The following is a 72089-nucleotide window of genomic DNA, read 5'->3' on the forward strand; positions in this document are numbered from 1 at the left end:
TGTAAATCTGCCTGCACTTTTGAATTCATTACTTCATGACGTTGCACGAAGCTTAAAAAAGGAAAATCATGTAGAGTCAATTGTCAGTCACCATGGGTTAATTTGATTAATTGTTAGTCATAGCCTCACCCAGCAGTAAAGCAGCTGGGAAGAGCTAATTGCAATAATTGAGGGAAGGGTGGCAGCACCATCCCCAAAACATAAGAATACTACCAGCACACCAGAATGTCTGGAAAGACGCAGAGAATTAGTAAAACAAAAACATGTCACTAGTACATCTGAATGTCCAGAAACACACCAGGAATCGGCAAAGCATAAGCATGCCACCGATACACCCGAACAACCAGAGAAACACAGAAAATCGGTTTGGTTAGCTCGGATACGAGGAAGGTTGGAAAAGCTCCAGGAAAGCACCAGCCAACCAGTAGAAATTGAGGACGAGAAATCCTCACGGCCAGAAGTAGAAGTAGAGCAAGCTGAAGGAGAAGAGAGAGAAGAGGCCGAGCAATCTGAAGAGGAGGCCGAGCAATTGGAAGAGGAGTCCGAGCAATCCGAAGAAGAAAATGAGGAAGAAGCTGAGCATTCTGAAATAGAAGCTGAGCATTCTGAGGCAGAAGCTGAACCAATCCAAACAAGAGGGGAAAATGGGACAGCAGGAAGGTAGCCCACCATAGGACCCAGTGGGAGAAGATGAATTGGTTGTAGTTTTGGCCAATATGAGTGAGTATGGCCAACCTTCCAGTCCATTAGACCTCCACGGCAAACCCCAAGAGGAAAATGCATCTGAAAAACCACATGCAAAAGAGGAAGAAGAAGAAAATCTGCCTGTTCATGATGAAGAAGAGATAAGAGATACTGAACAGGAACAATCAGTTCCTAAAGCACCAGAGGAAATTCCGGAGGAAGTAGGGGTAGAAGAAGAAGTTGCCCAGGAAGTGACATAACCAGCTAAGGTTCCTACCACAGAACAACCAGAGCAGAACAATGAAGAAACACCCCAGGAGGAAGATCCAGGGACTAGTCACGGCCCAGACCGTAGCAGATAACCTGTTGTTCCTTCTAATGAAACGTTGGAAATTAAAGAATTGAGAAAGGAACAGCAGAGATTATTGAGCATAATAGCCCAGCTCCACCAGTAGATCAGAATCCTGAAAGCAAGGCAGATGGTAAGAAAGACCACACGGAAGAAAAAGGTGACCACTCCAGTAAAACTCCACAAGGCAAAAAGGTGGAGGACCAAAAATCGCCCTGCTGTTCAAAACCCTGCTGAAAATCCAGCTACTGTTCCAAATGATGTTGAAGAACAGACTACTGTTCCATTTGAAAAGGAACAACAACAAACTAATATTCATGTTAAAATAGAAATGGATGATGACTAGTGTCAAGGAAATTCAGACGGAGGCACCACCCTCAGGGGTGATAAGGGTTCTGAACTCAAAACAACGCAATAAGAAAGTTCAGGTAAAACTCCCGGCCTCCACTACTGCATGGAGAAGAGATCCAAAGACAGTAACCTTGCGCAAGGGGTTGAAACAGGCTCAACAAGAAGCAGAAAAGCTTAGAGAGCAAACGGTCCCTCGCGAGAAGTATGAAGAACTACAACAGCAACTTAGGAACATCAATCAATCTGAAAGCCAAGCCTTTGAAGGTTGGCGAAAGGAACAAGAAAAAGTTGCAAAGGTAACTCGTAGGCTAGATACTGTTATCAAGCAGATGGATACCTTGTGTTCTTTATACAATGATGTTTTAGCCTGTAGGGCCCCTGCCAAAAATTATGCTCTATTTTTACGGGAATGGTATTTACAATTAAAAATAAAAGTTGTTAAAGCAGGTGCCCCCATACAAATTAACACTGTCAATGACTTTATAGACTGTTGTAAACACTACGGGGTGAAGGTCCAGAGATTGTTGTGCGAATTCTATTTGCATAACCTTGTGCTACATCAGGAAACTGAGCTGAACCCTGGCCCTTTTGTTGGAGACATCCAATTGCAAGCATTCATCTCATTCGGGGTTAATCAGATTAAATGTCTCAAAGCCTATAATGCTTTCTAGAGGCAGGAAAATGGCCTAGATTTGTGGGTAAGGGCTGAGCCTAGGAACCCAGTACAGTTATGGAAAGCACATAGAAACCTCATGAGGACTCCGGGTGTAATTGAAACATTAGGACCCATGCATGAGGCACTCATTCGATAAGGTTTAGAATATTTTCTTGCTATCAAAGACCTTGCCATTGATGCAGCCAAATTTTGGTACCAAATCTCTAATCCGAATATCCAGCTGAAGGAACCGTTTAAGTATGAGAATTTTGAATTAGTTGCCAACCATTTGAACCTCTATGGCGAAATCATTTTGAGAGCAGGGCCATCCTAGTTAGGATATAGATTCCGCAGTCCAATTATTTGGCACCCTGCACCTGGATATCAAGCCCTGTATGAGATGCCTGAGGGTCAAACAAGCCAGTTCTTTGACTACCTACTTACTCATCATGGTTGTAGGCCTCCGCATGAGATTCCTTCTCCAGCCTATTCTCTCACTACCTTGCATGTCAACTACAACGTTTTCATGAGGGCATGAAACAGGGTAAGCAGGGGGGTGTGTGGAGTACTAAAAAGGTATGTTTTTGATGATCATTTCAGTGGCTTTTCAGTAGAACTTGTAAACCTTTTTGCATCATGAACTTGGAAAACAATAAAGAATTATAACAAAACATGTGAGATTAATATGCAAGACTTAAATCGCTAATAATTGTCATTCTCCCGTGCAGGAAAGGGTGAAAACGAGGAGTTGTTGTTCCAAAGAGAAAGAAAAGGACAAGGTAACTACTGTCCCTTTGATGGGAGACCGAGTGCAAACAAGGCTAAGCAGATCAAAGCAAATCAGCGCTGAAAAGGAGGAGAAGACACCAGCTCGGCGCAGGAGAAAAGAGATGATTAAGAATTAACGGTTTGGCGAATCCCTCAGGATCCTTGATCCTGAGGGATCGCTGCTTTATCTATATTGTTACTTAGACATCTCCGCCGTCACCTTTATATAAAGGGACAACACTGTTAGCTTTAGGGGATTATGCTTTTATGTAATTTTTGTTAAAGATCAAAACTTTGATCATCGAGTCTCGATTAGAACTGGTTCATTGTACTTTTGTTTCATGCATTAATACAAACTTGGTGATTATCTTATCTCTGCATCTGGATTAACCTAAAGCAGTGTACCCTTGGAGGCTAAGGGCCTGGCCCCGGAGGACACTTGCTTTTGTATTACTACGATTTGATTTCTGCATAATTTGTTTATCGTCGTTATTTGGTAATCTGATATGCTTATAAGTTTACATCACATGCTCTGTTAAGATTAATTCTTTAAGGTTTTTACAGACAGAACTGTTGTATTGACTCTGCATTATATTAGTGATCCTTTCAGAGTTGATTGAATATTATTAGTCTTGACCGAATATTGTTACTGTTTTGTTACAGAGCTTTTGTGTTGTACATTCATGTTATAGAATTCATCTGAAAGTTGTGTTCTTTACGATTGTTGGATTCAGAAGTAATGATGTTCTATTTTGAAACACAGTCGTATTCCTGTTAACTAAGATTGATGCTAGATCAGATTACTATTCAAGCGTGTTGTGTGCGTATATGATTTACAAGCGCTGTTCCATAACTTATCAGTAGTTAGTGCTGTTCTATTAGTGTGTTCTGCTTGATTTTCCTTAAGAGTGAAAGATTGTTGTTTGATTACGATGCGTGAATTTGAGTTAGTAGATTAAGTTTGATTACTGCTCGCGAGACTCAGTTGTTTAGTTGCTGTTCCATTTCAGAATTGCTGTTCCATTTTAGAATTGTTGTTCCATTCCAGATTTGTTGTTCGATTTCTTATTTGCTTTTCCATTTTTCTATCTGCCGTTCCACTTACCAGAATTTGTTGTTTTGGTGTGAGAGATGATCTAAGGCTGCAGTGAGCCTCGATATTTACTGTCTAGCTCCCAGACCCGTGGTCCATGCTCTAATTTCCTTTCCATCAGTTTCCAAAGGGATGGGTTATCGCTGCCGAACCCTTGACGTATAAGTTGCCTAGTTTTTGAGTGTGTGATTTGTTCTTTTGAAGTAACTTAGTTATAGACAAGCATCCATTTACTCTTGTATTTTTGAACGCTGTACTACTAGTATTACTCTGACAAATGTTAGTCTCAGACTGAGACACTCTTTGAAATAACAAAACGCTCCCAGATTGACATATTAATGTGAGGTAATTAGAGGTGGAAGAGACCCTTTTTATAGCTCTACACATGCTATGCCTTGCCTTGGATACACTACACTTACTCCAAAATTTGGTTCCATTCGACTCTGGTACTTTGCAAATAATGCATAAGCATTGGCTAGCAGGATGCCCTAATCTTCAAATACATCCTCTAGACATTTAGGTATCCAATTGCTTTGTATATATAGATACACCTAAGTCTTGAAGCATAATGTTGGGCATGACCCAACTTGGTCTAGTTTTGGTCAAAGACTTTGCATTTGGAGGAGCGGAGTATGTAGAGTTTGCGAAGTTCTATTCATTGCACAATGTCTAGGTGTTTTGGGGTGGGTCAAAGCCCCTCATTTTGTAACAGGTATCAGGGTTTTAGCTCATTGTTTTATCAAACCCATAGTATGTGGACCATGGCTTTGTAGCAATGAAGTATATATAAGCAGATGTAATTCTTTCTTGAAAGAGAGAGTCATAGATAGATTGATGATACCTTCTATCTGTAGTCTATATTTTGGGCCTTGAAGGGAAGGCTCCACAACTGAGTGCGCGAAGGCCTTGGAAGAGTCTACAACTGAGTGTGCAAACCACCTGCAGTTGGGTGCACAGGTCAAAGAAGTTGTATGTACTGAAAGATCCATCTTAATAAAAAAAATAAGTTTTGGTGAAGCCTTGTGTATCTGTATTCTTAATTTGTGTTCCTATGTACTAATACACATTTACTTATTTATGCGAAAGAATAAATGTTAAATTGTTCTCTGATATGTTTATGTAATAAGTGAAAATCTATGAAGTAAAACATCTGCACGAAGTCTTTTATGTTTGTGAAGTTGTAGAATAGTATAAAATATAATAAAACACATGGGTGCTACATCACAATATCCCTCTGGCTTCAAAAACATGGTTCTGCAACCTCCCATAACCGCTTCGAGTGAGACTGCGATATGTTGCTAGGTTTTTTCCAAAAGGACCAGTGGTTGAGGGTTTTGTTTGTACACAATACTTTGAACCTAGGTCCAAGCCCCTTAAGCCAACACATAAAATCACATCTACCCTTGAATACAAAATATACGAATAACTCATCCAACTCTAGATACAAGTTCTACCTTCTATAACACTTAGACTTATGAATCCTTAAGAACTTCAAGGGACTTTTCCAAGGTTATCCTTGAAGTAGGGAATTATTTAGGACACCCATTCTATAAGAAGGAAACCCTCATGCAAACACTAAACATTACAATTATTATGCATAACCATAATATAATCAAATGACCTATCAAAATGCCTACTACCAGACACTGAAACAAGATAAGCTATACCTAACACTACTCAACAATTTCAATTACAAAAACATCATATTAAACTAAAACATGTATCCCAGACAACACTATCAGATTCACTAATACATCTTACTTTGCATCATTCTCAAAACTTGCTAGGAAATACAATTAAAAGTATCAAACAAATAGGAATCCATGTTGTTCACAACTTATTAGACAATGGAAGTCACAATCCATAATAGTTTAGTTAGGCACATCCAACAGTCACCATATTGATAGCTCATCACCTCATGAAATATCAACAAACACAAGGCTCTGTAGGTCCCCCATAGCCACGAGAACATATATCTAAAACATATCATTGTAGACAATAGGAATAACACATTCCTCTAGTAACAATGTTGATATACATGTCATAACACATAACAACATCATTCATAATTCATAGGGAAACATATAAACAAGTGAATACACTTATTTCATTAACTTGAATGACTGGAAACTGAGGGAGGGACTTAAAATCTCTATCCAACCCTAATCTAGCTACACTACAATATTTCTTGCAATTGACCACCCCCAAGTTGGAATCAGAGTCTGAGGAGTTAAGTGCTCAAGGGAAATTCACACCAGTAGAAGTCATCCATATCATACAAAGATCCATAACACACAATATCTCCACCTGTTAAGCATTATAGGAATCCAGAGTGCACAATGTCTCCACCTGCTTCTTTCTTGTCTTTACTTCATGTCATTCTCTTTTGTGTGCTCCCATATTCCTTGTGCCTTTCGTTCTCTTCTGCAAGATCTTTCATGTTTTCCAATCTAGATATCTGAGCATACCCTCTACTTGTCTCCTTTTTCTCCTCGTCAATATATTTTTTCCATCGGATCAATTGCTTTCCTCTTGCATGCTCACCACACCAACACACCCTATGAGGATGGACACGGTATGCGCTCATATTTCACCCAAGCATCCCATACACAACTTCAATGCTTGCACTAATAGGGCCATAAATTCGTCAGGGAGATAGGTGATAAAAAAATGAAGTGGTTTGCATTTACACTTAACACAATAAACTCCTCTTCAGTCTCTAAATCCATGTCCACTCCTCCATCGAATCATTATCTACATTTCCACAATTTAGTTACATGAGTTATAATTCATAATGGCATTTACAGAAGGGGTAACAAAATTGGTTGTCACGTGATTCTAGAATGGTTTGAATGCCTCTTTAGGGATTGTAAGCTACATATTGTAATTCATTTGACCATTCTTTTAATGTGCATTTGTATATTGTAATCCACTCACTATATTCAATTCACATTGTTGAGAATGTTGATATTTGTATTGTAATGCTTTTATCTTTTTATATTTTACAACACCTTGAATGTTTATATTATGTTTGATTTTACAATAATTTGAATGCTTATATTCCATTTTATTTTATAATGATTTGCATGCTTATATTATATTTTATTTTACAATAACTTGAATGCTTATATTGTATTTTATTTTACAATGATTTGAATTCCCAAATGGGTATTGTAATGAACTTAGCATATACACTTTAGAATACCCTTTTGGTACCATTATCACATTCAATGCCAACTAAACCAAGAAAAAGACAAATTTCCCTTTCTCAAGGTCGTTGAATTAGATTGTTTTTTGTTCCTTCACATAATGAGATCTCATAACTATATTATTTATTGTATAAATGGTTTATATAAAATTCAAAAGTGTTAACTCCCCCTGCACCCCCTGCCAAGAAATTAACTTCCTCTTTTCTGGAAGTTTCTTCTCAAAACATGCGACAATGTTATTGCTACATTGCATGACACAAAAGTCTCTCAGATATGGTGCTAGGTTTGAGTGCTACCTATCTAACCAGTTTATTTTAGGTGTTGGACCCAACCTTTGCTTTTTTCCATTGGGAATTCCATATAGGTGGAGTAGATAAGACTACACTTTCTAAGTTCTTAGGTGGATGGATCCAACATTATATCTTTAATATGGACCTATAGAGTATATAAAGTTCCATGATGCAAAATTGTAAGGTAATGCTTTATTAACAAATGGAATAATGTTACTTAAAAGAACCTATCCTTTCATTCATGACCAAAGTAGTCTAGACTCTTATAGGTACTAGGATAAAAGACTAAATAAGGGTTTAAGTGACTAACAAATGAATGATAAGTGTAATGAGTATGAACATTGGTGGATTCTTCCTATTTTTTTATCCTTAATAGTGAAGCAACATTTCTTCCGGTATATTTTCAAAATTGAATATATATATATATATATATATATATATATATATATATATATATATATATATATATATATATATATAATTCAATTTGGTGTTTTCTCCTAGAATCTTCCCCATCCTTGCCATTCATGAATTCTTCATCCATTATGTTTTTTTAATTGCTCATTTATACCTATCCAAGATAAATATATTCCCACCCTTTTCCATTAGTAGTGGCAATCGTATCGTGATGTAGACATGGGGTGATTTCTATGTATACTATTAAATTTAGTGTATTCTCCTTTAAAAAAGGCTTCCTTCTCCTTGCAATTCATGAAAGCTTCATTGGAAATTTTTGTTTAATTGATTGTTTATACTTTTCCCAATTATAATAGATTGGAACTCTTTATCTTAGTTGTTAATCCTTTGGGCTTGAGCATGCACAAAGGCGCATTGAGTTGGCTTCGTGCATGACATGGTTAAGCACACATAGGCACCCAGCTAAACTGGAACAAAGTATAGTGATGTGTAGCAATGGTGAGATTGGTGTATGAATGTGTATGACCGAAAGGAGGGAGCCTAGCCAAGATGAGCACCTGCATGATTGAGGACATGGGCACCCGCATGATGTACGAGATGGGGGCATGGATGCCTACATGACGTGTCATGGCATTGACCAACAAAGTAGAATGATCGAGCTAACGAATGCTATCGGTGTGCCATGTGATGGAAGAGAGGTTGGTTGAGTGAAGCGAGGAGGTGAGCTGCATGATGGTGGCTTAGCTCGAGATGACCGAAGGGACACAATATTCCAACTAAAGGGCATGGGAATGTATATATTAGATGGGCCAGTGGAGGATTGAGGCATCGAATGGATCATTCGACCACCCAAGCATCCAAACAAAGGGACAAACGAACAAGGAAGAACATAACAACAAGAAAATAAATAGAGGAGGATGAATTTGTGTTTGCTTTAAGTTGAACTGTGGAATGAACGAGCGAGTCTGTCATGCAGGCTTTTTGGGTAGAGTTTTGTCGTAGGTCATTGCATCAAGTGGAGAATTCATGCATGCTCAAAGAGACAAAATTTCAATTGGCTTCTCATTTTGGCCTATGGTTGAGAGTTGTGAGTGGAAGGGATGCACTAAGTTGTTTGTATTTTCTGCAATAGGTTATGGCAACAAACTGCTTAGGGGTTTGGCCCAACTTAAACTATTGTAGGACATTTATAAAAAAAAGTTTGTATAATTGAATTAAAGTTTTATTTAAGTTGTGTGGAGTATTATTTGGGAGTTCCCCTTCCCATATCATTGTGTATATTGTTGTGCACTATTATTGGTTTACATTGTGAAGTTAAAACCAATTTTTTTATATTGATAAAGTTAAACTGTTGAAGTAGACTGTGAATTGGAAAATAATTTAAGTGTTAAATTTTTGAAGGGCTATTGTACTGAGTTAAATTTTTGAAGGGATATTGTAGATAAGCTTCTAGATTACCATGTGAAAAGATAGAAGGGAGAGAGCAGGGCAAGAAGAAGAAGAATGGTAGAGGGAAAGAGAAGTTTTCAAAGTAATATGGAACAAATCTAGGTGGAACTTTGAAGGGAGAGAAACAACTTATATGTTGGTTGTGTGGTGGAGAACACATGGCAAAGCATTCTCCATTGAGGAAAAAGGCCACAACATTGATGGAAGCCAAGAAGGATGGGAGAGAACAAGGTTTTCACACATCGGTTGGAGTCATGCAGGTTTTGGGAGCTGCTACTATGAAGGAGGCTACCCCAAAACATGATTTGGAAAGGAGGAAGATGAATCTCATGAAGATGGATGTTGTTGGGAGCTTTTGATGGCTACGTTGGGTAGTGGATCATCTCACAACTTCATGAACGAATATGTGGATAGAAGGTTGAGGTTGAAGTATGTCCCTATCCATGCATCTTTCAAAGTAGTGAATTTAGAAGGAAGCATAGTCCTTGGGACCACGATCATCAGGATGGATGATTATGAGGTTGTACTCAGCATAGAGTTTATGGTTGATCAGGAGGTTGTTCCATTAACACACTTGGGGAAATTCTTCATTCATGCAGTAGTGGAGGAGCATGTGATTGTTCCTACCATGAGATCCATGGAAGATGATTGTACGATGACAACCATTCGTGGGGAGGTAGGACAACGACACGATGAGGTTCATGGGAGGTTGGATCATGTGGAGTACATGCTCATAGAACACTCGAAGTTGATAAAAGAATTAGAAGATGGTGTTCTAAGTTTTTCAAGCAGACTAGAGATGATGGATGCAAAAAATTGCACAAGAGAGTGCGAGGTCATTGAGGATGAGAAGATTGATGCACGATATTCTATCGATCAACAGTGTAGAGGAGATGTGGATAAACATGAGGAGTATATTAGGAGACTAGAAGAGGAGGATGCTTATATATGGATTCAGATGTTGGAGTAGGATGAGGATGTTTACGGAGGAATATATGTGGACTAGGGCGAGACCATGGAGATAGGTATACCAAGACATGATGATATGAGTTTGATGGAGTTGATAGAGGAAAGTGAGGTTAGGTGTTCTTATCCACCCTTGATGAAGTATATTGTAGAGAAGTAAGGATGGTTCATACCAAGCATGGGTGGATTCTTTTAGATGATGAGAAGAGATGGAATTGTGATGTGAAAAGGGAAGCCATTTGACTTCCACACTGCACCATCTTTCTCACCACATGGAGGAGATGGGCTCACTGTCAGCTACTTAGGATGGTGAGACCTTTTGGAGTGTGAAGTGCCATTGAAGGGTGCTTCATGATGACGAGAAATGGAGGAGAGATAGTATGATAGGATGGTCTGATGATTGTTTCATATTTTGCAATGCATGCATTCTTGTGGAGTTAATTCTATGATTAGATTAACTACCTAGTTAGTCAATTACATGGGGGGATGTAACACATGCCATTCTTGCAAGTTGAGATTCATGCGATTACATGAGATATATTAAAGGAGAGATTCTTCCTATTGATGAAGAAGGCAATGATACAAATTCCATTTCATGATATGTTAGGGTCCCACCCTAACCCCCTTATTTATGTCATGGGATCACGTCATAGTCAAGAGTCAATAAAGCCCATATTAATAATTGTAAGTGGTTAACCCGCAATTAATGATGGGGCCACAGTTAGTTGCAAATGGGCCGTAGTATTAGATAGATGGTATTAATAAACCCATGGTATTGGCCCATGGTATTGCATGTATGAGTCATATATAAAGGATAGAGACTCCCTGTGAGGAGCATCGTGTCTTATTTTGTAATCGAGCTCTGCTCTATTGGAGGTTGCCCCCTCGAAGAGGCATGTGAACATTGCTCTTTGAATAATAAAATCATTGCTATTCTGTGTTATGGGTATCTTTTCTTCGCATATTCTGTGTTCTGGGCATCTTTTCTTCGCATATTCTGTATCTGGGTATTATTTTGCAGGTTAAGAGCCTAACAAGTGGTATCAGAGCACTTTCCAGGGCTCGGTGGGATCTCCAATTTTTAGCAAAATTTTTTTGGCTAGAGACGTGTTCTGGCGTCTTTAAACCACGGGATCTGTTGTTAAGCACATAAACCTGCGGATTTGGGGAGCCATGCACGCAGGAAATACAAGAGGTGGTCACGTCTGTTGGACTCCCTTGTAACCCCTGTGGGTACCCCTTCGAGTAGTAGCGTATTAGACAGAACTGCGCACAGACTGTCTTCCATGTACCCTCTGGGTATATAGGAAGCCCCCTAGGCTCCCTTGAAACCTCGCCATAGATAAACCTTCAGCCGTCTTGTGGCTACAGTACACCGAGAACAGCACTCGGAGAGGTTACTCGCCCGTACGATAGGGTAGTCGAGTAGTACGGCTAAGGGTACGGTCGATCCTCATTAGTTAGAGCCCTGAAACATTGGGTCGAGTACTACTGTCAGACCCTTATGTATATTGCGATCTGTAGCACCTGACACTCCTCTAGACCATAGTTCCCTTTCCTATCGGGGGATCACACATCATCTATTTCAGATCTGCGTGTGCAAAGACGCGCGCAGCAGCAGACATCAGATCCGCAGCTCCATCAGATCCGCAACAACAGTTGTTCCACCATTCAGATCTCTCTGATCCACCAGATCGGAGTTGTTGTGAAAGGTTCCTATACCGGGGTCTACTTTTCGCAGGACTTTTGGCAGCATTGACATTTTGAGGATTTGGCGACTGCAGTATTGATAAAGAAGGAGTAAAACTCCGTTAGGAGTTTTCCAAAAAAAAAAAAAAAGCCTGAGATCTTCCGGGGTGCTTATTGGTGATCTAGCCCATCAGAATCAGGACGGCGAGTTGAGCAAGGTGGTACCATTCAATTTATTAGAAAAAAAAATTTAGGCGGTCCCAATTTTTCATCCGGTTGGTGTATGGTAGAAACTAGAGCTCAAGCAATGGCCAATGAAAGGATGGACAAACTTGAAGTCATTGTGAACACCATCCACACTGCAATGAACTCCCTCCAGCATGAGATTAGCGGACTAAGTCTCCAGGTACAGGAAGCACTCTCGAAGGGCAAGGAACCAGCCCACAAGGAGGCGTATAAGGGCCATGAATACCATGAGGGTGAGTTGAGCCACTCTCCTCACGTCTGGCACACCCATCCACCAACCAGTCAGCGACCTCCCAAGTTGGATATGCATAAATTTAACGGTTCTCACACGTCAACATGGCTAGCACAAATGGAGCAGTATTTCAAATTGAATCATATCCTAGATGATTGGACTAAGCTTATGGTGGGGACCATGTACTTGGACAATGAACGATGGCAATGGGGGGAATGGCATCAACGTTGCAATGGAACTTTTCAGAATTGGGACCAATTTACCAAAGCTCTTCGAAATCGCTTTGAACAGGAAGACTCTTTTTTGGGGCGTCTCACTAAGCTCCGACAGACGGGTACAGTGGATGAATATATTACCGCTTTTGAAGCCTTATCCTTCCGCACTAAGGGTCTCACAGATGAGTTCTACACGGAATGTTTTATCAGCGGTCTTAAAGAGGCCATCAAAGCTCAAGTTCTACTCCACCACCCTCCCACGTGGATAGAGGATTTCCAGGTAGCTCGTAAGCTGGAACGTGCATTAGCAGCCCAATACAGCCGCCCCAATTTCCCCACTAAAGGTCGTCCCCCACAGGCTCCCAAAACGACTCAGACACTTAAGATTCAAAAGGTGTCACCTGCGGAAATGGCCGAAAGAAGGAAGCAAGGACTATGTTACTACTATGATGAAAAATATTCCCCGGGTCATAAATGCAAGGAGCCCAAGTATTTTCAAATAGATGCCACTGACTACAACTCCATCGAGGAAGATCCATCGCTTGAGGAACCGGAGGCGATCGAAGAAGACAACCAAAAGGAGATTATATCTTACAAACCAGTTATTTTCCTAAATGCGTTGGCAGGAATTTATTCCCCTCAAACTCTCAAAATCAGGGGTTTTCTTAAACATCGCCCAGTAGTAGTCTTGATTGATAGTGGAAGTACCCATAATTTCATTCATCAAAAAATCGCAGAAGCAGTGCATTGTTTTGTACGGGCAGTCTCTAACTTCCAAGTCCAAATTGCAGATGGGGGCACAATGAAATGTGAAGGCCGCTGTGAAAATGCCAAACTTCAAATGGGGGATTATCAGTTGAAAACCCACATGTTTGCCATACACATGGGGGGTTGCGACATTGTCCTAGGCGCTGAATGGCTCCGCACTCTTGGGCCAATCACAATGGATTTCCAGGAGTTATATATGAGTTTTAAGCAGAACAACTCCACACATACTCTCCGTGGCCTCCAGGCGAGAGCCCCCTCAATCATCAGCCTGCATAGGATGGAAAAAATGTTAAAAAAGGGCCATCATGGAGTGGTCGCTCAATTTAATGCCATCCAGGTAGTCGAAACCCTGTCTCAGCCAATTCATCCTGAGATGCAACAGATTTTAAATAACCATAGGACGGTCTTTGACAAGCCTCATGAGCTTCCACCCTCACGAGGGGAACATGATCATAGCATCACCTTGGTTCCAGGGGCCCAACCCCCAAATGTGCAGCCATACAGATATCTGTTCACCCAAAAGAATGAAATAGAAAAAATCATCAAGGAATTGTTGGAAGCAGGTGTCATTCGTCCCAGGATTAGTCCTTATTCATCCCCAGTGGTCATGGTCCTCAAGAAATATGGGGAGTGGCAGATGTGTCCCGACTTCAGAGCCCTCAATAAGTTGACAGTCAAAGATAAATTTCCCATCCCGGTGGTTGACGATTTGCTGGACGAACTCAATGGGGCTCAATTCTTCACTAAGTTGGATCTTCGCTCAGGCTACCACCAAATTCGCATGAAGGAAGTCGACATTCCCAAGACGGCTTTCAGAACTCATGAAGGCCATTATGAGTTCCTGGTCATGCCATTTGGTCTCTGTAATGCCCCCTCTACTTTTCAGAGCCTTATGAATCACATTCTCAAACCATATCTCAGAAAATTTGTCCTTGTCTTCTTCGATGACATCCTCATCTATAGCGGCACTTGGGCGGCACATCTTCAGCATGTAGATCTACTCTTGCAACTGCTCCGCAAGCATAAATTATTTGTCAAGATGTCTAAGTGTTCGTTTGGCATGGAAACAGTTGAGTATTTGGGCCACATTATGGGGCGTGAAGGTGTCAAGGTGGACCCCAAAAAGATCCAGGCAATGCAAGAATGGCCTCAACCTAAGACCTTGAAGAGATTGAGAGGATTTTTGGGTCTCACAGGCTATTATCGTAAATTTGTCTGCAACTATGGCCGCATAGCGAAGCCCCTCACTCAACTCCTCAAGAAAACTTCCTTCTTCTGGAACGAGGAAGCACAACAGGCATTTACTGCTCTCAAAAATGCCATGTGTTCCACTCTAGTCTTAGCACTACCTGACTTCACCAAATCCTTTGTCATCGAATGTGATGCTTCGGGTACAGGTATTGGGGCGGTCTTAATGCAGGAAGGGCAACCATTGGCCTTCACAAGCCAACAACTCAGTGGGAGGAATCTGGGCCAATCTACCTACGAGAAGGAAATGATGGCCATCTTACATGTAGTCGAGACCTGGCAACCTTACTTATTGGGGCGACGTTTCCAAATCTGCACAGATCATCACAGTCTTAAATATTTTTTGGAGCAACGCCTCTCCTCCCCACAACAAAATAAATGGTTAGCCAAAATGCTGGGATATGATTATGAGATCATTTACAAGAAAGGGAAAGAAAACAGTGTAGTAGATGCATTATCTCACCAATTTGAGGAGGAAAGTACTATGCTCGCAATTTCCCTCCCCATTCCAGATTGGATTGACGAGGCTTGCAGGGAATGGTTTTCACACCCTGGGCTCTCCCAACTCATTTCTCAATTGCAGGCCGATCCTAATTCCAGCAAGGGCTACTCGTGGCAGAATGATATTCTTCGCTACAAGGACAGAGTTGTAATATCACCAACATCCACCCTCAAAAGTCGCATTTTGGCATAATTGCACTCATCTCCCATTGCAGGACATTCAGGCTTTCAGAAGACGTATGCTCGCACCAGAAGATCATTTTTTTGGACAAGCATGAAACAGGACGTCCTTACTTTCATAGCAGAATGTGATGTCTGTCAACACCACATAGGGGAAACCGTCAACACACCAGGCTCATTACAACCATTGCCCTTTCCCGCATCAATTTGGACGGAGGTTTCTATGGATTTCATTACAGGTCTTCCAAAGTCAGGAAACAAGTCAGTCATCATGGTGGTTGTGTACCGACTGTCGAAGTATGCTCATTTCTGCACCCTACCCCACCTGTTTACACCAACTTTGGTTGCTCAAACTTTCATGGATCAGATCTTCAAATTGCATGGCATGCCCACTTCTATTGTGTCCGACCGCGACCCAATATTCACCAGTAATGTTTGGCAGGAACTCTTCAGAATACAAGGCACTCAACTCAAACTCAGTACTTCATATCATCCACAAACAAATGGTCAAACCGAAGCCGTCAACAAATGTCTAGAAACCTACCTTAGGTGTTTCACTTCAGAAAAGCAACGCCTTTGGGTACAGTGGTTACCTCTGGCTGAATGGTGGTATAACACCAACTATCATTCCACCACCAAAATGACTCCCTATGAAGTAGTCTATGGTCAACTTCCACCTTCCCCTAGTTCTTATCTCAAGGGGTGCTCCAAAGTACAAGCAGTGGATGAAATCCTACAACACCGTGCAACCATGCTCGCCCATCTTAGAGAGAATCTTCATCAAGCTCAGAACCTTATGAAGCAACAGGCCGACCAACATCGCTTAGAGCGCCAATTTCAAGAAGGGGATCAGGTCTTTTTGAGGCTACAAGCATATAAGCAAACATCACTCAAAGACAAGGGTTGTCAAAAGCTATCTCCAAAATTCTACGGACCATTCCAAGTACTTCAGCGCATTGGAGAAGTGGCTTACAAGTTGGCTTTGCCACCTATGGCAAAAATCCATCCATTTTTCCATGTATCGTGCCTCAAGAAAGTGATTGGGAACAATTGCCGAGTCCAAACCAGTCTACCTGAATTGGACGAAGAAGGGTCAATCTGGCTTCAACCCGAGCAGGTTCTAGATACAAGAGACAAGCACCTGCGCGACCGCATGATTAAGGAAGTCCTCGTCAAATGGAAAGACACCTCTCCGAAAGATGCAACTTGGGAACCAGCCACTATTCTTCAGCAGTTTCCGCAGCTTCAGCCTTGAGGACAAGGCTAGTATTAAGGGGGAGGGCATGTTAGGGTCCCACCCTAACCCCCTTATTTATGTCATGGGATCACATCATAGTCAAGAGTCAATAAAGCCCATATTAATAATTGTAAGTGGTTAACCCGCAATTAATGACGGGACCACAGTTAGTTGCAAATGGGCCGTAGTATTAGATAGATGGTATTAATAAAACCCATGGTATTGGCCCGTGGTATTGCATGTATAAGTCATATATAAAGGATAGAGACTCCCTGCAAGGAGCATTGTGTCTTATTTTGTAATCGAGCTCTGCTCTATTGTAGGTTGCCCCCTCGAAGAGGCATGTGAACATTGCTCTTTGAATAATAAAATCATTGCTATTTTGTGTTCTGGGTATCTTTTCTTCGCATATTCTGTGTTCTGGGTATCTTTTCTTCGCATATTCTGTATCTGGGTATTATTTTGCAGGTTAAGAGCATAACATGATAGTCGGTACAAAGGCCTTGGTAAAGAAATTTTCTAAGGGACATTGTTGTCGAAGATGGTAACCATTTCAGAGCGGGGGGGGATTTCAAGTCATTAGGCTTGAGAGCACATGAAGGTGTGCTCGAGTTAGCTTGGTACATGACATGGTCAAGCGCATGAAGGAACCCATTTAAAGTGGAATGGAGTATAATAATGTGGAATGATGGTGAGGTCAGCACATAAAGGCCCGCAACTGAAATGAGAGCACCCACCCAAGACAAGCACACACACAACTGAGAACATGGATTCCCGCAAGATGGATAAAATGGGTGCATGGGCACTTGTACAATGTGTGATGGCACCCACCTACATGGTAAAAAGATCGAGTTGATGAACATGATGGGTGTGCCATGTGATGGAAGAGAGGTTGACTCGAGATGACAGAAGGGACACGATAGTCTAATTGAAGGGTGTGGGCATGTATATATTAGATGAATGAGTGGAGGATTAAGTCATCAAATGGATCATTTAACCAACCAAGTATCCAAGTGAAGGGACAATTGAATCGGAAGAATAGAATTGCAAGACAACAAATAGAGGAGGAAGAATTCATGTGATGATGTCTCTGAGTTGTGGAATGAACGAGGGAGACATATTTCCATTAAGAGAAAGAGAGCAGAACAACCTTACCTTCCAATTTGGTTTTTCTCCTGAAAGGGTTTCCTGGGTCATATATCATGTCAAATGTGTGTGAGATTTTATTCGTCGTTCTATATTTTCTACATAATATTAATTTGCATGCATACACTATCAATAGTAATATATAGATCTATAATTCTAAAGATATATAAAACTCTAATATTGTAGATCTTGGATTTTTTAAGTACCCTTTTATTAGACTTGTTGTCATGAAATTTCTAGTGGAATATTGATGAAAGTATAATAATCATATTCGTATCAGAGAAGATTTGTTTGGGTGTATTATGGATATTTGTAGGAGATATAGATAAGTTAGGCCAAAAGTCATAAAACCCTAATCATGGTCGACGAATCTATGAATAACCCTCATGATCCTAGAGAGGAGAGTCTTTTGCAGCTCAAACAACAAGTCGCTAATATATATCGTAATGTAAATATCCTTATGGAATCTGTAAGAAATAAGCTTCAGATATTTGGAGAAGATGGGGGCTCTAATGTAGAGGAAAAATCAGAAGGGGGATCAAGATATATGGAATAAAACATGAACTAACCAAAGAAAGATCCCACAAAATATCAACCCCATTCTAGTGCAACAAATCAATCACAGTCCATGTTAAAAATGGAAGTGAAGGTATATATCAATTTTTACAACAACAAGATCAATGCTTTGAAGCTAAATCACTAGTTGCAACAAATAGAAGTGTATTTCATTGTCCATCACATTGTTGAAGAACATAATATTTCATTTGCGCGACTGAAATTGGAGGGCCATGCTCTGACTTGGTGGGAAAGCCACATTTATACCCTAAGGTTGAATGGAAAGCCTCTAGTTAAAAAGTGGAAGGAATTCAAAACCACCATTAAGTCACAGTTTTACCCTATTGGGTATGTAGAGGACCAATGGATCTCGTGGCACTACTTCAGGAAAAAGTTGGGGAAAAGTATACAGGATTACATCAAAGAGTTCAGAATGATGGTCATAATGTTGGGTATCTCCCCAAAAACCTATACGTAGTCTTGAAATATTTGGGGGGTCTACACTACCATATGTGGGAGAAAGTGATGTTTTTCAAGCCTAAATCGATGGATTATGCTTGTGTATAGGCACAATACCTAGAGAAAAAAGGTATAAAGAAATCGTAATCAAGAAAATTGAAATTGAAGGAGTAGTATGATGGTTCTAAGCATGGGAACAAGAAGTAAAAAGAGGGAAGATAAACATAAGGTAGCCAAAACACACCAGTGCAAAGATCCCAACAACCACTACAACATTGTTGGCCATATAGAGGAGAAGTGTTGGAAGTCGCATCCATAGTTTAACTCGAAGAATAAAAATAAATAAAATCATAAGAAGAATCTCATGGCCACTACTTCGAGAAACCAAGTTGAAATCAATTCGAACATGGATTAGAATATCACCTGTACATCAATACAAAAGGAGGTGAATCTGAGTAGCCTTTAGTAACAGGAAGAGAAAGAAATGATTAACCTTTTCCATTTAAAGATACAGGTCAAGAAGACCAAGATTGATGCTATGTTTGAATCAGGATCAAAGGTGAATCTCAATGCAACAAATATGGCCAAGAAGGTGGGGTTGGAAGTTCATGACCATATAAGCCCATATCCATTGGGGAGGTAAATAAAGGTGTAGAGTTGAAGGTAACAAAATAGTCCAAAATTTGATTTCCTATCGTTGTTGATTTTATTTATGAAGTAGAACTAGATGTGCCTCCCCTTGATGTACGTGGATTCATGTTTTCGAGTCCCTACATGTACATGCGAGATGCAATATTCATTCGGAGAGCCAACTAATATCTTATCATCAAGGATGGAAAATCGTTCACCATCAACACACATAAAGGAAAGTCCAAAATTTCGTTAGCGGGTGCTGACCAAGCCAAGAAATTGATCATTTCCAACAAAAAGTACGTTTTGTTGTTTTTAAGATAAAAATATTCTATAAAAGAGTTAGTAAGAGGGAAGGCATCCCTGGAGGGGTGTACTAAGAAATAGAAACAACAACTAGAAGAGTTGCTACAGACATATAGGGATGTGTTCCATGATCTGAATGTGTTACCACCTAAGAGGGAAGTGGAACACAAGATCCAACTATTGTTGGACTCCCCATTGCCAAACATTGGGTTGTACATATAGCCTGTTAGGAAATCAAGGGAGGTTAAGACACAATTGTAGCATCTACTCGAACACGGTGTCATTCAACCAAGTACATCACCATGTGGGATCACTTATCATCATCGTACCAAATAAGGATGGGACTTGGTGGATGTGTATTAATTATAGGGCATTGAACAAAATCACGCTCAAAAATAGGTACCCCCTAACCAGGATAAATGATTTTCTAGATTAATTGCAGTAGGCGAAATACCTCACCAAGTTAGACTTGAAGTCTGGATATCACCATGTTTGAGTCAAATAAAAAGATACCTTGATGACTACCTTCAAAACCAGGCAAGGTTTGTATGAGTGGTTATTCATGCCATTTGTCCTATGTAATTCACCAGCTTCATTTATGAGATTGATGAATCAGATGTATTGTGCCCTTTTATAGATTCATTTGTTATTGTCTATTTGGATGATATATCTATATACAATACTACTTGGGAGGAGCACATATCACATTTGATGTAGGCATTGGTGATCCAAGTGGATATTGGTGGCCACCCACTTGTTCCACTTGGACCCCCCGCACTATTTTCTATTAGTTTCCTATTTCGTAAATTTTCTATTTTTGGGAATTTTCGAGTCCTAAACTTTCGAAGCTGTTTTGAGGCCCTAAATAGTGTTTTTTGGTGAAACATACAAACATATATCAAATAATAATGTTTGCAGCTGAAAGTTTTCCTCAAATATACTTTTATAGCAGCGTATCATGCACATTAAATGGGGATTGTATGCCAAAGTTACGACCCCAAGAATTTGATGTTCCAACTAACCCCATCGGGGTCCATACCTTTTGACGCTTCATCTCCTAGGTTTAGGTTTTGTATATTTAGGGTTTCTCATTGTTTCTTCATGATAAAAAGGCCTTTGAGCCTCACTTTAACATAGTTCGAAAGACATGTAGCCATCACATATCTTCTCAAAGATAAGCTAACATCACCCAAGCTAGTTTTCTTTCATTATGCATGTAAACAATTTTGAACATTTTCTATTTATTAATTGAAATTTAGTTTCATTGTATCTCTATATTTTTATTTTAAATATATATTTCATTTCATTCCTTCATAAATCTGGATTAGTCATATCAAAGACATTTTCTCTTTCTCTTTTTTTCTATGCATGTCCCGAACGAGGTCGGGGTATAAGGAGTTTGGACTCAAAGTACTCGAACACTTGAGAGACCTTCCTCGCTGACCTCAACGACCTACCATGACGGAAGAAATGAAAAATGAGAGCAGGAGATCCTATGAAATTTTTGCTTGAAGAAACCCTCGAGCAATAGAGGAACAAGATGATGTATAATTTTTCCTTAGTCCTTCGACAAATACCAATGGGAAAATCATCTTGATATAACAGTCACTTTGGAGGTGCCACCCCCTTTAAGGTACAAGTAAATTTTTACATTCCCATTTTTGAAGATTAGATAGACGTTGATTTTATAGATAAATGGTTAAATTTGTTGGAAGGATATTTTCTAGTCCATAATTTTTTTGATAAAGAAAATATTACATTTACACTCCTTAAGGTCACCCCCCATGTCAAGGAATGATGGGAAACTTACTATGAGTAATGGGACGAGGATGAATCCTCACTATTTTTAGCAGCATCTTCTTAGGAGTCTTTCCGAGATGATGTTAAGGAATAGTATTACCTTTTTGGGAGCTATGAAGATAAGTACTACATAAAATGGACCACACTATTATAGGAAATGGACCAAGAAGTGCCAGAGTTCACGAATATCTTTCATACCAATCATGAAGCTAGGTATCAAGGAATTTGAGCAACATCTAGTGTTTAAGTTCTGTGGATGTTTGCACAAATACATCCAAGAAGAAATGGAGTTCCTAGACATCTCCTTGCTTGGTGAAGCATGTCTATATGCTATCAAGATCAAGCAAAAATTTAAATAGAAGAAGCAGGACTTTGGATTTTCAAATCTAAAGCAGGGCAACGGCTTTCCCAAAATATAGAACAAAGGACAAAGCCAAGGTGGATGTTAGTTTGAAGTATTTTTGCAAGTGATAAAAAATCCCTTCACTTAAGTTATAGGTGAATTATAACCCTAACAACAAAATACGGTTGTATCTATGCTTCAGATATCCAAAAAAATGTTGGAAAACCCCTTCAACAAAAGATAGTATGCAAATAGAAACATATAACAATAGAAATAAAAGTTTAGCAACCCAATGGATAATATGGATAATCAACTTTATTAATCAAAACGATACACTTGGTGAGGAGAAATTACAGAAATGGGCATGTAGATCCCCTCCATGGGATGGGTCCTTCTTGACCTTATGCCTTAGAAACATGCTTCTCTCTCTGAATATGTGATATGCTATGGGTAGAAAATAAAACAGAAGAAGCCTGAAGTCAAGTGGGAGCTCAAATTCTATGAGACAATAATGGGGACAATGAAAATGGTCATGATGAAGAAAGGAGAGAAAACCTCTATTTATAACAAAATATTGGAATAGATTTAGAATTAGAAAATAATAAAATATTATTGACTAAATCAAAATTTAGCTGTTGTGGATATTTTATTATATTTTTTGAGAGGGAAAAAATATTCAAGATGGTCAAATATATTTATTTAGAAAGTGGTTGAAGTAATTAACAAATAAAAATGATTTATTAATCATTCTGCGAGAATTAAGAAAAATATGAATTTGAAATAATTATTAAATAATGATTTAATAATTATCTCAAAAAGAAAATAGGGAATAAATAAGAAATAGTAAATAAATATGATTTATTTAATTATTCCAAAGTGATTAAGTCAAAAGTGATAAGAAATAATTATAAATTAATCATTTAAAAATATTTCTAGAGAATATTAAATAAATAATGATTTATTTAATTATTCTCATGGGGTTTTTTAGATTTTAATGACAAATAATTTAGAAAAAAGGTTATGAAATTATTTTCTATGGTGAAAGTGGGTTTTATCATCGTAAAATTAATCCTACGTGGTATATTTTGATTTGTACACTAATAACAATGATGGAATACATTAGTATTATAGGGACCTAACACGATCCACCTAGTAATAAATGGTTAGGTGATAGTTTTTGGGTGATAACAGGTTGACCCCAATGTAAGAGTGTTAGGAGAAAATTGTATGACCAAAATATGTTGTAAGTTGCACTTTTAGAAGACACCCAGAGAGAGAGAGAGAGAGAGAGAGAGAGAGAGAGAGAGAGAGAGAGATATTTGAAGCAAGGAAAACAAGGACCAAGAATGGAGGGGGAGAGACCTACTTGTTTGGTAGAAGTGACCTTTTATTGGTAAGTACATAATCTCAAATGAGGCAAGGAAGGCACACCCATAACTACCAAGATAACTGAGTACAAATAATAATGGTGTACCCAACAATGTGGGTCTGAGAAACAAGGTACATGATACATGATATGATGGCATTAACGAGCTAGAAAGATATACAACGATACAACGAGTCCCATATACCTAATGTCCCTAAAAAATAAAGGTCTGGACTGGGTACAATAACATTTGTTGATCTGAGTACATGAGACATAATTCCCCCTCAAAGATGGCATGGTCAGTGGAGATCACAACCAAAGAGGCCCTACTGAACAAGAAAGGGCTCTAAAGATCTGAATGGATCATCTGAAGGAGATGGCGATGTTTGAGTGTTGTGATCGACAAAGACCAAACTAGTCAAATCTATGAAATTGCATTTAAGGCTGGATCATGAGTTGCTGACATTCAGGCATGTGGGGGGGCTAGTTGAAGGGCCACCCCCTCATGAGGTTGGAACATGTCACACACACCCGGGAAAGGTAAGTACAATTTGTTTGATTAGTAAACCATCAAGTGTATGATTCTCGATCGTGTAATAATGAGGTGGAGTTGAGCACACAAGAAACAACCAATTCAAAGGGAAAATAGGATTCCCTTTTCTTGATTCGAGGAACCGAACAATGATGAATCCTAGAAGCAAGTTACACTGCCCTCTAGAACACTCGCCTAGAAAAGATGTGTAAACTTTACAAAAGAGGGCCCACCTATTAGGAATACTGAGAGGGGGGTGAATCAGTATTCCTTAGAAATTAGCACTTTTAACTCTTTTCAGAGCATTAGTTAATATTCAATTATTATTAATTTTTATCTAGTAACAACAATAAATGATAAAACAGAATAGCCACAAGAATTTTAGGTGGAAATCACCCTCCGAGTCAAAAACCACCAAACTCTTTTCTAATAAATTCTTTTAATCTTCAACCACAACTGAAATAAAAGTTACAACTTCCTATAATTCTAGAAAAGCATTCTTCTCCAGCTCCCACTGGAAGGATGCCCCAACATCCTAAACCAACCTACCACCTTGAAGTGCTAATAGGCTCCAACCTATAGGCGACTTCAAGCACCTACCCTAGAACCTCCCTGCCACCCTATAATGATTAAAAGTGAGACAAGAGTGTGGACTCCCATACCAGGGACAATGATCCATGATACAATATGATTTATACTAATTTTCTTGTACTTGACCTAACACCTAATCACACTATGACCTGCAACCCAACCATGACATCATCCAAATAGTGGCTCCTATACCTCCCAACAATGCCTCTTTGACTCTAGGTAGATTGACTCTTTTACAATAATGACTCTTTCAATGATGACACTTGCAAATCTACAATCATGCCTCTTTTACAAATTTAAAATGATGACTCTTTTACAACACTTGATTTTTTACAAGACCTAACACTTGACTCGACATTGCTTCTTGGATCATTTTCAGCTACTGAGGTACTATTCTTCTTTCTTCAAGTAATGTTTCTTTGGCATTGCATGTCCTTCTCGTAAGTGTCTGAGTTGTTCTAAAGTGTCATCCTGCATGCACATGTGTTGGGATGGGGTCTCTAGGGGTATAATTGAATCAAACTTAGTCATTTCTGTAAAGAATTTTGTAAAATATGTAAAGTCTCTGCAAAACGTGGATGTGAAGCATGCAAATAGATATAGCCAAAGGGGCCTTGGTCCCTTATTTTTGTTCAGATTTGAAGAATCACCCATGAGTCAGGGGCCATGGTATTATATTAGGAAAACTATAAATAGTTGAGTCATAGAAAAAAGTTTGAAAAGAGAATTGGGTACATTAAAGAGTTTTGTCTTGGGAAAGATCTTAGTTATGCCAACCAAAAAAACCCTACAGTGTTGGCCCTTTTGGCAGCAACTCGCATAGCACAGGCTGTAGTCTCACCCGAAGTAGTATTAGGGGATGCAAGAACCAAGTTTCTATATCCAGAGAATAGTGTGATCTCTTTTAGCGCCTTGGATCTGCCTTCACGCAGATCGCTACACTTCAAGGGCTTGTTACTGTAACTAAGTTAAAGCTACCTTATGACCTTTGTGAAGGTCCACGATCAGTATTTGCGGACCTTAAATAGCTGATTTACCCAATTTCGTGCACCAAAACTTAATCCTAGATTGGAGTTCACATAGATATACTTAATTTGTTAGAAAACATGAGAGAAATAGCCTGTAATTTTGCGGAAGTTGCTCAACATTCAGTTCATACATTATTAAGATAGATTCAAGGAATTTGCATAGCATTCAATCATTATTTCATAAAACACATCATTAATCGACAACATATAACATAACAGATCTAATGAAAATACACAATAATTCCTCAGAAAGTGGTCTTTATTGATCTTCAATTCACTGATTACAGACTCTTCTTACCCTGCGCACACATCTACAGGGGTTTGCGCACTACTGCAGACACTACACAGGCCTCCTACGCACTCAGTTGCAGGAGCCTTCCCTTCTCTATCTAAGTGTAGGAAGCAGGGCCTTCTTTCCTTAGCTCTTGCCCAAAACACAAAACTCTTTAATGTACCCAATTCTCTTTTTAAACTTTTTTCTAAGATTTGCTAAGACTCAACTATTTATAACTTTCCTAATACAATACCATGGCCCCTGGCTCATGGGTGAGTCTTCAAAATCGACAAAAAATAAGGGGCTAAGGCCCCTTTGACTCTAACTATCTGCACGCTCCGCATCCACATTTTGTGAAGACTTTACATATTTTACAAAATTCATTACAAAAATGACTAAGTTTGATTCAATTCTACCCCTAGGGACGCCATCCCAAGAGGCCCCCAACACAAAGATCATGACTCATTGTTGACAAGGTTAATCCTCTTTGCAGATAGAGATGATCCCTCTAGCCCAATGAGTGGGTCTAGAAACTAAAGTGACAATCAAATAGACATCTTCATAGGTTATAATTGAAAATTAGAACGAAAGAGATGACCTACATCGTTCCGATGTTATTCCGATTCCCTTTGTTGAGAGCCTCGAACTTCTTGTGTCTCAGACTTGTTCCTTCTTTGCTCAACACTTATGCACATGCACAAGTGATCAAGAGACAACAACAAATTCGAAAACCAATATAAAATCCAATAATAACCTACTTAACGGATCAAGGAATGTCAAGCTAATACATACATGAACATATATATTTTGGGAAGATGAAACAACAGTTGTATATTATTTAAGGAATAAAGAGAAGCTTACAACCATAACCTTGATGTTGAAAGGCTCTCCTTGAGTGGTAATCCAAGTCCAAGCCAAGAACCTCTCCAAGCACTCCTTCTCCAAGTCTAATGAATAGCCTCTAGCCACAAGATCAACATAGGGGTGCAAATGGACATAGACCAACCATTTGGGAATGGGAGAGGAGAAATTTATGGGCTAAGAGAGGGAGTTAGGAATTCTCCAAAGATAGGATTAGGCCCACATCTCCAAGAGGTAGCTCATAGGGATAAGACAAAGAGGTCAAATTGGGACAATTCAACCTCATTTATGTGAAACCACCTCTAGCTCACCAGTCTGGAAGCTTCTATATCACAAAGCTTCTCATCTACTTTGGGAAAATTACATTTTTGGGATCATCGCTGGTATACTAGGGAACAAATCGATGCCATCATGGGTCAAACACAGTCTATTAGGAAACCATCATTATTTTAAGCCTCATAAGGGAGATGACTCTCATTTTAGGGTTTTAAGAGCTATTTCTTCAGGGAAAGCTCAAGACATTTTCCAAATGAAGTCTTAGGAGGGATCTGGACTATATACATGGATGAGTATATTGTATAATGGTCATGTTTCAGGCACTTTAGGGTATGTCACAGGGAAGTGCAGGAGGTGTGACAAAATATTGTGTAATAGATGCCCTCTAAAGCATGAAGGAAAAACGAGGAGTGATTCATGAGATGATTTATGAGCTCTTATAAGGACTAGGACATGCACTATCAGTAGACCTGGAAATCAAGGACGAATATATATATACATATCTGAGATCAAGACATGAATCCATGACATGGACGCAACCATCCAGATGATGAAGAATATATGAAAAGATCCATGGTATGGGCACATCCATCCAGATAACGAGGATCATCATAAATATAAAGTCTTGCAGTATGGTCACAACCATCCGTATAGTGGAAACATGTGTAAAATCATGAATGACATATAAATCCATGCAGCCTTAGTCATAATAGACAAGACTCAGGGTCTTGCGCTCCATCTCGACCCGATCAATGTACGAATCCTAACATGCGAATAAATGTGTCAAAGTCGAACATGCTAGAAACCCACTTGATTACTGGCCAATGATGTGGACCATTAACAAGTACGAGAGAAATCACCAATAATGAGAATATCTCTCAAGGCATAGTAGTACAATCCATGAATGTGATAATGAAGCTAAAGTCTAACACTCATGGAATCACCCGATTAAAATCTAATAATGAAGACATGTCGTCGGATGCGAAGAACTAGCCATTAGGGCATGCCAGCTCTAAGGTACTGAAAGGGAGTTTCTAGGTCATCTTCTTGGATAATTAGATGAAGTCGATAGGAAGTGACCCATCGAAGGAGGGAAATGATGAATCCCCCATCATTGACACAAAACAAGGAATAAAGTGGAATGATATTCAGGACCATAACAATGAATCAAACAATGTATATATAAATAATTTCATATTGGACTTCTCTTAACATTAACGACATGACTCTGGAGTGTTGTAGCATCTGACTCCACATAGGACTAAAGGTCATGATGACAGAATGGAATAGTCAAATGAGAGGCAAAGTGGATCACCCAAACCTGGGAGGAAAAGTGGCTGAGTGAGGATATCCCAAACCAGACACAAGAGCAAAAGAGTTTCATGTTTGAGAGCGACATGCTTCCTATACAAAGGTTGTCTCATATTCATTTTTCCCCACTATTGCTACCGAGTACCCCAAATATTTTTATAGCAAGCTTGAAGGGGATAGCATATTCTTTTCATATAAGTTCATTCTTCGAATGAACCAATCCTAGTAAGTTTTATGAGCCCTAGGAAGCAGAAGCTCAGTCTCATCATGGTGACGAGTCTTTCCTCGTAGAGTTTTCACAAGTTCAATGTAAGAATAACTCGGTATCTTTTTCATATTTAGAGAGTTCAAAAAAGAAATGGAAAATAAAACTCCATCATGTCCCTTTTCATAGTTTGTCCCTCAAATCCAAAAAGGTAGAAAAAAATATCCAAGGGAACCTCTTGACCAGGTCGATCAAGGTGTACCTTTTTCATAAATAGTCAATCTCAACCCGAAAAAGGGGTAAACATATATTGAGGTGATGTCAATTCATTTACTTTAACGAGTTCAAAACAACAAGTACTGGACAATCTTTTTAGCTTTCGAGAGTAAAAAAAAGAGCTCAAAGATGACTCCAAGGGGGCTCCTTTTTTATTTATTTAATGAGTCTGAAAAATAGATAAAATAAAACTCACAAGAATCAATCAACAATGATCATTGTTCACTTTGAAGGTACCTGTAACTGCACAAGAAACACACCCATCATTGATATCGAGAGAAAATATTAAAATATTACAAAAATATTGAAAATAATGACTTGAAAAACTTATAAATAGCCAAAAGTAATTTTACTTTTTACCATTTTACCATAGTAAGCTCTAAAAGTGCATTTTCTGCCCTAATTATCTTGATTTTCTGGTGGTTTTTGCGGGAGATCCAGGGTACCATTTCACGAATCGTCTGTGACAAGTAAGAGGCTCATCCATGATCTTGAAATATATCACTTTTTTATTCATTTTAAACAGTGATTTTTATGCTATAAGGGAGGATTTTGAAATTTTATGGTGCTAGTGACCATTGCAGGCATGGTCATCCGACCGGCGATGATCACACTCGAGCTCAAAGGCTCGCTTGATGCCATCACACTATTTGTAAAAATAGGTGCAATGGCACCAAGACAGATTTTTTAGGAAGAAAATCCTCTTTTAAAGTAAAAATTGATGATTTTAATCTATGATAAAAGCATTAATTGATGTTTAAATGATGTTCTACAGGAGAAAATGGTCTTGGAATGGAAAGAAAGAGGCCATGAGGCTGAAGACTTCCAAGCAGCTTATGATCCTGAATGCATAAATGGTTTGAGTAATTACAGGATGCTAAAATTCTTCAGGACTACAGGGCTAAGGGCTCAAATGGAATTGCTGCCCTATCTGATAAGTCTTTGGGACATAGATTGAGAGATCTTCATCATAAAAGGCCGGGAAATAGAACTTGAGGAGATGGATATCTACTTCATCAGAGGATTGTTCCGACGAGGGGAAGACGTCCAAATCTTTGGATCTCACCAAGGAGGTGAAAGTACAAAGCCTCTAGTCCAGAGGCATTGTCCCGGTGCCAAAATGACCAATGGAGGTGTTGTTGGGAAAAGTATCCAATACGGAATGACCCTATCCCACTCTAAGGGTGATAGTTCCTTAGCAACAATCAAAGCAAAGCTATCTGAGATTACTTCTTTATGAGATGTAAGAGAGGGGAGAAAGAGATCCACTAACTGATGTCTTTCGCTAATGATTGATCCGATCTTCTCTCCTTGCTGCTTGCTCCCAGCTCCTTGCTCTTTCACTGGCCCAGCTACACCAAGATCCTGCAAAATGGCAAGAGAGGGAAACTACAAGAAGCATACATTCATAATTGATTCAAGGATTAGAATAAATCAAATACACAAATATAACAACACATCATTGAGACACATGCATATAGAAGAACCTCAAATGCTTTATTAATGGAAGAAGTAAGGTTCAGGAAGTGATACAACCATAAGAGGCCCAATCCAGCATCACCTTCCCAGTAGAAAGAAATCTCCTCTTCACCTCCTTCAAAGCAAATCACCCAATAGTTCTAAACTCAAACCAACAACAATTATTTACATTCACAAGATTCCAGCCTCCTTAGACCTCATGAGAGAGATCTATATATAGGAGTTTTGGAGAAAGGATGAGTCAGCTTGAGGCTGGCATGAAGCTGACTAGTGTCCTTTCCCACTTCAGTTCTTCTTCAGTTCTTGAGTCCACTTGGAGGTTCTTGCTTCCACTTGGAGATCTAGAACCTCTTACTCATCACCAGTCAAATTCCCTGATCCAAGTGTCATTTTGGAAGCTTCCTGGGCATTGACACCTTGAGGAATGACTGTGCCACATGTCCAAACTCGCCCAGCGCAGGTAGCCTTCTTTGCAGTTGACATTCAATGCAGGTAGACAGTGGAGCAGTTGACATTCAGCGCAGATGCTCAGTGGAGCAGTTGACATGATCCAAAATTGCCTTGTTTTTGAGTGTTTTCAGGTGGAGAACTTTTATTGAGTGCTGTGGTTTGCTGACCTTGTTACTCTAGGGGTAGGAACAAAATGTTTAGGGACTTTGGATCCCTTAGATTATGGAAATTTCATGCTTCATGCTGTAAGGCACAAAAATGTCTATAACAGTTGCCCCCTAAAGTATGAGGTCGTTTATCGGGTGAAATGCTTTATCAGGAGGATCCGAAGTTCATTCAATCGCTGAGAGGTGACCTGTAATAAGATACAATACAATACATTATTTTTAATACTGTTTTCATGATCTAGCTGAGGCGGGCATTCCCATGCTCAGCTTTATAAATTCATTTTGGTACATAGAACAAACGATCGTCTGATGGTAGACTGATAATTTTGGTGAAAATTATCATCCTTTGAGTAGGATGATCATCTGCTGCAATGATGTACATGTCAAATGTCTTTATATTTCCTGAATATATATCGCAGCCCGGATGGATGAAACTAGATCCGGGGTCTTCAAACTCGTTCAATCTTCACTCTAAGTACAAGTCGATCCATGTGAGAATTGCGTTGAAGTCGAACATGGAAAGACATCGCTTGATTACCGGTCAATGATGTAAACCGTTAACAAGCGCGAGAGGAATCACCGATAATGATAATGACCCTCAAGGTACTGCAGTACAATTCACGTGGTGTGAATAAAGGACTTGGCGTCGAACACCACGCAAAATCTTCTGGTCGAAGGTCATTGATGTATACCTGTCGCCGGAAGTGAGAAACTTGCCATTGAGGCATGCAAGCTTCAAAGTACTGAGGGGGTTGTTCCTAGATCAACTTCTTGGATAATGAGCTGAAGTCGACAAGAGGCGATCCGTCAAAGGAGGGCCTTAATGAATCCCACATCAGTGACACGGAACGGAGTTAATGATTTTAATGGAGGTGAAAACAATCTATGAAATATGATTCAGGGTGGCAGTCATGAAAGGATGAAAGATGATGTATGGTAGTGGATGGGACACGGTTGACTCTTTCTGAACAACATCTCTTGAACATATAACGACACTGATGCGATGGATCGGTAGCATTACCCCAAATGTGGATGGTTTGGCGAGACCATGGTGATGAGACCGGTGAATGAAACAACCCAACCCGATGTGGTACGGAGGAAAAGTGTCATGTTCAAGAGCGACTTGCTACCATTAAAGCTTTGAGGTTCTCCCAATTTTTCCCCAGTCATTTCTGACCAGTACCTCTTTATTTTTGTCAAGCTTGAGGAGGATAACATATTCTTGTTCTATAACCTGCCCTTCGGGCAAGCCCATCGCTATGTTTTAACGAGCCTAGTGATAGGGAAACTCGTTCTCGTCTAAAGACAAGTTTGTCGCTATTTAATCATTTTAACGAGTCTAACGACAAGGAAAACTCGGCCCTTTTCATTTTTAGAGAGTCTGAAAAGGTACATAAAGTTAACTCCAAAATTCCTTTTTCGTCATCTAATCCCTTAAGTCCGAAAAAGTATAAAACAATACAGAAGGGATGAGTTTTCGATAACTTTAACGAGCCGAATAAAACAAGCGCTCGACCTTTTTGTGCAATAATCCCTAAGGTCCAAAAAGATTAAAATCTAGAGGAGGGATAGCTCTTCCGGTCATTTTAACGAGCTGGAAGGCCAAAACTCGGCAATCTTTTCATATTTTACGAGTCAGATGAAAAGAGCTTAAAGAAGACTCATCTTTTGAGGAACGAGTAATAAACAGGGATAGCAACTGATTCCAGGTACAGGTTGGAATTTTCCAATCACGGCAGTGTCACAAGGATGGCTAGGTGAAATCACTCTTCGCAGCTGTTCCTCAAAATGGGTAAACAATCATATGGAGGTGAACGATCGGCCAAATGAAAGTGGAGGTGGCAGGTGCAAACATGACCAAGGCTTTTATGGCTGATAAATTTACAATCACAGTGGTTATTTACCGGGATAAGTTCATTTTTTATTTAAAAATGAGCTTAAACTCTGGAGGAAACATTGCTCACTGCTTATATTTATTTTTTAACGAGCATGAAGACCGCATTAAAACTGCTCGGATCTTGCGTTTATTTTTTAACGAGCATGAACTTTATGCTAAAACTGCTCGATCTTATGTTTATTTTTTAACGAGCATGAACTATGTGCTAAAACTGCTCGATTACCCAGTCATAAGATAAGAGTGTCTCATGAAAGATTCCATTTTTTATAGAGCTTGCGCCTTACCAAAGCTATGCTCCCTCTCATCCTTTCTTTATGCAAGTTTGGAAATGGATAATCCTACGAGTTTAAAGGGTTAGACCTACAAGTTTAAAGGGAGGACCTAAAAAATTAAAAAATAAATAGTCGCCCCTTGCTTGCACTCCAAAAGGTTGCATGCCCCCAGGTATAAAATAGAGTTTCAAAGTTACCTCTACTTACCCTCCGCCAAAACATTTGTTTTAATCGAGAGAGGCTTACCTCTTTCAGGTTACCCAAAGATTGTTTCGTTAATCTTTCAAACAAAACACTTCCTCGGCAATGTCTACCGAAATAGACAAGGGTGAATGACTGGTTCCAAACACGTAACTTTGACAAAAGAATCTTATTCTAGAACAACCCCTCTTCCACCCACGGACGGGGTACGGACTAGTCATATTCTCCCGCGGAAACCTACCCTATACCCAAAGTTTTCTCTGCCTAAAGCAGACCAGGATGCATGCCCCCTGGGTTCCAGTCCCATCTTTCCGAATCACTCGCACTCATCGGGAAGAAAGACTGGGGGTGGAGACATTTCTTGATTGAATAGACCATTCAGGGTTGGTATGTGACTATTTGCGATGCGTGATCCCGGAAATGAAAGTTGGTCTACAAGCTTGACCATTCTTCCTTCGTGTGGAAAACACATTACTCTAAAGAGTGAGGAGACTACAGCTCCCATGCAATAGATATAGTCTCGTCCAAGGAGTAGGTTATAATCCAAGGGTCCTTGAACGACCATCACGTTCATTTGAACGGCCTTCCCTTTCAATGTAATGGGCACATTGGGGAGGATCCCTAATGGTCGACTGGTTCCTTTATCGAAACCCGAGAGATTTCTTATCTCAGGCAAAAGCGCCGGGGAACCCAGTGCTTTCCAAGCAACAGAGGAAAGGATACTCACAGATGCCCCTTCATCAATGATAGTGCCAGCCATTACCATTCTGTATATTTGGACTATGATTCTGAATGGTATACTGGCTGGCAACCGGGGTCTGCCTAGTTGGTTCCAATCAAAGGACACAACCAGGTTGCTTGGTGGTGGGACTGAATACAGGGCCGGATATGACCCTGACGATGTTCCTTCCTGCGATAAAGGAATGGGCGCATTGCCCTGACGCTCGTCAGAGTCTGTGTTGATGAAAAGAATCTGGATGGTGTCATCCTTATTCTCTTCAGTGAGGGTGTCATTTGAAGATGAATCTTCAGTGACGGTGTCATTTGAAGATGAAACTTCTGAAGGAAGAACCGGGTCAACTGCCGTTTCGAGCTTTGGACTTTCGTCCGGTCTGGATTCAGTAAGTTCATTTTCAATGACTGACGCTTCAGCTAACCACTTGAGCGGGCCAGCTGTATTCTCAACCAACTAAGGACTTGGCACGAGTTTTTTGTATCCAGGAGGAAGTCTCAACGGTGAAACCGGACGATCTTCCAAAACTCTCTTCGCTTCGTCTAAGAAGGGACAACGGTGGATGGCGTGATCGCCTTCACACAGTCTGCAGGGGGATCTTGCTCCCCCTCTTTGTCTTGAACCTTCACTTTCGCTGGTTGACGGTAAGCATTCAACATGGCTATCAGAGGTTGATGCTCCCGAACTGTGCAAACGAGGGGACCAGTCCCTTAGTATCCGGGGAATACAGGGACAATCTCTATGGAAGTGGTCTCCTCTACATATGACACATGGCGATTTAGGCCCGGTCTGTGCTGTGTGTGGATTTTTGTCAGATGTATTTTGCTTGCCCCCAGTCGCCTTAGGCTCCTTCTTCTTCTTCTCTCTCTTTTTCTTCTCCTTCTTCTCCATGGGAGCTTGGCTTTTGCCGGCTCTACCTTGCGAAGATGAAGGATTGGAGGAAGAGTTATAGGAAGTAGAAGGCTGGTGGGCAGCTCTAGACTGATCTAACTGTTGACTCGACTGTTCAGGAACCATGGTGCTCTGAACTACATTGGTTGAGAATAGCCAAATTGGCAGGCCAATTGTCAGTCCTGGAAGTGACAATGTGGCCATGTGGGGCGCACCAACTTCTCCCCAAGAGGAGAAAGGACTAGGATTTCCATCATGGGGAATTCCTTGGTTGGTGAGTTCCATGTTCTCAACCTACAGATCAACGCAGGAATAGGAGGTGATTATGTTCCGTTTAAAATAAATTTTATAACGACGCTTTAGACACAACTTGCTTTTTCACTTTTTAAGAGTCGAGAAAAAGCTAAAGATGACTCTAGTCTCCTTCGATGTTTTAACGAGCCCGAAGTGACAAATGCTCGGATGGACTTTTTCAGTTATAGAGTTTGAAAAAGGCCAAAAGAAACTACTCTGGAGTTCTAGGCAGAGGGTGTGCCAAACTTTTCGCAAAACCACAGAATACGTTTTACGGTACGGGTGGTCGATCTTCGTGAATGCTGTGTTCACTGCATTGCGATCAGTAGGGCGGCCGACACGGCTTCCTATGGATAAAGGCTTTGTTCCTATAGGGGTCTCCCAATATATACGCGACGGTACGTGGGAGCACAAGTCCATATTGATACTTATCGCTTCACCGTGGAGGAATCACCCAACCACTCAACGCTAAGATATCACGTTTAACGACGCCGGAACACGTCTCTAGCTTAGACCTCTATGTGTTTGCGTTATGTTTCAAAGCATTGTTATGTAAATTCAATTTATTTTAGGTTGATCTTGTTTAGCAGTTTGCCTTTATGGATCACCACGAGATGTATGGTACAACTCCTAAATGCAGTCTAAAGATGAGAAGCAAGCTTTTTCAATCTTTTCAACTTATGAAAATCTTAACTACTGAGGGAAAAGAAATACATCATCTTTTCACACAGATCATAGAGCACACACTAATGCACTTTTTCCTAAATCAACATGCAAGCTGTCAAAATGCACATGCACAATGCAGGTATTTCTTTTCTCTTTCTTAATGTTGATGTACTACAAAAAGAAAGCTGTTGTATAACTTTGAATTCAATTTCAAGTGAAAGCAAACAAGCTTTTGTCCAAAATCAAAAGACACCTTAAGATTTACTTGTTTCGACACTAGAAATACATAAATTCAAACCATATGACGAAAGAAAAAGCTCAATCAGCTATGAACAGCAAACAAACTAACTCTTAAGATCAGAACGACACTTATCACAGGTCTAGATCTAAGAGGCCACAGCAAGACTAGTTCACTTTCGTTATGGGAAACTGCAAATGATGTAAGAAATACACAAAGAACAAATACAGTTTCTTTATACAACCGAGGCAGAATAGTGGCAAAGAAAGGTGGTTTCAGATAGGTACATTGATTGATAACAGGCTGCAAAAACAGGGATGAAAACAGGGCAACAGAAAGCAGAGAACCCCAGTTGCACAAGGCCACATTGGTTCAGCGCAGGTAGAACACTGTCAGTTTGACATTCAGCGCAGGTAGCCCCTTCGGGACCTGCGATGAAATGCAGACTGCCTTCACAGTGCCTGCAATGAAGAGAGAAACTCTCGTTTTTCTCAGGTTCTGGCTCACAGATTGCTCAAAAATCAACAGTTTTTGGCCAAATCAAAGCTACCAATCAAGTACACACTAAAGGATGAAAAGGAGGATGAAAAGCTATCACTAAGAGCTATTCAGAGTCCTTGTGGATCAGCTCTTCAAATCATAAACATGCCCAGAAACTGAGCTAGAGTAGCTGCCCTCTACTTTGCATTTGAAATATCCAAATGCAGTTCGATTCGGTACTCCCTGTGTTTAGGAAATGAATAGAAAAAAACACAAACAACCAACAAGATACGATCCCCAGTGGAGTCGCCAATTTGTTGTTGGGAAAAGTATCCAATACGGAATGACCCTATCCCACTCTAAGGGTGATAGTTCCTTAGCAACAATCAAAGCAAAGCTATCTGAGATTACTTCTTTATGAGATGTAAGAGAGGGGAGAAAGAGATCCACTAACCAATGTCTTTCGCTAATGATTGATCCGATCTTCTCTCCTTGCTGCTTGCTCCCAGCTCCTTGCTCTTTCACTGGCCCAGCTACACCAAGATCCTGCAAAATGGCAAGAGAGGGAAACTACAAGAAGCATACATTCATAATTGATTCAAGGATTAGAATAAATCAAATACACAAATATAACAACACATCATTGAGACACATGCATATAGAAGAACCTCAAATGCTTTATTAATGGAAGAAGTAAGGTTCAGGAAGTGATACAACCATAAGAGGCCCAATCCAGCATCACCTTCCCAACAGAAAGAAATCTCCTCTTCACCTCCTTCAAAGCAAATCACCCAATAGTTCTAAACTCAAACCAACAACAATTCTTTACATTCACAAGATTTCAGCCTCCTTAGACCTCATGAGAGAGATCTATATATAGGAGTTTTGGAGAAAGGATGAGTCAGCTTGAGGCTGGCATGAAGCTGACTAGTGTCCTTTCCCACTTCAGTTCTTCTTCAGTTCTTCTTCAGTTCTTGAGTCCACTTGGAGGTTCTTGCTTCCACTTGGAGATCTAGAACCTCTTACTCATCACCAGTCGAATTCCCTGATCCAAGTGTCATTTTGGAAGATTCCTGGGCATTGACACCTTGAGGAATGACTGTGCCACATGTCCAAACTCGCCCAGCGCAGGTAGCCTTCTTTGCAGTTGACATTCAACGCAGGTAGACAATGGAGCAGTTGACATTCAGCGCAGATGCTCAGTGGAGCAGTTGACATGATCCAGAATTGCCTTGTTTTTGAGTGTTTTCAGGTGGAGAACTTTTATTCAGTGCTGTGGTTTGCTGACCTTGTTCCTCTAGGGGTAGGAACAACATGTTTAGGGACTTTGGATCCCTTAGATTATGGACATTTCATGCTTCATGCTGTAAGGCACAAAAATGTCTATAACAGGAGGTAAGGTGAAGATAGCAACAATCACCAATAACCTCGTCTTGAGAATGATTTTTTTCACTATGGCACAAGTAGCCAACACTCAAGCCTTGCATGAGGCTTCAAAATCCTAGTTCCAATATGCTATTACATGTTTGACCCCCGTCGTATTCAACTAGTGTGGAGGCCTTTTGGCAAACATTCAACGACAACTGACTAAGGGGAAGCATGGACACTTGAAACAACTATGATTCGGTTCTATATTGGTCACCTTATTTTTAGAGCGAGTTCCCTCATTCTAGTATCAGTGGGAAGAAGAACCAGATCCTGCCCCATGAGATCTGAGACTCGTGCGATGGAGTCAACTCATGCCTCAAGGAGGAACGGGTCAACATGCATTACCCACCACAATTATTCGTTTGGCTAGAATGCCAATTACTCGTGGATGACTACACTTATGCTAGCATGAATTTTAGGTGAGATCCAAATCTACCTCTGCCACCAGGAGAACAATGGACCGTTGCAGGTAAAAACTTGTTTTTTGGTTTTTTTCAAGTTTTATGGTTTTTTGTAAAAGTGTAAACTGAGACTCAACTTGTGATAAATGTATAGATGTGGGAACAGAGAGACCACCAGGCATGTTGCCAATAGCACGATGAGTTTCACATCAGATAGTGGGTGTAGAATACGAAGAAGGGGTAGACCCCTTAGCAGAGATGGAGTGCAATCTGGAGGCGATAACTTGTGGAGTCACAGTGTATGCCACTATAGATGATGTTCCACTGCATTGGCAGAGACACACAGCGGGATTCTTTGTGAGACTATGTTGGTTGTTAGGCCGAGTGATCAGAGTGGTCTCGTGCTATCATGAGAACCATGAAGGCTAATAGTTTATCTAGTCCTTTCACACATTTTGTAGGCTTGGAAAGTCAAGTGTCTCAGAACACTCTATTTTTTTATATTTTGATGTAAACCCTTTGACATATGCTATATATATATATATATATATATATATATATATATATATATATATATATATATATATATATATATATATATATATATATATATATATATATATATATATATATATATATATATATATATATATATATATATATGCATGTTTTATTTCCTAAATATGTGTCCATAAAATGATCAATTTTATAAATGACGCAAATGCCTATCAAGAAAAAAATTTGCTAATGCATCTATTAATGTATTTAAATTACATGGAATATGTTGATATATAATAAAATCAAAATTTCTTTCCATCAATCTAACACATAGATACATACACAATATTTGTGGATTTCTCACTGAGTAATGATTGTTTAATTGTAACACAGTGATCTGCGAATCCAACTTGATAACTAAATCCCTAATGCCAAGAGCAACTCCTTCTGACAAGAGTTCAATAATTGCACTATATTCAACAACATTATTTTTTTTTCGACCAAGACATATACCTTGTAAGTTAATCATCTCGCCATTAGGGTCATAGAGTACCCATGCTGCAGAAGACAGGTTATGTGTGCTATGACAAGCACCATCAGCGAAACCAATGTAATGGCTTAAGGACATCTGCAAACCGAGTGGAACCCAGGGTAAGAAGAAAAACACATGTCTACAAATAGAAAAAACACACCAAAAATAAAAAAACACACACAAATGAATTAACACACTAATGTACAAAAGTTATTACACGAATTTCACACATAATACTTCTTGAGGTACAACCCATTACGAGGTTGTGACAATGCATTTCCCTGATAATCATATAGCTCATAGGAACCTTTTTGAAGACATGCTTGATGATGTAGGGCCCATGCAACATCAGTTTGAACTTTCCTACTCCCAATTTATTGTTGGCTTGATCGTAAAGAAGGACCAAGTCACCTTCAGCAAAAGTGCGAGGAGAAACGATTTGGTCAAAATGAGCTTTGGCCCACTTATTTTGAGCTTCGATAACCATCGCAGAAATGCGATGAGTTTCGTCAAGCCTTTCAAGATACAGTAGTCACTCTTCTTCAGGCTAGGTATTTGGAAGAAGTTCAATTTAGCTAGTTTAATTGAAGGGATTTCACATTCGATTAGAATAGTTGCCTGTAAACCATACACGAGATGGAATGGAGTGAATCCAGTGGTTTTCTTAGCAAAAGTTTTGTAAGCCCAAAGAGCTGAGAATAGCATAAAATGCCAATCCTTTTTGTGAATCCCAGTGGTATGTTGAAGCATAGTAATCAAAACTTTATTAACTACCTCAACTTGGCCATTGCCCTCTGGATAATAAGGAGTTGAGCTATCATGACAAAGGCCCAACTAAGCAGTAAACTTTGCCATCATGCGCTGACGAAAATGTGATCCATGATTAGTCATGATAGCTTGAGGAACACCAAAACGTGCTATGACATGGTTAAAAAGGAATTGAGCAACAGTAATACCATCAGCATTGTATGTAGGCATCACCTTGGCCCATTTAGTAAAATAGTTAATGACGACAATGATATAAGCATGCCGCCCGTCCGAGTGAGGGTTACATGTCTTGAAATCAATGCCCCATTTGGAAAATGGACCAATGGTAATTACTGGGTGTAGGGGTGTAGGTGGGCTGCACTGCTTGCAGTTGAAAATCTAGCATTTGTGGCATTTTTAGATAGCTAGAATGCAATCTTGAAGATAGAAGGCCAGAAATAATTGGAGCAAAGGATTTTCTGAGTAGTGGAATATCCAGACATATTACCACCACAGGCACGAGAGTGGTAATCGTTTAATACCCGCTCATCCTCTTCTAGGGTGAGACACCTGCAAAGAACAGAGTCCACACCAACCCGATACAATGTATCACCAAGGATTCAATAGGGTTGGGACTGATGTCGAATGCGATGTTGATCGGATCGGGACAACTCAGATTGGAAAGTTTGGGTTTGGAGATAAACAATAATATCTCCATACCATGGGTCAAGAGTGCTGATCAGAAATAGAGTTTCATCAGGTATTTGCTCAATAAAATCAGTTTAAGTGCTTGCAGACAGAAGAGCACAGATCAGCTCAGCAAATACGAGTGATTTCTTTGATTTGGAAGTAGTAAATTCCAAATCAAAATCTTGTAGGATAACGATCCATTTGGAGTATTTCCCCATAGTAACTGATAAGCTAGTATATAGGTCATGGGTTTACAATTGGAAATCACCGTGGTTTTCCGTAAAGGGATATAGTGTCGAAATCTTTGGATGACATGAGCTACCACAAAGGCAAGCTTCTCAACATGGGCATATCGAGACTCAGTATCGAGAAGATTCCAGCTCAAATAATAAACCATGTGCCCATTGCCATCATCATTGTCCCAAACTAACACCATAGAAATAGTAGTATCAGTTGCAGCCAAGTATAGGAAGTAATCGTGGCAATAATCGGGGGGATACAGTAAAGGAGCATAGATAAGCATGTATTTTAAAGCATCGAAGGATTTTTGGGCAACACCGTCCCAAATGAAATGGATCCCATTCTTAACTAAGCGAGTAAAATCATTGGCAATTTCAACATAATTAGGGACAAAACAACTTAGAAAGTTAGATTTTCCCTGTAGGCTCTACAATTGCATTAATGATGTAGGGGGGGTAAATTGACAATGGCATCAACTTTCAAAGGATAAATCTCGATACCTTCGTGAGACACCACAAAACCTAAGAGTCAGCTGGACTCAGCACAAAACACACACTTGTGTGGATTTATATGGATATTGTAATGTCGACATCGTAAAAAGATGGATCTTAACTAAGTCGTTGAGGTATGGCTAAAAAATGTTTCGAATGCCATGGAATGCATAAGACATTGCTCATTGGAAGGTAGCGCCAGCACTCTTCAAACCAAAAGGAAGCTTTTTGTAAGTTAAATTACCCCAGGGATAGATAAACGTCATTTATGTTGATCAACGGGTGAAATGTTAATATGGTTATAGCCAGAAAAATTGTCTGTGAACAAGAAATCTCACTCCCAGTGCATTCGTCAATGATTTGATCAACAAATGGAGTGTGATAATTTTCCTTAGGACATGCATGCTTGATGTCATAGTAATCAACAAAACACAGATCTTACTCTACTTTTTGGCCAATGGGACAATATTGGACACCCAATCTGTCAATGGAATAGGATAAATAAAAGCTGCTTTTAAAATCTTCTCCACTTCTGCTTTGATAGCAGTAGCCTTTCAAGGGTGCACCGGGTGAAGCCATTTTCAAACAAGCTTAGCACTAGGATAAGTAAGAATCTCATGCAACACTATTTTTGGATCGATACAAGGAATTTCCTCATATGACCAACCGAAGATGTCTCAGAATTCTTTAAAAAGTTGAGTATAAATCTTGATCTCATCTGGAGAATAGGAAACCCCAGTATGAATATTCTCAACAATTCCAGTTTTAATGGAAATTTCAAGAGGCATAGTAGCAGTGATGTTCCCCATATTAACTTCTGAAAGTACTTCATGAACTAGGACAAATGTTTGAAGAGGAGGCTGTTACACTAAAAAATGTCACCATGACTATTTTCAGTTAGTATGGCTCCATCCACTGTCATACTATCCTCCTTGGCAAGTCTCATGCCTCTGCTCTTCATGTCAAACTTCAAGAAAGAGAGAAAAGTCATTTAAAGTCAATTATCTCTGGTACACAGTTTCTCTTAGCCTTACCTGCGTGTACGCAACCCAAGTTCACAATACCTGTGTACTTGTACGCTCTGTATGTAAAGGGGTGGGTGCGTACCCCTGTAAAGGTCAAAAGGCGCGAGTTTCATCTTAAAAAAGTTACTTGTGGTCATTTCTAGAGTCTTCTAGAAGCTTGTTTGACGTGTATGAAGCGCCTCCAGATGGTTCATGTATCCCTACCAAAGAGGAACTTATCCCATCAAGAGGGGAGCTATCCCATCCAAAGAGGGGCTTATCCCATTGATGGTGGACCTGAATAACTTCCTCTAGAGCACTATAAATATAGGCATTGGGCCAAAGGGAGGGGAGGTTGAAAGTTGAATATTCCTAAGGGTAGATGCTGCTGGAATTAGGACTTCCTTGTAGAAGCTTGTGAGGAGAGATTACCATCTTTGCTTGTTTCATTTGGAAGTGGGTGAGCTGATCAGAGTAAAGGAGAACTCTTGTGGACCTTGGGAGGGACTTGCACAACACCAAGGCTCAGGTTGTAATGGTTCCTTTTGTTACCTTTTAATAAAAATAAGTCCATTCTTCTCAACAATTTGTTATTTATGAGTTGTTTCATATACTCCTTGGTCTATATGTTAAATATGTTTTATTTTATGTGATATTCAGGTGCTATTTAATCGTTTGATTGTTAGTGAATGCAGGTTTCGAAGAGAAGGAGGAGCTCATTCGGATCAACGAAGCTGGACTACTACAACAGCGTTGGGTTACAGGTAGGATCTAAACACTTGATTTCTCATATTGTAAATGCATATTTAGAGGAGGATTGCTCTTATTTGTCTTGTTTGTCACTAGAAAGTCTTAGGCTTCTAGGGAGGTCGGTTGTGTCCGCACTAACGACTCTTTCTGCATGACAAAATGGTGACTCCGTTGGGGAATCCATGAATGTGTTTGAGTTCTTTTTGATTTGATATTTTGGTCTGAGAAAAATCGCTTATTTTCTGGTTTTTGGCTGTCTGACTGTGTATTTGGGTGGGTTAGCTTAGAGTTAAATTAGATTTTTATTTTTCTTAGCTTTGCCAGCAGTATGCAGCCTCTGAGTTAGGCATAGTGCGTACTTGTATGCACTGCGTCTTTGTGCACAGGGTGTACCCGCACCTGTGTAAACTGATCACCTTCGTACCCCTGTCAAATTTGAGAAAATTTCATTTTTCCTCTTTTTGCTCTTTAGATTTTGTTTTTAATTTGTTTTACTGCCCAGATACATTGGTTTACTGTCAGATATCTTCACCTGAACTTGTCCCGTTAGTGTCGAGGGTTTTGGTGGAATTCATAGAGATTTTGCCTTAGGGTTTGATTTTTAACTGGTCCTGTAGTGACTTTGGCGTTAGAGGTTGTCAAACTTTGGATCTCCCTGGTTTTGTTCAACCCTCTTAGGATTCGGGCCTGTCATAGAATTCACCCTTGTGAGAAACATGCTTTTGTGTCTTCTCTTTGCGAATCTCGAAAAGTTTGTTGGTTAAAGCTTTGAATTTCATTCTTGAGAAAAAAGAACAAAAAGATTTCGATTTTGTTTTTTGATTAGTTTATGATTCTGCATGAACTGATCCTTAGTTGCATTTTGACTGAGTAAAACATCTGGGAATTATCCTTGTAGGCTTTTGTCCTCATTATTTTTTGCTTTTAGGTAAATTTCCTTTTAATTTGCTTTTGAGTGAATTTGATTTGATTGTCTTAGATTTGTTAAATTTGATTTGATAAATAGTTTTACATGCTTTATTAATATAGAAAAAACACAAAAATTCTTTTGGAAAAAAGTTTGCTTTGGTAGCATTTGTAGTCTTTTGGGAGAGAAAAGAAAATTTCGTGAAGTAATTAGTGGTCATGAGTTATATGTTTTGAAAAGATAAAGAAATTGTTTCTTTGATTGTCTTTGCCAAGAAAGTTGTTTTCTATAAAATTTGCATTTTCCAACTCTCTTAGCTAGGAGATTCATTGAAAAAGAAAAGTAGTGTAAATCATCTTAGGTGCATCTTTGTAGTGGTTGCGAGTCGAGTCTACACACCACCAGTTTCATTTCCACTACCTTTTTGTCTTTAAGAAAAACCATAAAATTAACGCTTAAATTAAAATCAACTTAGTAACTTTTATTTACTAGGGCTCTGAAACACCAATTTAGATCACGCTAGTGTCTTGGAGTAGGAGAGTAATTAACTCTCCAAGACAGCAAAACCAAACAAGTAGCTCATCTTGTGGTAGGATAAATCCAATTGTTTCATTTGTACTCTGGGAAAGCTCCTCTTAAAGGAGAAGCACGAGCTCGTGTCCGAACCAGTGAGGGGATCAATCCTCCCTCGTTGGGAACGACGCCAGACACGCACGTATTACAAACGGTAAACCTCAGATTAACCATTATCGAGGAGCCAGGGGTCACTTGTCGGTAAACCTTGGATTATTGTCAAGGAGCCGGCAAGGGGATTGAGCTTGATACTCTGCCCTTGCGTGCTGTTGGAGTGTAGACTATTCCCCCAGGTGCATTTGTTGTTGTTGGTAACCTTAGTGACCATTATCTTTAGGATTCTACCGAGGTGACGGTGGAGGGAAGATCCCACTGTACCTGGAGCAGACGCCGGTTAGACTCACTTGGATTTTTCGGGGGGTTCACTTCACTCGAGACGGTTAAAGTGGAGGGACTTGTGCCGGTCTATTCATTAAGTAGGTTGCCGGGGTAACTGTTCCACCCTCCACTTCTGTACTGAATTCGGCGATGTTGAGTTTCATCTCCAACTAGTGTTTTCGGTCCGAAAGGCTACTGTTTGTGCATGGTTTGACGCCCTAGATTCTTTAGGCGTGTGATTCAAATTTGTTTGGTTCTTTAGAGACTTTAGGTTGTTTGTTAAAAGTTTTTAATTGTGGCGGAATTACCGAGACAGTCTCGTCGACTTTGGGGCAAGTCTCCTGAGATTGTTTCCGTGGCCAAATTGTTGAGGAAATCCCGTAGACTTCGGGGTGAGCCTCCTCAAGACGTCCCGAGTCATTACGAAGGTTTAAAGGTCCTTGTAACTCCTAGTGGCAGTAAAGTAGGTTCACCTGAAGAAGGAGAATCGTCATTGGTAGTCCATTCAGATTACCAAGGTTTAGAGACAGGTTATAATCCTGAAGCAGTTGCGGTTTCCGATCTTGCTGGTAGTTTTTCATCTACTAGTGATATAGGCGAAGAACCTGAAGTATCTGAACCTGTTACTCCAACTTCTAGTGCACCTGATTCACCTTGGGTAGAAAGAGTCATCACCGAAAATCTTCCTGTTGGTTTGATAGCTATTGAAGAACTTGCTCCAGATGAAGAATTAGGCGTATCTATCCTTGAAGATCAACCTACTATTGATCTAAGGGAGCGTGAATCTATCTTTTACAGTCCTCCTAGAAGTACTACTTGGTACCTTTCGTTAACCAATTATTTAGACAACTCAGGGATAAGTTTTTCTCAACCTCGTACTCCTTTTCCACCTGGAGGTATTTATACTCCTGTAAATATGTCTGTTCAGTCGTCCGTGTTCACTCAATCTCCTAAATCTTTCTTGTACGGCGGTCCTTCTGTTCCTTCCGGGTATCAGTCACTTTCTGGTACTTTTGCGGGAGCATCTCCTCAACCCATTGAACATGGGTTATTAGCTGGAAACAATGGTAATAAGCCGTTGGGCGTAGGAGACATTTATATGATGTCAGGTTCAACTCCTAGTTCTCAACCTCAAGGTGGCCAATTACCGCCTGGGGGGCAGGCTCAATTAACGCCTGGGGCGCAACCTCAAGGTACACAAATTGTGTCTGGGGGGCAACCTCAAGGACAATATGTACCCATAGTACAATACATTCCTCAAGGTCAACCCCAGCCTCAATATGTACCCCAAGGTCAACCTCAGTATCAGTATTTACCTCAAGGGTATCAACCTCAAGGTCAAGGTCAACCCCAGTATCAGTATTTACCTCAAGGTTATCAACCTCAAGGTCAATACTCGACTCAAGGTTATCTACCACCTCAAGGTCAAGCTTATGTTCAAAGTATAGGAAATGTACCTGTCAACTATCAATCTTACCCTCAACCTGGTTATGGATCTCAGTATCCTCAACCTGTTATGGGTCAATACCCCGGAATGATAGTGTGGGATTCATCACAAGGTCAACAGGTGTTGCAGCCAAGTATACAGTTGTTACCTCAAACTGGACAACCCGTAGTTTCTGGTTCACCCCAGCAACCGCAACCTGTCCAGTCAAATATTCAAACTTCTGTAACTTCGGTAGTTACTCAGCCGCCAATTGCACCTAGTACTCCATCTCAAACGACTGCTACAACTACCGCAACATCTACCGCACTTACTTCTGGAGTATCGACAGCTCTGGTTTCTACTGTCTCTGCAACCACTCCTCAGACATCTTTACCGTTGTCCGGATCTACGATTCAAACCACGGTTCAGATGCCTATAGGGCAGCCTGGTTTAAGTATTGTTGTAACAAATCAACCTCAATTTACTTATCAACAGTACCAGGGACAGTACCAATTCGGTCCTGCTGTCCAACAACCAGTTTACCAGTATCAATCGTATCCTGGGTACACTTATCAGCAACCTCAACAACCCCAGTACGGTCCGGTTAATCCTAGTTTTCCAGGAGGATATAATATCCCGAACGCAATTCCTATTCCTAGTTATCCTGGATATCCTCCTCCTGAAACTGGTATTGTGACCCAGAGTTTTAGAGATCCTAACCGGCAATTACCGTTTATCGCAACTTTGGATTTACCCGACTTGACGCGCCTAACGAACGATCCAATCAATTATCTTTCGTTTTGGCCGCCAATGCCTAATAAGTTGCCCTGTGATATACCCAAGTTCGAAGGTAAGTCTGGAGAGGATCCGTCAAATCATGTGATGACTTACCACCTCTGGTGTGCCTCAAATTCCATCTCGGATGATTCGATCCGCTTACATCTTTTCCAGCGTACGCTCATTGGTCTCGCGGCCAAGTGGTACATTGAGTTACCACGGTCCTCTTTTTATAATTTTAGCCAGTTAGCTACCTCGTTCCTAACTCATTTTCAGTTGCCAGTCAGATACGATAATGGTACTGAGTTACTAAATTCATTAAAACAATCGACGTCCACTTATATTTCTGATCATATTCATGAATGGAGACGTCAAAGACATTTAGTGAAAGTTTTTATCCCGGACCAAATCTTAGCTGAATGGTTTGTAAAATCATTATTACCGAAGATTAATGAAGACGTAGCTAAGGCCGGAGTAGTTACTGAGGAGCAAGTCATTGCTCAAGCCCAGTACCTTGACTTAGTTTACACTCAGTCGGGTACGTTGCACGAGAAGTTCCCGGATCTTCCTAAGTCGAATCAAATCGCTGCTGCTCCCTCGGGGTCTCATGCTGCTGATGGCATGATTGGTACGGTGAATACTAAAAGTAAGAAGAAATCCTCAAAGAATTCTTCTCCAATAATAACCTTACCAGACTCCCCGACAGGAGAGTCTTCTCCTGAAATTACCACCGACATTCACGCTGTAGAGTCATCTACGGCTAAATCAAAAAACGGTGGTAAGAAGAAAGGCAAGAAGAAGGATAAAGCAGACAAGGCTCCAAAAGAGAAAAAAGAGAAGTCGGAATCTAACGACGAAAAGTGCAAACCTCGCTATCCTTGTTTAATTTGTGAAGAAGATCATTTCACAAGAGATTGCCCTCATCGGGCAGAGGTTGTGAAAATCGTTAAAGGTTCCCCAACTCCTGCTGTTTTGAAAGATCCATTTCCAAAGCAGGAGAGTAAAATGATAGGTTCTTCCTCGAGTGCCAGTGAAGAACCCATATTGATGATGTCTCATGTACGGATTGCGACTCGATCACAAGATTATGGTAGTAAGAGTCCTGTTGATGGAAAAGAAGCAGAATCTTCTCATTCTAATCCATCAACCTCAGCTCCTGGTTCTGATCCACTACAGATCGAGAAACCTAACCCGAACTTGGTAATCAAACCGCCCGCCAAGGGTATACTTCAAAAGTCTGCTTTCAATCCACATGCGAGAGCAGCTCAGAATTATAACATTGTTGAGGATTTAGCTGTTTCACCCTTAGCAATGTCGGCTTTGGAAGTGCTGCAATCATGTCCAGCACAACGAAAATTACTTTTGTCGGCTATAGGAGCTGTTGATATTCAGGAACCGAACCTGATAATCTTTGATCTAGAAAATAGTACATCGCGTCTCCCTCATCAGATGGCTTTCCAGATTCCAGTGATAGTAAAAAACAGGCCTATTCATCAGACTGTAATTGATGAAGGAGCTTCTACGTGTATTATGTCGATTCAGTGTTGGAGATCGCTTGGTTCTCCTTCACTGAACCAATCCCCGACGATTCTTAAGGCCTTTGATGGCCGTGGGTTCCATCCGTTTGGCATTCTACAGGATTTGCCTATAGGGGTTGAAGGAAAAATCGTTAGTCTGGATGTGGAGGTGGTTGATGCCCCTCTAGACTACAACCTTCTTTTGGGTCGCAGTTGGTCTTACGCTATGACAGCGGTCGTGTCATCGGTCTTCAGAGTTATAAAGTTTCCACACAATGGTAAGATCGTGACAATAGACCAACTGGCTTACTTTTCATCCGACCCAGCCTGTTCAGAAAGTATCCAGCATGTTGGTAAAACGACTATCCCTTACAAGGATGTTGGTGTAGGATTAGTTAAAGATTCCGGTTTACTGGGAACTTTTCCTTTCCCTCCAATCAACGCAGACCCTTAATTTGCTTTCATTCATATGATTACTTCAGACACTATTATTTACGATGATCCTTGGATTGTCCCATCTGAATCTGAGATAGACTCATTCGGTGATGTTATGCCTTTGAGTCCATATGAAATTGCTTATGAAGCCGTGCAGTCTTTTACCGACTCGCATTCAACCCAAATCGACCAAATGAATGTGGTCCGTGAGGAATCACTTTTCACATCGACCTCAGAACGGATAAAGTTTCCTGAAGTTGTGTCATCTGACGAACAACTTCGCGAAATCCTAAGTGTAGACAATCTACCATGGGAAGATCTTCATCATAGATCTTCATTTTTACCTGAGGGTGATGACTTTGAAAATGATTTTTCATCAATTTTTACAGCTGAATATGTCAAGGACGCTCAGAATCCCATGAAACATCCTGATTCAGAGTTGAATTTGGGAAACATTTCCCAAACTATTGCCATTGACATTTCAGTCAAAACCGGAATTATTGAGAACATTCATATAGGTGCCTCGTGTACAGATGACGAAATTCAAACATACAAGGTCCTATTTCAAGAATTCCGCGACGTGTTTGCCTGGTCCTATGAGGAAATGCTAGGAATTGATCCCTCCATTGTTGTTCATGAGATCAAAACCTACCCGGATGCTAAACCCGTTCGGCAACGTCTGCGTCAGATACACCCTAGGAAAGCGGTTGCGATTAAAGCAGAAGTCGAAAAGCTGTTGAAAGCAGGTTTCATTTATCCGATCTCGTTAACGGATTGGGTATCGAATATTGTTCCGGTTAACAAGAAACAAGGAACAATAAGAATATGCATCGACTATAGGGATATAAATCGTGCTTGTCCAAAAGAAAACTATCCCACGCCCTATATCGATCAAATAATTGATGATTGTGTCGGCAGTGAAATATTTTCCTTTATGGACGGTTTTTCCGGTTACAACCAAATCAATATTCTACCTGCCAATCAACCAAAAACGGCTTTCATTTGTCCCTGGGGGACATTTGCTTACTGCAAATTACCTTTTGGACTTAAGAATGCCGGAGCCACTTTCCAACGGGCAATGTCTTACGCGTTTCACGACATCAAACACATTGTGCAACCGTATCTTGATGATTTGCCTGCTCATTCTTTACATCGAGCTGATCACCTTGTCCACTCACACGCTATTTTTATGAGGTGTCGGCATTATCGAATTCGGTTGAACCCACACAAATGTGTCTTCTGCATAGAAGTGGGACGATTGCTAGGATTTGTCGTTTCAAAAGCCGGTATCCGCGTCGATCCCTCGAAGGTCGAAGATATCATAAAATTGCCTCCTCCTTAGAGTTTGCGCCAACTCAAAAGTTTGCAAGGGAAAGCAAACTTTTTACGTCGATTCATTCCTAACTACGCCGAGGTTACAAAGGGTTTCACCCGGTTGTTGAAACAAAATGCACAATTCTCTTGGGATGAGATAGCTCAGAAGTCTTTTGATGCACTGAAGCATGCGTTGACCCATGCACCGTTGCTGCATCCTCCCAACTACAACCAGGACTACTTTTTGTATCTCGCCGCCTCCCACTCCACTATTGGAATGGTCTTAGTTCAGGAAGACGAATTCGGAACGGAACATGTGATATATTATCTTAGTCGGACGTTAAATCCCACTGAGCTAAAATATTCACATGTGGAGAAATTGGCCCTAGCAGCTGTTCAAGTTGTCCAACGTTTTCGTCATTACATTCTTCTCCGTAAAACTACAGTCATTTCGGATTGCAACCCTATGATTTATATTTTGACTAAAAAATTGCTAGGGGGCAAGTACTCTAAATGGATTGTTATCTTGCAAGAGTTCGACTTGGAGTTTGAAAAATCTAAGTCTAAGAAATCCTTAGTTTTTGCGGAATTGATGTGTGATTTCCCCCGTGCTGACACGGAAACTGTGGCAGAGGAACCCATTGCGGACGAATCTCTGTTTCTCATCAGCACTTTAGATCCGTGGTATGGGGATATAATCGTCTATCTCCAAACCCAATCCTTTCGGCCCGAAGCTTCAAAGTCGGAACGTCGGAAAATTCGATTCCAGTCCCAACAGTACAAAATTATTGGAGATACTCTTTATCGTCGAGGGGCGGACTTGGTTTTTCGTCGTTGCTTAACTCATGAAGAGGCAGAAAGGGTTATGAATGACTGCCATTCTGGAGCATGTGGCGGTCATATGTCTGGGTATGCCACAGCTCAGAAGGTGTTGCGTGCTGGCTATTTCTGGTCGTCCATGTTTAAAGATTGTATCATTGCGGTCCGAAAATGCCACAACTGTCAAGTGTTTGATCGCAAGATGCACGCACCACCTGCTCCTCTCCACCCTATAATTGCCGTTGGTCCTTTTGCTAAATGGGGTATCGATTTTATTACATGTAACCCTCACTCGGCCAGGGGGCATGCGTATATCATCCTTGCGGTTGATTATTTTACTAAGTGGGCCGAGGCGATGCCTACATTCGAGGCAGATGGCAAGACAGCTGCGATTTTCGTATTCAATCATATTATTGCTAGGTTTGGTGTCCCACAAGCGATAATAACTGACCATGGATGCCATTTTTGAAACATTATGATGACAGAACTTACAAGCCAGCTTGGTTTACGCCATGATAGTTCTACTCCTTATTATCCTCAAGCAAACAGTTTGGTTGAATCCATCAACAAAGTTCTAGTGATCATGATCCGATGAATCATTGGTATTCATCGGTCGAATTGGCATAACATGTTATTTTCAGCGCTTTGGGCATATCGAACCTCAGTGAAAACATCAACAGGGTTCACTCCTTTCCAACTAGTTTATGGTTTGGAAGCAGTGTTGCCCATTGAATGCGAAATCCCATCACTTCAAATGGCTATCGAATTACTCCCAGCTACTTCCGAAGAGGAGAAGCGTCTGTTATACTTAGCTAAATTAGATGAGACTCGACATGACGCTGCTTTGGCAATCGAGACTCACGCGAAAAGGATGAAAGCTCAGTATGATCGCAATGTGACCCCTCGTAATTTTTCGGAAGGAGACCTAGTGCTATTATATGATCAAGATAACGATAAATTAGGTGCTGGAAAATTCGTTCCTATGTGGCATGGGCCCTACATTGTCAAGCGAAAGCTAGCAAAAGGGGCCTATGAGCTGGTAGATTTTGATGGGGACTCTTTGGGTAAGCCCAGAAATGGACTTTACCTAAAGAGGTATTATGCTTAAATGGTGGGTATGGAGATTCAGTTAGGTTAGTTAGGTTAATTTTTCTTTCTAGCTGGTATGTTTGCTTAGTTTAGACAGTGTACTTGGTTTAGACAAGTGTGCTTAGTTTAGAGAGTGTGTTTTTCGTCGTTATTCTGGCTTATCTTGGTTTTACTCTTGATATTGCAGATGTCGACGCCTCTCCAAACGTACATTGGATTTGCTGATGGTGCTTTTCGTAGTACACGGAATATCTCTTCCGCAGCTTGGGTTATCTATTCGCCCTCTGACGAGTTAGTTTCTATGCATGGGGTGAGCCTCGGTCAAACAACAAACAACATTGCAGAATACAGTGCAGTGATTGAATTATTATCTGAATCTATTTCATTTGGGATTCGGAGTTTGATAGTGAGGTTAGATTCTGAACTCGTTGTATTACAGCTTAATAGAGTCTATGCCATTAGAAATCCAGTGTTATTAAGATTGTTTTTGAGGGTGCGTCTCTTGGAACGTGAATTTGATTACATTGAATATCAGCATATTCCAAGGTCTTTAAATACATTAGCAGATGCAATGGCATCTCGAATGTTGAATAGACATTTGTAACAATCATAAATGTGAATTTATAAACATTTTATCACACATGTTTAACAAAATAAGCCGGTAATAATGATATATATAGATAGGAGTGTGTCAAAAAATATACATCGTCTTCGATCATAGGTTGAAAAACACCTTATGATCGGCAAAAATGATAAGTACAAAAACCAAAATGTCACATGTGTCTACAAATGACCATCCAATCACTGGTGGTGCTCTCTATACGACACCACTGCACGGGCTACTCTACACAAAAACCTCCTAAAAGGTCCTGGGACTGCGACTACGTAGCGCTGAAGTCTGATAGGAATATCATCTATAGTAGTCTCTGTATACCCGCCGTCAGACGCTCTAGATCCTGCTCCAACTCAGCTAGTGTCTCTGCAGCCGCATCCTGTGGGGCCGGTGCCGGTGCAGCTGGATGTCTCCTCTCAAAAGCCCGGAGATTGGCCAGACGCCGTGGGCCTACATCTGCATTTTGAAAATTTTTGCTGTCAGTTTTGAGACGATATATAAAAAACAAAAAAAAATAGATAATTTAAAAACTTGTGAAAAATGAAGTACCTCTATCGTCCCATTTTTCTCCCTGCGGAAGAACCATGTCCGGATCATTGCGAAAATCCATTCTAGCATAAGGAAAATCCTGAATCGCAAAGACCTGGCTCTCCAACCAGTGAAAGTAACCCGCAGGAAATCGGACAGCTCCCGCTCCCTCATCAGGATGTCGGGCCATTACCGAAACCCACCGCGTCAACTTAGGCTCCCGAGGAGGCCCAACTGGAACAGTAAGATGCTGGGGGATCATCATTGGAACTCTCTCTAGGGCAAAGCTCACAACTAAAGGCCCATATCCAAAGGTCTTCAATTGTCCGTTCTTTGCCCTAGTCAGTTGGCCTTTCATATTGGCCAGCACAACATCGCACCAGTTGAAAATGGTGCCTCGGAAGCAATCTATAGCCATCCACATTTGGGAACCAGTGGCTATGTGCAAAGCGGTAGCACCGCAAAGTCTGGTAACTGTAAAGGCAATTACCATAAGTTCAGGTCGGGATATGTATTTGATTTCTATCCCCTTCTCCTAGTTTTGATTGTTGCACCACTCTAGCCGGAGACTAGCAAGGGATTGGCCACCCGGCCTAGCCCCAAATAGAGACAGTTGCTCGCCCCTGTTAGGCAAGCCAGTGAGAAAATATATGTCGGAGGGCTCTATCTCGAGCTGGTGTTCTCCGATGTAGAAACATTGATCCTGAATGTTCCACCTTTCAACAAGCCACTCTAAGAATGGCACCTGGGCCCTCATGCCAGGTATGGCCCAGTACTTGTAGAGACCTCATGCCTTTAAAGCATCAATGGAAGGTTGATGACCTATTGCGGCCAAATCGACATCTTCGTGTTCTCTTTCGCGCCAATCTAGCATGGTGGGCAATCTACACACCAAAAAACATTGATTAGAATTCATTAAATCAAATTTTGATGGTTAGGTTTTGAGTTTGGGTTTTGAAAATCCGCTTTGCGCAGAGTACGCACCCCGCGTTCAGAAAACAGAGCGTGGGTACGCAGCTGTTCTGAAGGTGGGCTGCATACTCCGACCATTTTCCCATATACGAAAATGTTGGGGTACGCAGGTCACCCATGGGGCACCTGCGTACCCCGAAAAGCGGACTCTAAAACCCCAAACCCTCCAAAAAATCAAACTAAAACTTAAAATGGAATTCTAAACGGATGAAAATGAAGAGGAGGATGTTGTGAAATACCTGAAAGAGACGGCGCTCGATTCTGACGGTCGGATTCTCCGCAAAGTCCACAGGAAGTTTCCTGTCAAAAGCCCTTTTCTCACCCTCAACAGTAAAATGGTAAAAATGACATGGTAAAAAGTCTTTTTATAGGTTTTTTGGATAAATGAATGCTAAGTTTGTTTATTTTTCACCATGAAAGGATATTTTTCAATGTATTTTTGCCCATCTTAAACAGGTATGAGTAATGTGTTGTTTTTGTGCAGGACAAAAGGACTTTAGGGTAAAATCATCATTTTTCACGAACCAAGACATCAGAGTCATCTTTTAAGCCCTTTTCTGACTCCTAAAACATGAAAATATTTCCGAGCGTTTCTTTTACACTCGTTAAAATGGAATTAAAAGACGGTCCTCTTACAGCCCTTTTCTGACCGTAAAAACACGAAAAGATTGCCGGATTTTTGTCGTTTCAAATTCGATACTGGAAATAAAACGACATGCCTCTGATCGCTTTTTACTTTTTAGGTCAAGGGCATTAATCATGAAAGTACTCCTTGGTCGCAAGATCAAGCGATTCTCTCAGGTATTATTTTATACTTTTTCAGGCTTGGGAGACACAAATTTACGAAAAAGTTCACCTTGGAGTCTTCTTTAGTTTTTTCAGACTCCCTAAAATTGAAAAACACCGAGTTTCTCCTATACTGGACTCGTTAAAATTTCACAGTAAAGGACCTGTTCGATTACAAACAGGAACGGACCACTCCTTCTTAGGGTCCGAATCTAAACTAAGTTGGACTCATTCGAAGGATGAGCTTATAATCAAGCATATGTTATCCTCCTCAAGCTTGTAAAAAATAAAGAGGTACTTGCCAGAAATGGTGGGGGAAAAGAGAGAAGAATGAACCTATTTTTTATCCTTTGTTACAGAAGAACCTTATCGCCACTCTTGAACACGACACTTTTCACTCACCTGGGTTGGGAAATCCTTTGCCTTAAAGCTGATAAAACCACTTTGAAAGTCTTCAACCGTTTCTGGGTATTAACTTTGGGTCAATCGTCGCCAAGCCATCTGTCGTGTCGTTATGTGTTCAAAAGGTCTCTGCAAATAAACCATTCATATGCAAAATACTTGTCATCCATTTTGACCATCCCTGAGTAAGTCCTTACAGCAACATTTCTTCAACTTGAACAATGATTTCGTGTTGTGGGCTTGCCTGCAACGGGTCGCTTTCTATCAACATCAGCACATTATCTAGAGAGATGACTTAGAAATCGTTAGTACCTTGAAGTCTGCATGCATCAAAGGCAGGTTTCTCGCCTTTGACAACAGTTTACATCATTGACTTTCGATCAAAGGATTCCGTGACGTGTTCGACATCAACCCATTCATTCACATTTCATGGATTGTACTGGGTACTTTGAGAACCATTGACATCACTGGTGGTCTCTCTCACACTTGTTAACAGTTTACATCATCGACTGGTAATCAAGTGGTTTCTACCATGTTCGACATCAACTCATTTATTCGCATGGATAGAATCGTACCAATTCAGGAAGTAGAGATAAAGACCCTGGATCTAGTTTCCACCATCCAGGCTGCGAGGAGTTTTGTATTCATTATATAGTAGACTAACCATAAACAGATGGTTGCGTCCATACTGTGTCTACAAAAGTCTATGATTGTGATGTACTGCAAAATCATTCTTGTATCAGAGCAGTAGTTAGATTGTTAGTTAAAGTTTTCAATCTGAGTATGGGAATGCCTACCTTAGCGATGATATCATCTTATATATGTATTTTGTGTTGAATATTTGCAGGTTCTGACCAGGCTCTCCGCAAGATACTCCTTGAAATGATAAAGTACTTCACCCTTCCTAGATCATATAAAACCCTAATCTACTATAGGCTTCGCACTTTAGGGGGCAATCTGTTACACTAAAAAATGTCACCATGACTATTTGCAGTTTGTATGGCTCCATCCACTGTCATACTATCCTCCTTGGCAAGTCTCATTCCTCTGCTCTTCATGGGGGCAACCTCTAATATATGTATTTTGTGTTGAATATTTGCAGGTTCTGACCGGGCTCTCCGCAAGATACTCCTTGAAATGATAAAGTACTTCACCCTTCCTAGATCATATAAAACCCTAATCTACTACAGGCTTCGCACTTTAGGGGGCAATCTATTACACTAAAAAATGTCACCATGACTATTTGCAGTGAGTATGGCTCCATCCAATGTCATACTATCCTCCTTGGCAAGTCTCATGCCTCTGCTCTTCATGTCAAACTTCAAGAAAGAGAGAAAAGTCATTTAAAGTCAATTATCTCTGGTACGCAGTTTCTCTTAGCCTTACCTGCGTGTACGCAACCCAATTTCACAATACATGCGTACTTGTACGCTCTGTATGTAAAGGGGTGGGTGCGTACCCCTGTAAAGGTCAAAAGGCGCGAGTTTCATCTTAAAAAAGTTACTTGTGGTCATTTCTAGAGTCTTCTAGAAGCTTGTTTGACGTGTATGAAGCGCCTCCAGATGGTTCATGTATCCCTACCAAAGAGGAACTTATCCCATCAAGAGGGGAGCTATCCCATCCAAAGAGGGGCTTATCCCATTGATGATGGACCTGAATAACTTCCTCTAGAGCACTATAAATACAGGCATTGGGCCAAAGGGAGGGGAGGTTGAAAGCTGAATATTCCTAAGGGTAGATGCTGCTGGAATTAGGACTTCCTTGTAGAAGCTTGTGAGGAGAGATTACCATCTTTGCTTGTTTCATTTGGAAGTGGGTGAGATGATCAGAGTAAAGGAGAACTCTTGTGGACCCTGGGAGGGACTTGCACAACACCAAGGCTCAGGTTGTAATGGTTCCTTTTGTTACCTTTTAATACAAATAAGTCCATTCTTCTCAACAATATGTTATTTATGAGTTGTTTCATATACTCCTTGGTCTATATGTTAAATATGTTTTATTTTATGTGATATTCAGGTGCTATTTAATCGTTTGATTGTTAGTGAATGCAGGTTTCGAAGAGAAGGAGGAGCTCTTCTGGATCAACGAAGCTGGACTACTACAACATCGTTGGGTTACAGGTAGGATCTAAACACTTGATTTCTCATATTGTAAATGCATATTTAGAGGAGGATTGCTCTTATTTGTCTTGTTTGTCACTAGAAAGTCTTAGGCTTCTAGGGAGGTCGGTTGTGTCCGCACTAACGACTCTTTCCGCATGACAGAGGCGTAGGAAAATGAGAAACAAACACTTCAATATGGTAAGGCATCCCATCTAGGCTGGGAAGAAATAAAGAACAATGATGTAGATTGTTCCATGGAGTTTCATCCAGAGAAATGACCTCAACGATACTCTCACTGGTGGGGAATGTCTCGTTCAAAGGATCCAGAGAATCCAAAGAACCAAGGTAAGGAGATGACACATAAGTGTCTAGGTTCATACTGAAAACAATATGACTTTCTAAAGCGGCCATCGAAGCCAAGAAAATTTCTTAATAATTTTTCTCGAATGAACTTAAAGGCATAGCATTTCCAAATGAATCAATTTGATCTACGGTAGGGATAATCCAAGGATCCGTAGAGACCGAGATCATATTGAATGAATGAAAATTTATAGGTGGGAGAGTAAAATACCCATTAAAGTAGAGTCTTTGAAGGGACCTGCCCCCACACTCTCATAAGGAATCTCAATATTTCCCATGTAAGGGACATTTCATTTGATGAACCGAAAGAAAAGAAGGACAGTTGATCAACAATGACAATTTTTCCTTCATGAAGAAAATGAAGTACGCAGAACAAAGAAGACACCACACAAAACTTAGAGTGGGTCTAGCTTCACCCAAGAAGAAGATTGTAGCTGAGATTCACATCTACAACTTCTTACTTCTAATTCAAAAGTCTTTCCTTCTAATGTAATTGGAAAACTCGTGAGAATACCATAAGGACATGAGCCTCTGCCATCAAAGGCTTCCAAGGTGTTCGGAGACTGGTTAAGAGGAGGAGAGCCAATGGCCTTCCGACACACAACAAACATGATGCAAGTAGAGGCACCTTCATCAACAAATGACTAATGGATCGTCTTTCCTTTGATAAGAACCTATATCAGAAAATAAATCTGATGAGGAAGATGAGGCACGTGGTTTTCAAGATTGAAGGTAATCATATTCAAATCAGAAGGATCAATAGCACCTATGGGAGACAACAATGACTTCCGTTGCATTGGACAGGATTGGAAAACCTCCAAAGAAGGCATTGCCAAAGGTGCCTGAGCTAAATCCTCAACAATATTGTAATGTTTTGCAGCTCTAGCATTCATATTAAAAGATGATTTTCGAAGAACACCTTTGGGAGGTGGTTGGATGATAGACTCACTGTTAGGGCGCTTGACATGGAGTGAACCAGAACTAGATGGAGTAGAAGTAGAAGGAATATTGGTAGCTTGTTTCTCCACCATCCTCTTAGACATGGTTTGATAGTCCTTAGTTCAAGTAGCAATCAAGATAGGTGATGAACCTTGCATCATGAACATTTGGGAACTTGATGAAGAAGAGGAATGTGGTTGGTCTACCAACTATGTCTGCTGAGATGGAAAGGGTTCTTTTAAGATAGTCAGAGTCCCTTTCAACAAGCGATTAACTTCAGAACGTCGGGGACAATCCTTGGTGTAATCATCCTTCTCACAGATGAGGCAAAGATATTTTGGCTTTCTTTTGAAAGCATCATCAAAAATGATTTAGGAGGATCCTATTTTGGGGCATCAGCTTTGGATTTACCTTTTCCCTTATTCTTACCTTTAGAAGCCTTATCTGCTGCATAGACTGAACAACATGTACCTCAGAGGTTTTACTAGGACTGAATGAATTTTTTGAGGGATTATTAGAACCAGTGTTCGAGATAGATTTCTACTTTGAAGAATCTTTAGCGAAAGTCTAAGATATAGAACCAATTACACTATCAGTAGGTGGTACATCAAGAGACTTTGATGCTGTCAAATTCGATGATGGTCTTGGAGCATTTGAAAACATCTCATACAACGTTCCCGATTGCGAATAGACCAAGTCTAAATATTGGGCATGGGTGATAGCTTGCTCTTCAGTAACACATCCACCCATAGCTATGTCCTTAGCAATCTTTCTAACGAATGATTTTGTGAACCATTCTATCAAAAGCTCATCAGCAATCTCAAATTTGATGAGGCGACACCGACATCTCCATTCATGGATATGATCAGAAATCTAGGTCACGATATCTTTCTTAAGGGGTGTAAGGAAATGAGTGCTAGTTTCATATTGAACCGGCAATTCGAAATGGGTGAGGAAAACCATATCTAGAGAGTTGATGTCACCGTAGGTACCTAGAGGCAACTCAATATACCATTTAGTGGCAGCACTTGTGAGAGTTCTCTAAAAGAGTCAAAGATAGATAGAATCATCGACATATGAATTGGAGGAGCACCAGAGGTGATATGTCATCACATGGGCTTGTGGGTCCTCCTTAACATTTCCCTCAAATTTGGGGCAATCTCTTGGAATTTTCATTGTAACAGGAGGCCAGTAAGGTGAGTGAAGAATGGGATCATTCATGAGCCTCGAGACACTAGGTAGTTCCAACGTAGCCAAGAAAGGAAATTGTGTGTTAAATGACATATAGGGCCTTTGAGGAGACCCAAAATGTGGATTGAATCCTTGCTGGTAAGGATTTTTCCCCCATAGTGGAGGATTTTGTCCATACAGGACTTGATTTTTTCGCCATTGAGGCTTACCTTGACCATAAGGTGGATTTGGTCCAGGGTAGGCTTGATATTGTCCTACCATAGGCCACTGATAAGCATTGTACGTGGCCTACAAGTTATAAGGTTGTTGAGCCTGTTGACCCTAGATGTAAGGAGGTTGACCCAGCTACTGCAGGGGTTCATCTTGAGCTTGCAATGAATAACCTTGTTGATATGCATATCAAGCTTACTACTTCCAAGGTTGACCTTGTTGATGAAAAGGCTAACTCTGTTGTCGTAAAGCTTGACCTTGTTGCTGCAAAGGTTGGCCTTGCGAAGACAAAGGTTGAGAAGATTGTTGAAAAAACTGAGTTTGCAGCTGCAAAGGCTGTTGCGACTGTAGCAAAGGTTTCCCCTACTAATGTAACAGTTTCCCTCACTGCTGCAATGCTTTCTTGCTACTGCAATGCTTGACCTTGTTGTTGCAAAGATTTCCCTTGCTGCTACGAAGGTTTCCCTTGTTGTTGCAAAGGTTGTCCTTGTTGCTGCAAGGGTAGCTAGATAGTTCCTTCTGTTAGACATTGAGGGCATTGAGAGTTCCCAAATTGAATATGGCCATATCCACAAGGAATAGCAGATTGACCAAGTTGGACATAAGCTCTTGCTTAAGGAATGTAAGATGGATTAACCAAGGCTTGCAAACCATATGGGACATAAGCCTGTTGGAGTGGAATCTAAGCCATATAAGGCTGCTGATATTGGACATTACCTGACCCAGATGGATGAGCACAGTCAAGAATACTACCATGATAAGGTTGATTAACTCCAACCATGCGAGATTGTAATCCACTCATATTGGTTTCGCCTCACACAAGAGGAGTATTCGGATCTTTCCCCCCAGGCGATGGTACATTCTATCCACTTAATGGAGGGGTAGAAGAATTTACCGAGGCCTGACCTGAAACAATCAGTTTAATCGGGAGGGTTAGTTGGAACGAAGAGACATGCTATGATAGAATGGTAGGTTGAACAGGAATTGAGGTGACTGCAGTTTGTACAAAAGTTTGAGAGGTCATGTTCAGAATGAAAGGACTTGATGTAGGCATATCATTAGAAAACCAAATGGGATTTTGATACAATGGTGAGGCACTAGGAGTACCCAAAACTAACTAAGCTAAGGTGGTGTAACCATGTGGCAACATGGGTCCACTAGTTTTACTAATGGTGAGAGATGGGAATCTTCCTATATAAGGAAATCCTTCCAAAGGAAATTCATACCCTTTCTCATCATTGACATGGGGAGTATGGGTAGCGGAAACTTCCGAATGACTTGGAGAGGAGATTGGGATTTCACCTTTTGACTACATAGATTGAAACAATTGGATACAAGGAACCCGATATGTACAAGTAGATAACCCCAAAGAAATACCAGGTCGATTGTAGGGGCTATAAGGACATTGAGGATATATCACAACAGAATTGAACAATGGATTTGATGAATAGACAACAAGCCTCTACAGACTCTCAGGAGTCTGCGGACTCTTTGGCATTTGAATAGGATTATCGGAGGTATCTAGATCAGATTATTGGGGCGACCAGGAATCTAATGGAGGTGAATGAGAAGACAAAGGTTGAATGCTTGGAATAATTCCAAGTTCAAAACCTTGATCCTCAAGTGACTGAGGAAGCTCCGGATGAACTCCTTGGGAGGACCCTTCAGTATCAGACAAGGAAGGGGAACTATGAGATGAACTCAATGGTTAAGCGACGATGACTTCCTCTCAAAAGTAAAAAAGGAAAGGAGATTTTTTCAGTGCTTTAAACAGTCTTGAAATTTACAGGAAATTATTCAATATTGGTCCAAGAAGCAACTGCTTGGGTTCAACATCTTTATCATGGGCAGTTAATTTTAGAAACAAAAACTTTGCCTTTTCATCTTTCAAGAGTCGAGAAAAGGGTGAAAAGGTGATTCTAGTCACTTTCGATGGTTTAGCGAGCTTGAAAAGACAAGTTTCTCATTGATCCTTTCAAATTTAAAGAGCTAGAAAAGATCGAAATGACTTCTAAGGTGAATCTAGGTAAAAGGAGTACCAGGTAACCGTGAACTGCAATATACACCTCAACAGATAAATTTACCAAGGAATTGACATACGTGCAAGCAATCTCACTGAATGCTATGTTTGTTGTATCATGTTTGCAGGGTGGAAGGCTCGGCTTCCTACGGATAAAGATTTTCAACCTATGAGGGTATCCCTTTATATACGCGACAGTATGAGGAGCACAAGTCCTTGCTAGCATTGTCTAATTCTGAAGAGAATGACAACTGCTAAGCTTTAAAGATTTCGGAACACGTCTCTAACCTAGAACACTATATATGAATGTTAATGTTTCAAATGCTCGGATTAATTGAGAGATTTTAAATTTGATCTTGGAATTATGTTTTAATTTCAAGGCCTTAATGATGTTACCTATTCCTAAAATACAAACTAGATGATGAAATGAAAACCTTCAATTTAATGAAAGCTAACTATGTAGGGAAGAAGATCACTCAAATCATGTATCAAACCAAATGCAAAAGTGCATCCATGACAATCTCCAAATGTTAAAGGTAAAATATGAAATCTAATCTTTCATATGATAAGCAAATGCAATGCCAAAACAAAACTTAAAGCAAAATTTCCTTAAGATATAATGATGATTTTTCTCTTTTTCAAAATGCAACCCATAATCTAGTGCAAAATTAAAAGAGAATGAAAGCAAGACAACAAATATGAAAATATCTTTCACGTTAACAATTTGAATGAAACTCAAAATGATTCGAAATCTTTGAAAATATTGACACTTTCACTTTCACTTTTCGAAACACAAAATTCAAAGAAAACACTTCATTTTGATTCGAACGAGACAATCAATTTGTAATCTATTGTTTGTCAAATGATGCTTAAGTTACTTTCACAATATCGACTAATGAATAAAACTTAAGATATAAGAAACAAAAGTGATCTGCAAAGGATGTCTGAACACACAAAGACTCTTTAACACAAACAATTGATCTCTGATCTTTGATGAGGAGAACAGAGAGTGGACGAAGATTGACCTAGAAGACCTAGAAACCCTAAAAGGCTAATCAAACTTCAAGCACACTCAAACCAAGTTAAAAGGAAATTGCAATAAGACAATAGGAGAGTCAACCAAGATCACACTAGTAAATCACTAGGAGAAGGCAAACATAACTGAAGATAAGAAGATAAACCCTAAATTTTGTAATCTTCTGCAATCGCACCTGTCAAGATGAAAGTAGCGATCATCGCTCCTGTAATCAGCAAACCTATGATATCATCATGATTGTTAGGGTCAAAAATGTGATGGTCAAGAAAAACAAAGAAGAAATCTAAAATCTTTAAGAAAAGCTCAAATTAAAAATCTTCAGGCATCTACCATAAAGTGACACTGACTACAGATAAGAAATGAAGTCTAAAAATGAATGGTTGATCAAACTTGTCAAATGACAAAGTGAAGAAAGGGAAGGAAAGGGTCATATGCTCCCCAGTGGAGTCGCCATTTTGTTGACAAGGTTAATCCTCTCTGTGGATAGAGATGATCTCTCTACAGGAATGAGTGGGTCTAGTAACTGAAGTGACAATCAACTAGACGTCTTCCTAAGTTATAATTGAAAAGTATAACGAAAGAGGTGACCTACCTCGTTCTGATGCTATTCCAATTTCCTTTATTGAGGGCCTCAAACCGTTTGTGTCACGGACTTGTTCCCTCTTCTCTCAGTGCTTATGTACCTATACAAGTGATCAAAAGACAACAAAGCATGCCAAAACCAATAGCAAATCCAATAATAACCTACTTAATTGATCAAGGAATGTCAAGCTAAAACATACATGAACATATATATTTTGGGAAGATGAACTAGCAGTTGTATATTATTTAAGGAATAAAGGGAAGCTTACAACCACATCCTTCATGTTGAAAGGCTCTCCTTGAGTGGTAATCCAATTCCAAGCCAAGAAACTCTTCAAGCACTTCTTCTCCAAGTCTAATGAATAGCCTCTAGGCACAAGCTCAACATAGGGGTGCAAATGGACATAGACCAACCATTTGGGAATGGGAGAGGAGGAATTTATAGGCTAGGAGAGGGAGTTAGGACTTCTCCAAAGATAGGATTAGGCCCACATCTCAAGGAGGTAGCTCATAGGGATAAGACAAAGAGGTCAAATTGGGAGGATTCGATCTCATATATGTGAAACCACCTCCAACTCGCCGCTTTGGAAGCTTCTAGATCACGAAGTTTCTCATCTCCTTTGGGAAAATTACCTTTTTTGGATCATCGTGGGTATGTCAAGGAATAGAGTGATACCATCATGGGTCAAAGATAGTGTAATAGGCGACCATCATTGTTTTAAGCCTCATAAGAGCAATGAATCTCATTTTAGGGTTTTAAGAGCTATTTCTTCAGGGAAAGCTCAAGACATTTTCCAAATGAAGTCTTAGGAGGGATATGAGCTGTATACATGCATGAGTATACTATATATTGGTCATGTTTCGGCACTTCGGGGTATGTCATAGGGAAGTGTAGGAGGCATGACAAAATACTGTGTAACACTCACCCTAGAGTCACTTAGCTAGTTGATCCAATCTGTTCCGCTGCTTGTTGTACCTCCTGGACCAGTGTCTCTATGGTTGTCCCATGTACTGCTAGTTGTGTAGTCCTCTATGTCTGTTGCATGGATTTTAGCTTCTCATCAATGTTCTCTGAAAGTTGGTAGGATTCCTCTGTCCAAGGCTCAAGCCAGGCTCTATGAAAGGACTGATTATTCTGCAGCTCCTAGATCTTCATCAATTTTTCCTTGACTTCCTGCAAGAGCATGAAGTGCTAGACTGATGCCAACATCCATGCCATCATACTAATCTCATCATATTTTTGTTGCACTTCCTTGATTTCTGTGTTCAATTGTTGCAGTGTATGATCCTGCTGCAGTGTATCGCATAGGCCCATCACCTGAGTGAAGAGCTACTCTCAACCATGAACTGCGACATCTAGTTGAGCCATGGATTCTCTTATAGTAGCTCCTCTTTGTTCCTGAACCTCCAGTTGTGTCATTAGCTACAACTTCAACTGCAGCTCAACTATTTGCATCAAAATATTGAAAGTCACCTTGTCAACCTTTTCATTTCACACATGCACTACAACAACCAATTTCCTCACTTTAGTTGAAGCCTCTGTATCATCGGGAATATTCATGTCAGGTATGGACTTGCAAGACTGCTCAATTTCTATGACCAGGTTCTGGCGTTGTGTTTGTAACTCCTCCTATTCCTTCAATGCCTGAGTTTTTTTCTGTGAATAGCTACTCGTTGTTGACTTTAAACTTACTAACGATAGTGAGTACCCATTTATCTCTAATTGTCAGCTCATCTAAGACCCCGTTATGTAGCGCATGAAGATACTGGAGAGCTAGCATGGCAAGGTTTAGTCCCATATCTTTCACTGTGTTGAGCAGCACGAGATCCTCGTTCGATTCCACACGGACTGACCCCTCTAATAAGGGAAAGACTCAGAGATCCAGAGTCCATTCAAGATCTGTGACTACACTACTACCCTACTTCAGACTCGTTTTCACATCACTCACCTTCCTGACATCCATTTGAAACTTGTTTGCCTGGATCTACAGCTCATGCAGATCCTTCTGGACGCCTTCTAGCATCTACATGTATTGATGCTCAAATTGCTGTAGCACCTCTGTCGTTGTGTCCCGTATCTTCTCACCGATCTTATGAAGATCAACTTCTGTCAGCACCATAGGATCTAGATGTGTCTGCTTATCAGGCTTATCCTTTTTTCATTGGCCAGCCATCTGTTCTTTTCTGTGTTTCTTCAGAATGAATGGAGTGCTCTACTCCTCAACGCCCTCGACTTCTTGCTCTGAAATTTCTTGTTCATTAGTGTGGTGCATATCGGACCTCCCACTCCCCTCAACATCCTTTCATTCTTTCTTTGCCTACTCTTTAGCAACATGCTCTTACTCTATTCGTGCCTTCTCTGTAGCTGACTTAGTAGAATCCTTCTTCTTTTGCTCGGGTAATGTGCGCACAAATTTCCGAGCAGCTTTCTTCTTCTTGTACGTAGCAGAGCTCTCTACGCCTTTGCTAGTTCCCACTTCCAACGTTGTAGGATCACATCAATTCGATGGCCAATACCCTACAACTCCCTACACATCTGTCTCAGAAACTAAATAAGGCAGCACATGCCACGTTCCTTCTGGGTCCTTCCGTGCACATATTGAGAAGTTTTGAAAGTCAGCCTTGAACCTTGAATAGGCTATTAATTTCCCAAACAAGGTTGAGGACAACCTTGACCACTGATTGATTACCATCTGAAGGTCCATCTCCATTAGGACCCATAAAATCTTCATTTCCTTAATGCGTGCCGCATCCTTTGTGGCCCAGAGCGAGGTGAACCTCGTGGCCTCAAGTAATTCTTCCTTGAGTGGAGGAAATTGTGTATCCTCCAGTAACCTACATGCAACTAATACAATTGACAGTAGAGTCCAAGCATAATGAAAAGGATTTATTTCTTCTTGGGCTTCTCGATAGTTCGTAAGGAAATCTTGGTAGAGATACATCGACCAATTATACTGCATGCCCTTCGCGCATTATGCAGCAAGTGATACAACCAGCGCCAAAACTTCATCCACACGGAACTTTCAAATGATCTTTCCTACAAGGATTTGGGCAACGAACTGTACTACCTAGTCTTGTATTGAAAGAATTGATTATCCTCGCGACTTCTTCACGAGACTATACTCCTTTTTCATTTTATAAACTAGCTCCTTTTCCCATGTTTTTCCTGCAAATTCCTTGACAAGGTTAGCTCCTTTGTGGGGAAACTTTGTTACCTTGTGGATCAACATATCTATTATAGGAATAGGCTTCCCTAGCCATAGAATCCCATCGTGCACTAGCGCTAGGAGCTGGCACACACAAACCATATTGATAGGGGAGTGATGATAGTGCGGTACTAATAACATATTTAGCAGCCCTGATTGCTCAATGCCGCAGACCCACTTCATGGGTTCTAACTCTGTAACTCCTATGTCATCATAATATATCTTCATCATATACTTATGGGTCGCATATGTAGAAATTTTTCCTAATACGCGATGTCCCAGTTCTCTAATTTCAACAATAAGATACGTACAAGCTTAGGTCCTTCAAATTTGACCTGCTCCGGCAGCAAGGGAGTGGTTACCCCAAATTTTCCTGAATCAGGGTCGTTGATCACTTTATCTTTTCCCTTCCATGGAGAGATGTACTCATGAAGCATAGAGATAGGCTCGACCCCCTCGGCATTAACTTCTTCGATGTCTTGGTACTCCTCCTCCTCTAAATCCACTACTTTTTCCAGTTGCTTGTCCTTTTTTTGCTTCGGTTGTGGCTCTGTATTATTCCTTGGTGATACTCACATCGACACTGGCTTCTTTTGTTTTTATTTTAGGGCTGGTTGCTTTTCTTTTGTAGCGGGCTGTGTTTCTTTTGTCACAGTTTGTTTCAGCCTAGGCGACCTCTACGTCGTGGGCACAAAAGGGTAGTCTCCATACTAGATACTTTGGGACATGGTGTGTCAGACACATCTGCTTCTGAATTGAGGGCTTTGGCGGGGTTAGTTCTAGTCATTATTTCAATGAATAGCTCGGGCTACTACAGAACAATTTGCAAATGAAGGGCACGTCACAAATTCTTCCTAGAATGCTCTACTCATATGTGTTATGCAACAAAATGCTCCAGCAACTCTTAGAATGAAAAGTGTTCTTTGTTGAATCATATGTGCAATATATATGGGGATTTAAATTCAAATCTAACTACTCCCCCCACATTCGGATAATAAATGCTTCTTTGGCGAAAGGTTTTCAAAGATTTACGCCTTGATTGTCACCTCCTCGCTCCTCTTAACTGCTTTTTGGCCATCAAACCATGAATAGTAACTCCAACGGTCATTTTCCTATTGGGCTACACGACACCCTCCTCCATGGCACAGCGTCCAGAGCACAGCTTCAATTGGTGCATCCTCATCATTCTTCATGCAACCGAGTCATTTCCTTGTCCTCCAAACTGGGAAGTGTAGTTTATAGTCTCATGCTCCCTTGCAACTGCCTGGAGTGCTAAGACTATCCTACTACCATATAGTCATTGCGCAGGATCCCTCGTATACAACTTCAACCTACTCCCATTCACTTTTCCTAGGAAGGGCTCCCCATTCATCTTCGCGAGCTGAACCGCACCATTGTCCGTAATTTCCTTGACAATATATGGTCCTAACCAATGCATCTGGAATTTACACAGAAATTTAGTGAACTTACTATCATATAACAACACAAGATCATTTACCTTGAATGTGTGAAGCTTGATATGGCAATCATGCCATGCTTTTTCGCATTCCTTCTATACTTGTTGGTGGAATCCTACCAAAAACTTATCCTCCTTTAGCTTCATGAGCTGCACGAGCCATTCTTCCAAGGCCTCGTGATCCACCATATCTTTTAAAAGCTGCTATGCACAGACTAGGCACAATGTATTCCATAGGAATTACTATTTCGACCCTATTATCACTCAGTAATTTCTCAAGGTTAAAGAAAGAAATCACCTAGGTAACCACAAACCAACTTTGGAGCATAGGCTCTAGCCAACCTATACTTAGAGAGGGATCTCTCTGTATGATTTAACTTTGTTTGCTAGGATTTTAGGCTAGCTATGAATGTTCAGGGGGTTTTTGATTTGTACTGAAGATTGGGTGGTGGGATCCTTAAAGCAGATGGATAGAATGATTTATTTAGACCATTGGGCTATGGAGTCAACATAAGGGCAACAAAATTGGATCAAATCATTAAAGGGAATGTTCAAAGGGAAAGCTAGCAGAGTAGAGTGTAGATCTTTGGGTGAGAGGGGTGAAATGGTTTGAATCAGGGTGAGAGATAAATTAAGATTTTCTTAGACTGGGACTTAAATGAGGAACAAAGGGTAATCAGAAACAAAGGGAAATTAAGAATCCTTTGCTATGGATTATAAAAAAGCAACCTAAACAAAGGAGGAATTAAGAATTCCTTAACTTAGATATCAGTAGAAAACATGTATTTGCCTAACTATTAAAATAGAGTGTAACTAAACAAATTCTGAGATAATACTCTAGTTCTAGGATTCAGATTTAGATATACATTGTGGAAAAACTTTAAGAAAGATAACAACAACATGAGAAAATACTTGTCTGCACTTCGCTCAACACATGAATCTTGTGAAATATCTTTTCTGTATTCATCAATCCAGCTCACTGGCCCAGTCAATGATAAAATAGCGTTACAGTCTTTTGATCAAAAAGTCTGTAGAAATTTCTAAGAATCCACACTAAAATACTTCAAATGAAGAAGTATTTATACAAATTCTAAACTAAAATATCTTTGAAAAAATATCAAGATTGGTTTTACAAATATCTCAAACTGTTTTACATTAATAGAACTTAAATAAAGGACACTCAAAACTAATGAATATATTTGGCACTATATCTATGGATTGAGGGTTACAAAGAAGAGAAAGTCGAATTTGATAGAAACTCTTAATTGATGATGAGGCTTCCAAGTCACTAACTAAGTCCTTCCTTGGTGCATTCTACCCTAGAAATTATGCAAAATTAGGGTCCATTGATACCTTTGTATATCTCAATATGAGATAGATATGTAAAACATGAAAGAGTTTATTATAGATCCGTATGTTATTGAGATAAACCTATTTCATTTTCCCAAAATTCAGCTCCATCTGTTTGCAATATTCTCTACACAATGATGTAAAAAACTAGACTTTGCACAGTCCAAAAACTAGGCTCTGAAGATATGCATTTATCTCCCGTGTTGTAATACCTGTGTAAAATGTGAAATAAGTTTTTGTAGATTGGCCTTTTAGGAACACAAACCTCCTTCAGTTTCTCAAAATGCATCTTTTATTAGCCACAATAGGTTTTGAACAATTATGACATAAACAAGAAATTTATGGAAAATGTATCATTTCTGTTCTGATTTCATCTTTTTTCACTTTTGGTTTTTCAACCTGATACACTTTTACTTTGATGAGTTGTCAATATCCTTTACTATGTTTTTACCTTTACTATACATTTTAACTTTTTACTATGTATTTCAACAATAAAACATTTAGTTTTTTATATGTATCAGCATATGGTAATGGATATTGATTAACTTTCTATATGTTTGATCTGTTTGTCTTTTGACTGTATGCTCTGTCTGGTTCCTTTGTTTTAACAGTCAATATCTCTGTGTGAATGATTTCATTCTCCGTTTTGTGTATAATTGTTTGCTCTTCTGAATGAAGGTTTTTAATAGATTTCCTTACGAGTCCTGAAGTAAACAAGTTTTGTGACTAGTATCAAAACTATTTATCCAAGCTCTGGTCTTCTGCTAATTACCTGCAAAATACAACAATCTTTAAGTAAACATAGGTTGGCAGGAAAGGAAATTGATGGCTTCATTGCACAAGGATGTCTAGGGAAGGATTCGTGGCAATGTTTTTGAAAGTAATCCAAGGTCAAATTGTGTTGCAGAGGTTCAGGGTGGCGTCGGAAGGGTTAGATAGGTTTTATAATGAAACGGGGCAAAAGGAATGAAAAATGAGGGTTTTAAGGGTTTTAATGGGAAACTTTTAAAATTTGGCGTGGGATTAGTTAAGTGAAAAGTGAAGGTCTTTCCTTATGCGGGGAGGTAGTTTTCCAAGCCATCGCACCACTTTTGTGGTCACGGTGGTATTTGGTAGGGGTCACCCGATCTACCTCTGTGCCTGACACTTAGCATTTATGGTTCAGGGGAAAACCACTTTATCAGATGGGTAACGATCGAACATTGGGCACGGTTGATATGGCTGTGGATCGTCGGATTTGGGCGCTAACAATCAGACATCAGTGGGGTGGTGAACTAGCATGGATGGGATGGGGAAAAGTTTACGGGGCCCGAGGCTTTAATCACAAGTGGTTTGTGATTAATTAAGGGTTAAATATGGGATTAAATTGATCGGAAGGGTTTTAATGAAGTGCTACTATGGGTTTAAATGGAGGGGTTTTCTTAACTTTACCAAGGGTTGGTGAGTTAAGAGGGGTTCATCGGGGAGGTATGAAATAGAGCGTAAAACTATAGTTTATAATTAAACTATGGTTTGGGATATTATATATGGAGGATTTATTTAATACGAAAAAAAAGTACATCGGGGAGGTAATACATTAGGTTAGCATGTTAATATGAAATAAATGTGTGGGAATGTAAAATACACTAGGAATAGTGTAAAATAATATTTTTAGGCGTGATTATTCATTGTGATGCCCCACATAATCATTTAACATTTCTAATTAGGATAAAACCTTTTTTTGGGTATTTTGAATGAAATGGAATTTAACATGGAGTTATTTACTTTTCATAGACAAATGGAGTTTAACCTTAGGAAAAGGGGTTTTATTAGGGAAATGAAGGGGGATGACTTTTATGAAGGGGATTCGAACACTTGATGTCCATAATTCATTAAGCCAAGGGTCCGATCCCACCAAAAGTTAGAGAAATGCTTTGAGCCTCTTTGACTTGAAGGATTAAAAGTACTAGAACATGCTTGTGGATAGGAAATTAGTAAGTATAGGGGAAAAAATGATTGAGGGGGAGTTAATTAAATTAACTTGTAAACCTTTGCTTTTGCCTTCAT

The sequence above is a fragment of the Pinus tabuliformis genome, chromosome Q (genome assembly GCF_031772625.1).
Source record: "Pinus tabuliformis cultivar Carrire ecotype Pingquan chromosome Q, CPIR1, whole genome shotgun sequence".
NCBI classification, from domain to species: Eukaryota; Viridiplantae; Streptophyta; class Pinopsida; order Pinales; family Pinaceae; genus Pinus; species Pinus tabuliformis.